This window comes from Patella vulgata, chromosome 8, assembly GCF_932274485.2.
Source record: "Patella vulgata chromosome 8, xgPatVulg1.2, whole genome shotgun sequence".
Lineage (NCBI taxonomy): Eukaryota > Metazoa > Mollusca > Gastropoda > Patellidae > Patella > Patella vulgata.
The window spans coordinates 15,764,680-15,831,908 of NC_065886.2; the positions used below are offsets into that span (position 1 = coordinate 15,764,680).

At 37.2% G+C, this 67,229-nt stretch overlaps 2 protein-coding genes and 1 long non-coding RNA gene across 3 annotated transcripts; all 3 read left to right on the top strand.

The window, feature by feature from the left end:
* Positions 1-14,730: 14,730 nt before the first annotated feature.
* LOC126830637 (uncharacterized) lies at positions 14,731-17,003 on the top strand. The gene is made up of 4 exons (XR_007683894.2): positions 14,731-14,813; positions 15,568-15,813; positions 16,171-16,365; positions 16,803-17,003. It is a non-coding gene; the product is annotated as an uncharacterized LOC126830637 (long non-coding RNA).
* Positions 17,004-21,193: 4,190 nt separating this feature from the next.
* Positions 21,194-31,013, top strand: LOC126830632 (protein jagged-1). Its single transcript, XM_050561038.2, has 11 exons — positions 21,194-21,332; positions 21,483-21,519; positions 22,544-22,669; positions 23,595-23,819; positions 24,171-24,347; positions 24,908-25,087; positions 25,866-26,051; positions 27,632-27,808; positions 28,911-29,174; positions 30,157-30,336; positions 30,622-31,013. Exons 3-11 carry the CDS (start codon positions 22,579-22,581, stop codon positions 30,804-30,806), a joined length of 1,665 nt encoding a protein of 554 aa, XP_050416995.1. The 5' UTR covers positions 21,194-21,332; positions 21,483-21,519; positions 22,544-22,578; the 3' UTR covers positions 30,807-31,013.
* Positions 31,014-35,137: 4,124 nt separating this feature from the next.
* LOC126830532 (protein mesh) lies at positions 35,138-51,528 on the top strand. Its single transcript, XM_050560928.2, has 14 exons — positions 35,138-35,213; positions 35,629-35,759; positions 36,275-36,616; positions 37,188-37,286; positions 37,988-38,171; positions 40,016-40,264; positions 41,537-41,721; positions 42,400-42,572; positions 44,635-44,916; positions 45,603-45,874; positions 47,038-47,160; positions 48,057-48,254; positions 48,848-48,993; positions 51,451-51,528. The coding sequence occupies exons 3-14, from the start codon at positions 36,494-36,496 to the stop codon at positions 51,526-51,528; spliced, it is 2,112 nt and encodes a 703-aa protein (XP_050416885.1). The 5' UTR covers positions 35,138-35,213; positions 35,629-35,759; positions 36,275-36,493.
* The last annotated feature ends 15,701 nt before the right edge of the window (positions 51,529-67,229 follow it).

Genomic DNA, 67,229 nt, shown 5'->3' on the forward strand with positions numbered 1-67,229 from the left:
GTACACTTGTAACGTCCTCGGATGTGAGTGTGTATGTACTCGGTTGTTGGTGTTCACCATACACAAAGTCCCTATTTGTCGGTATTAAAACATAATGTGCATCCTTGGTTGATCACATTTATAAATGACTGTTCGATATTGTATCATGCATCAATTTTAGGCCTTCTTTTCCACTTGTCATATTACAGTCATTGCAGCCATTTCAAATTTCATTTTTATACGCCCACATTTTCATGTGGACGTATATGGTCGTCGCCCCTGTCCGTCCAGACGTCCGTCAGTCCGTCCAGACGTCCGTCCGTCCGTCCGTCCAGACGTCCACAATTGTTTGTGGACACTCTACAGGTCACAATTCTTATCCGATTTTGACGAAACTTGAAATATAGGTTTATCTCTAAAAGATCTTGACTGCTTTTGATATTGGCATGTATCGGATCGAAACTTCATGGATTATGGCCCCTGTTTGTACGAAAAATCATGTTTTTAGCTTGTGGACCCTATAGAGGTCACAATTTTAATCGTATTTTGATGAAACTTGAAATGTAAGTTTATAACCCAAAGATCTCGGTTCCTTTCGCTTATCGGACTGTAACTTCCTGAATTATGGTCCCTGATTGTACGAAAAATCGCATTTTTACCTTGTGGACCCTATAGAGGTCATAATTTTTATCCGATTTAAAAAAACGTATTATTATATCACCGTTACACCCTAAGGATGGTCGAGTTCTAATTTTGTGAAAATCGGCCCAAAACTGACAGACAAAATGGCCGCCCTTCGTTCTCAAATAGCGTAAAAATATGGTATATCAAGTTTGTGGACCCTATAGAGGTCACAATTTTAATCCTATTTTGATGAAACTTGAAATGTAAGTTTATAACCCAAAGATCTTGGTTCCTTTCGATATTCGTGCAAATCGTACCGTAACTTCCTCAATTATGCCCCCTGATTGTATGAAAAATCGTGTTTTTAGCTTTTGGAAATGAAATGAAATGAAATGGGGTTTAACGTCCTACTGTTCTGCTCCTATGCTGGGCTAATGAAGACGGGCATACGCCATACAGTGTGCTATGAGGGAAATTTTGCCTGGGCAGCGGCACTATTGCCTACTCTTATATCGAATTCCAACTGCCAAGGGATCTTTTACGTGCATTCCAATGTATACACGGGACCTCGGTTTTTCAACTCATCCGAAGGACTAGACAGCTGTCCTTGTCAGGCCCTCCGTCCTGCATCCCTGACAAGGGGGAACCACGCCGGAAAATCTGGATGAACTTTCTCCGCCAAGGCAGGGATCGAACACCCGACCTCCAAGCTAGCGAGCCAGTGTCCTTCCCACTTAGCCATGTGATTTAGCTTTTGGACCCTTTAGAGGTCATAATTTTTATCCGATTTGAAAAACCGTATTATTATATCACCGTTACACCCTAAGGACGGCTGAGTTCGAATTTCGGCTGAAAACTGACAGACAAAATGGCCGCCCTTCGTTCTCAAATAGCGTAAAAATATGGTATATCAAGGTTGTGGACCCTATAGAGGTCACAATTTTTATCCGATTTTGTTGCAACTTGAAATGTAAGTTTATAATCCAAAGATCTTGGTTCCTTTTGATATTCGCGCATATCGGAAAGTAACTTCCTGAATTATTACCCCTGATTGTACGAAAAAATCGGCCCAAAACTGACAGACAAAATGGCCGCCCCTTGTTCTCAAATATCAAGGTTGTGGACCTGAAATGTATGTTTATAACCCAAAGATCTTGGGTTAAGTATATCACTGTTACACCCTAAGGACGGCTGAGTTCGAATTTTGTGAAAATCAGACCAAAACTGACAGAAAAAATGGCCGCCCCTCGTACTTAAATAGCGTAAAAATATGGTATATCAATGTTGTGGACCCTCTAGAGGTCACAGTTTTCTTTTGATTTTGATGAAACTTGAAATGTAAGTTTATAACCCAAAAATCTTGGTTCCTTTCGATATTCGCGCATATCTGACCGTAACTTCCTGAATTATGGCCCCTGATTGTACGAAAAATTGCGTTTTTAGCTTGAGGTCACTCTAGATGTCACAATTATTATCCGATTTAAAAAAAACGTTCAAATATATCAGTGTTACACTGTAATTTTGGTTGAGTTTGAATTTCCTGAAAATCGGACCAAAACTGCCAGACAAAATGGCCGCCCCTCGTACACAATACCATATACCATATTTTTACGCTAATTGTGTACGAGGGGCGTCAATTTTGTCCGACAGTTTTGGTCTTATTTTCACGAAATTTACATTAAACTTACATTTCAATTTTTTTCTGCTTTTGATGAAACTTGAAATGTAAGTTTATAACCGAAAGATCGTGTTTCCTTTCGATATCCGCGCATATCGGATCATAACTTCCTGAATTATGGCCCTTGATTTCAGACCATAACTTGCTGGATTATTGCCCCTAATTGTACAAAAAATCCTGTTTGTTTTTAGCTTGTTCTCTATCCATCTCTTGGAAAATGTGGGCGTATCCTGCCTGTCAGCCGCTGGTAAAAAGTACAATATCAATCAAACCAGGAATGTGGACATATACTGCAGTGGTACCGATTCTCTAGTTATCCAAATTTGACGAAACTTGAAATGTAAGTTTATATCCCAAAGATCTGGATTCGTTTTGATATTGACGACTGTGATGTGTATGTGAAGGTAACTTTATGAATTATAGCCATGATTTTATAAAAATCATATGTTTAGCTTGTGGACACACTAGAGGTCACAATATACAGGTCACAATTCTATGGAATACAATTACTGCTTTTTACTGAGCGACGTTTCGACTAGGCTTCTCTAGTCATTATCAAGCTATGATAAAAAATGAAAATATGACAGGACAATATATACATGTACACCACAATGCTAAGTTAATGATGACAAACCAGGGATGTAACTTAATTACGTGTACCTAATGGTAATCTGATTTAATTGTACGCTAATAAGTAATAATACCAATTAACCTAAAAAATTGACTAATTGATTAATGGATAAGTTGTTGTGGAGTATACACAGTGATTAGTGGGTTTTAATAATACAAACGTTGCAAGAAAATGAAAATTGATGAAATGTTATCAACGACCCCTTTCACTGAAATAAATACAAATGGTAAAAGAATAGATTGTTGTGGAGTATTTACAACGATTTGATGAGGTTTTGATAATGACAACATCCCACGAAGATGAGATTTGATTTGTGTTATAACCAAAATAATTGATATGTGGATGTTGATGCGAGTGATTACACTGATATACGAAAAACCCTTAGAACAATGACTGCACAATGATCAATAGTCCCCTGAAGGTTGACAATTTAAAATATTGAGTGGTACTTCACTGGATGTTATGGTGATGTAGAAAAGCAGGGTTAGAAATATTGAGTGCATTAAATTACAATAACCGCAGGCCTGAAAAGCAGAAATGCCTGAAAAGCAAAAATAGTTGGGAATTATTAGTTGTCATTTTTGCATATTATGATGGTTATTACAAACTTAAAGTTATTACTGGAATATTGATAAGTATTAAATATGATAAAAAAGAAAAAAGTAGAATTATGCTTAGCCTTGATTATGTGATAAGAATATCATACGCCCTGGGGAGGAACAATCCTTGATCTCTGTTCATCGTTGGTTTGTGTCGTCGTATATGAATGGCTTCATGTAATCGGCGCGCTCTCTTGTTGCTTATATTCTTGCATAGTGGTTTTACGTTGGACCATTGGACTCTGTGGCGAGGGTTGGAGTTCAAATGTTCAGCTACAGCTGAGTTGTTGGTTGCTGCTTTCGACTTGTGGTCATCTATCCTTTTATTTAATGGTCGCTTTGTCTCCCCGATGTATGCAATCCCACAATTGCATACTATTTGATAAACACATCCCTTTGGTTGTGGTGGTTGTGTAGGATTTTGTTTACCATTGGCTCTTAATATATCTTTAGTGCTGTAGCTTTTTGTGAAAGTTACATCTATTTCTGGTTGTTGCATTAGTAGCCGTTTGATTTGGTAGGAGACTTTGCCGTTGAAAGGAAGGAAGATTCTGACTGGGGCAGTCAGGGTTTTTGGTTTAGCTGCACTCGCCGACAGGGTCTTGTTGATGGCGTTTGTCACAAACTTCCCTGGATAGCCGTTGAAATTTGTGAAGACATGTTTGAGATGATCAATTTCCTTGGAGAGGCTCTCAGGATCACATATCTTTTTCGCACGGTTCACCAGAGTTGAAATTGTGGCCGATTTGACGCTATTCGGGTGATTAGATTTGAAATGAATGTATTGGTCGGTGTGAGTTGGTTTCCTATAGACACTGGTGCGGATCGAGTTGTTGGTTTTAGATACACAAACATCGAGGAAAGGTAGTTGGTTATCATTTTCGGTTTCCATTGTGAATTTTATACGTGGGTGTTGCCTGTTGAGGTGTTGTAACAGTGTTTCTGGATCATCTTGTTGATTGATAATAACAAAGGTATCATCCACTTGCCTAAAGAAGCATGTTGGGGTTACGGTGGATGTTTGAAGCGCCTTCTCTTCTAAATCAGTTAAAAATATTTCTGAAATTAAAGGGGAGAGGGGGCTTCCCATGGGTAATCCATTGGTCTGTTCGTAAAAATCGTCACCCCAGGAGAAATATGTTGAATTGATGCATTGTTTCAACAAGAGTATGATGTTGTCTGTTGATAGGGAAGTCTCTAGTGGGTTTTCTAAACTTTCTATGCGCTTGCGTAGAATCTTCAGGGCCTCTTCCCTTGGTACATTTGTAAACAAATCTACAACATCATATGAGACCATCCTCCCGGGGTTTTGAATATTCTGCAGTTTCTCACAGAATTCACCTGAATCTTTGATGAAGGACGATGCAGTTGTGCCAAGTGAGGAAAGTAGTTTTGATAAATATTGGGCTGTGTTGTAGAAGACTGAATCTCGAGAACACACCAGCAGACGGGCTTTCATGGGGTTTTTATGGATTTTTATAGTAGCCCTGGCATAAGGTGGTCGAGGGTGGTTTGGTCTGAGCTTGTAATAGAGAGCTTCAGAGATCTGTTTGTCTTCTTTTAGTTTTTTAAGCAAGTTTTCATGGCTGTCCTTGTGCGCGTTTGTTGGGTCTTTGCGGATTCTTCTATATGTTGCTGGATCTTGGAGTAAACCGTTGACCGTTGTGAGGTACTCGTGAGTATTCATGATGACTGTTGCTTTTCCCTTGTCGGCGGAAACAATTGTGATAGATCTGTCGTCTTTTAGGTCATTGAGGGCTTTCCTTTCTTGGCGGGACACATTGGTCGTCTGCTGCTTGGTAGATGCCTTTGCTAGTATTTCAGTTATTTGGTGCCTTAGGTAATCGACTTTACCACCTGGAGCGAGTTGACGTAATCCTTTCTCAATGTTGACAATATAGGTGTCATGGTTCAGGGACTTTGTGGTCGGTGCAAACTTTCTATTGCCCGTACTATTATCCTGTTCTACTGTTTTCCTGCTAAATCTACTCATTGCAACTCTTGAGTTGTTTCTAAATTTAATATGTCATAATTTCATTGAACCTGATGGTTCTCTGTACCAAAGTTTTTATTTGTATTTCGAAATCTTTGTTATGTATTTCAGCGCCTCTAAAAGGTCGTGAGACGAGGTCAGTTAGCCGTGTAGTGAGATCCGCTAGTTGTTCACCACCTGTTAACGAAGATCCTACGATAGAGTATATTTGTGATGGTTACCATGTAGGTGCTGAATGTCCCATCAGATGTATAACAGGAGAAGAACCAGAAGGGGCCACAGCTATGATTTGTACACCAGGTGGAACTTGGGAACTCAATGATAATAATCCACCAACATGTAATAGTAGGTATTTCTTTTTTATACACCCACATTTTCATCTGGATATATTTTGTCATCGCCCATTTCTGTTCTGAGACTACATTTTTTTGTAGATTGAAACTTAAAAAAAATGTTATGGAATAAAAGATCTTGTCGATTTTTTATGTACTCTGTCCATCTGTGGGCGTATCTTGCATCGGCGTATTTTGAGTAGGTTTGATAAAGACTAGAGAAGCCTAATAAACAGTAATTAATATTCCATAAAATTGTATTGTGTGTTTTGTATTCCATGAAATTGTGACTTATGTATTTTTATACGCCCACGTCCGGACGTCCGTCCGTCCACAATTTGTTTGTGGACACTCTACAGGTCACAATTCTTATCCGATTTTGACGAAACTTGAAATATAGGTTTATCTCCAAAAGATCTCGGTTCCTTTCGATATTGGTATGTATCGGATCGAAAATTCATGGATTATGGCCCCTGTTTGTACGAAAAATCATGTTTTTATCCGATTTTGTTGAAACTTGAAATCTAAGTTGATAATCCAAAGATCTCGGTTCCTTTCGATATTCGCGCATATCGGACCGTAACTTTCTGAATTATGGCCCCTTATTGTACCAAAAATCGTGTTTTTAGCTTGTTGACCCTATAGAGGTCATAATTTTTATCCGATTTAAAAAAACGTTCAATTATATCACCGTTACACCCTAAGGATGGCTGAGTTCTAATTTCGTGAAAATCGGCCGGAAAGTGACAGATAAAATGGCCGTTGTTCGTTCTCAAATAGCGTAAAAATATGGTATATCAATGTTGTGGACACTATAGAGGTCACAATTTTTATCCGATTTTGTTGAAACTTGAAATCTAAGTTGATAATCCAAAGATCTCGGTTCCTTTCGATATTCGCGCATATCGGACCGTAACTTCCTGAATTATGGCCCCTGATTGTACCAAAAATCACGTTTTTAGCTTGTGGACCCTATAGAGGTCATAATTTTTATCCGATTTAAAAAAACGTATTATTATATCACCGTTACACCGTAAGGATGGCTGAGTTCGAATTTCGTGAAAATCGGCCCAAATTTGACAGACAAAATGGCCGCCGTCCGTTCTCAAATAGCGTAAAAGTACGGTATATCAAGGTTGTGGTCACTATAGAGGTCACAATTTTTATCCGATTTTGTTGAAACTTGAAATCTAAGTTTATAACCCAAAAATCTTGGTTCCTTTCGATATTCGCGCATTTCGGACTGTAACTTCCTGAATTATGGCCCCTGATTGTACGAAAAATCTCGTTTTTAGCTTCTAGACCCTATAGAGGTCATAATTTTTATCCGATTTAAAAAAAACGTATTATTATATCCCCGTTACACCCTAAGGGCGGCTGAGTTCGAATTTCGTGAAAATCGGCTCAAAATTGACAGACAAAATGGCCGCCGTTCGTTCTCAAATAGCGTAAAAATATGGTATATCAAGGTTGTGGACACTATAGAGGTCACAATTTTTATCCGTTTTTGTTGAAACTTGAAATGTAAGTTTATAACCCAAAGATCTCGGTTCCTTTCGATATTCAGGCATATCGATTTGTAATTTCCTGAATTATGGCCCTTGATTGTAGGAAAAATCACTTTCTTGTTAGCTTGTTCTCTATCCATCTCTCGAAAATGTGGGCGTATCCTGCCTGGCAGCCGCTGGTTTCCTGCTCTTATCAGGTTGTATCAGGGATACTTCCACTCTTCTACTATTTCCAGTGATACATTTATTGGTCACTACCTTGAAGTTTTATATGATTATATATATTATTACAGTATTGTTAAGCTTACTGTGTAGTGTCTGTGGAACTCTGGTGGGAGCCTGGAACAAATCATGTTGTAGTTACAGTGTAGATTTTACTAAATTAGCTCTAGGTGAAGGTAGGTGTCAGTCATTTTTTTTTTAAAGTCCTTTTTGGGCCGAGGGGTTTGGTGGCCGAATTCTAAACATGTGCGCATTGGATCATAAGGTCTGTCATTGAGTTTCGATTCCCTGATTGTAGGGTTGCCTTTCCAACCTGGTGGGTTTTCTGCGGGGTTCTCTGGTTTCCTCCAACTGCTAAAAACCCCTATGCGCAAGCAGATTATTGAAATAAAATTGAACTAGGTATATGTTAGTCTCAAAATGACCTAGTTTGTGTTGAGTAGATGTTAAACCTCATTTCTCTCTCACTCCTTTTTTGGGTTAAATATCCCAGTAAATACAATTTTCTGTCAATCCTTAATGTCTTATATGTTCCACAACTTCTCCAGAATTGAATGCATATATACACCTGTCGAAGTAGTCACGGGGTATGATATAACAGTTTTTGGAGCCACAGTGGAAAAGTGAGTAATGCTGTGGCGCTCTTATCTGGATATCTCAGGTTCAATCCTGGCGTTTGCTGAGAAAGTTTTGTCTGGATTTTATGGTATTATTTCCCCTTGTCAGTCGGGTAGGACGGAGGGCCTGGCAATGAACCGTGTCTATTTCGTTGTTTGATCGGATGGGACAAAAAACAAGATCTTGTGAGCACATTGGTGTGCACGTAAAACAGTGTATTGAGTAATCAATCATTGGTAAACAATTTAACATACAAACTTCTTTGTGTTCTTAGTTTCCGGAGTGGTTTCCCCCTTGTCGGTGATGCAGGACGGGGGGCCTAACAAGGACAGCTGTCTACTTGTTCGAAAGGGATGAAAAACTGAGGTCTGGTGTACACATTGTCATGCACGTAAAAGAACCCTTTGCACCTGGAATTCGATTTAAGAGTATGCCATAGTGCTGCTGCAAAGGCAGATTTATCCTCATAGTATATTGTATGGTGTATGATCATCTTCATTAGCCCAGTCGTTGCAGAACAGTAAGACGTTATAGTTAAACCCCATTTCATTTCTTTTATTTTTAGTTTGTCCTGAGTTGCCGTCACCAGAAACAGGAACAACTGTATGCTCTCCAATCACAGGTGGTACTAAATGTGAGCTGTACTGTAACGAAGGAACAAATAAACCTCGAGGATTATCAACATATACTTGTGATATAAACACTAGCGTCTGGCTACCACATAAACGAATACCAGAATGTACAGGTAACATCAAGTGACTTTTTGATTCCTACTGAACAGGATTCAGGTTTGCAATTTGTTAAGTTATTATTATATACATGTACAAGGCACCGGTCATAGACTTTGTCAGGCACAATGAGAATTGTGGTGATAAGACTGAACAAATTATTATGGCGATAAAACTGAACAAATTGTTGTGGCGATGAACAAATTGTCGTGTCAAGACTTTTTTTTAAAAAAGAAATATAATTATATGTAACAGAAACTGGATTGGAAAAGCCTACAGAAGACCCTCTTTTAATGATATCAAATCATTCAATTCCCTTAATTTATAAATAAACTTTTTTGTTAAAAAGTTAATTTATTTGCTGTGCTCAAATTAATAGCGGACTGACTTTCACTCTTCTAACTATATACTCAATAATGATATCTTTCAGCTATTGTACCTGCAGCAAAAATAAAGCTGAAAGCTGAGCTAAAGTTTACTCAAGGGGATTGTTCATCACTGGATATTAAAGGAAAAATTAAGTCAAGTTTTATCAGTCGTATTGACTCTGCTAGATCATGGAAGGAAATGTGTCCATCAGACAAAATATGTTATATTGATGACGTTGTTGTTACATGTTCACAGAATCCGAGTCGCAGAAAGAAAAAGGTAAATCTTTATGAATGGATTAGCTTTTGTAGACGGATGGTGTATTTGACACTATATCTTGTTTGGAGACTGAATTTATTTTTGTTAATTTCCTAAATAGTATTTAAAAATCTGAATATTTTGTGAATATGGGCAAAATTAGTTGTTTTCTTCAACTTATGTAAAGAACAAATAAATGGGTTGGTTGTTTTTCTTACCATCCGAATGACTAGACACTATCTTGGCAGGGCCGCCATGCTGGAAAATCCTGGGGAACTTTCTCAGCCAACCCATAAGATCACCTGGTTAATGAGCCAGCACCTTACTCACTGAGTCACAATGGTTCTTTCACACATAATAATTATTAAAAGTGTAAGTTATAAAAGTGGTAAAATGTGATTTTGTAACCAAAGGAATAATCAAAGTTTTGTGTGAGTTAGTTGTATTTAACGTCCGCTTCCACCGAGGTGATATCGCAGACAAGCAAAGTTTTGAAATGTTTTAAGGTTATAGAATTCCACAAACAATATTTCATAGGTGGCACTGGCTTGTTATGACAATATCCGGCTTGCCAGATACAATTTTTTAATTCATATGTTTCTAAATACTGAACGAAATTCATCCATTTAAGGACTCCTTTCCTTTAGGAGAGCCATGGTGGCTCAGTGGGTTGGACATTGGCTCGCTAACCTGGAGGTCCCATGTTCGATCCTTGTGCTGGCTGAGAAAGTTCATTGGGATTTTCTGGCGTGGTTCACCCTTGTTAGCGGTGTAGGACGGAGGGTCTGGTAAGGAAAAACATAGTCATTCGGATGAGATGACAAACAGAGGTCCTGTGTACACATTGGCATCCACGTAAAAGAACACTTGATGGTTGGAATTTGAGATGAGTAGGCAGAATCTCCCTCATAGCACACTGCTTGACGTATGTCCGTCTTTATTAGCCCAGTAGGAGCAGAACAGTGTGGATGTTAAACCCCATTGCATTTCCTATTCCTTTAGAGATTCATCTTTAACAATATTTTAGGTTGCAAGGTATTCAAAATACTGCCACATTTATAAGGTTATAGAATTCCGCAAACAATATTTGATGTTATCATCAATGGGTCTAACTAAACTACTTTAATATTTTGTAGAGTCTGCGACAGAAAAGACAAATGAGGGTCATCACGACTGTTACTTGGAATTTTGCTGTAGAATTAAACATGAATGGCATGTCTATATATGATGCCTACTACGCCCACGAGAATTTATTGTATGAAGTATTTTTTGGTTTTAATTCGGATTTGGAAACTGGTTTATTTGACAGTATATATCCAGGATTTCAGCTGGATTTTGCTTCCTATAATATATTTGATATGACGTATGTATGTAAAGACGGTGGGTTATTTGATCTTGTCAGCTATACATGTCGTAAGTATTTTATGATTATTGTGAATTGTTACCAGAACTCCTGTCCTACTTTCATCTAAAAACATTAAGGAGTAATCAGCACAAAGTTTGTAATAGATTGTTACCATGGTATCTGATCATACTTTACTTGTCTCTTGTTTTATAATGTTTAATATTTTTATACGCCCACATTTTCATGTGGACGTATATTGTCGTCGCTCCTGTCCGTCCGTATGACTGGACACTCTACTGGTCACAATTCTTATCCAATTTTGACGAAACTTGAAATATAGGTTTATCACCGAAAGATCTCGGCTGCTCTCGATATTGGCATGTATCGGATCGAAACTTCATGGATTATGGCCCCTGTTTGTACGAAAAATCACGTTTTTATACGCCCACATTTTCATGTGGACGTATTATGCCGTCGCCTCTGTATGTCCGTCCGTCCGTCCAGAATTGTTTGTGGACTCTCTACAGGTCACAATTCTTATCCGATTTCGACGAAACTTGAAATATAGGTTTATCCCCAAAAGATCTCGGCTGCTTTCGATATTGGCATGTATCGGATCGAAACTTCATGGATTATGGCCCCTGTTTGTACGAAAAATCACGTTTTTAGCTTGTGGACCCTATAAAGGTCACAATTTTTATCCGATTTTGTTGAAACTTGAAATGTAAGTTTATAACCCAAAGATCTCGGTTCCTTTCGATATTCGTGCATATCGGACCGTAACTTCCTGAATTATGACCCCTGATTGTACGAAAAATCACGTTTTTAGCTTGTGGACCCTATAGAAGTCATAATTTTTACCCGATTTAAAAAAACGTATTATTATATCACCGTTACACCCTAGGGACGACTGAATTCGAATTTCGTGAAAATCGGCCCAAAATTGACAGACAAAATGGCCGCCGTTCGTTCTCAAATAGCGTAAAAATATGGTATATGAAGGTTGTGGACCCTATAGAGGTCACAAATTTTATCCGATTTTGTTGAAACTTGAAATGTAAGTTTATAACACAAAGATCTCAGTTCCTTTCGATATATGCGCATATCGAATGTAATTTTCTGAATTATGGCCCTTGATTGTAGGAAAAATCACTTTCTTGTTAGCTTGTTCTCTATCCATCTCTCGAAAATGTGGGCGTATCCTGCCTGGCAGCCGCTGGTTAGCTTGTGGACCCTATAGAGGTCACAATTTTTATCCGATTTTGTTGAAACTTGAAATGTTAGTTTATAATCCAAGGATCTCGGTTCCTTTCGATATTCGCGCATATCGGACCCTAACTTCCTGAATTATGGCCCCTGATTGTACGAAAAATCACGTTTTTAGCTTGTGGACCCTATAGAGGTCGTAATTTTTATCCGATTTAAAAAAACGTATTATTATATCACAATTACATTCTAAGGATTGCTGAGTTCGAATTTCGTGTAAATCAGCCCAAAATGACTGCAGTTCGTTCTCAAATAGCGTAAAAAAATATGGTATATCAAGGTTGTGGACCCTATAGATTTCACAATTTTTATTCGATTTTGTTGAAACTTGAAATGTAAGTTTATAACACAAAGATCTTGGTTCCTTTCGATATTTGCGCCTATCGAATCGTAATTTCCTGAATTATGGCCCTTTATTGTAGGAAAAATCACTTTCTTTTTAGTTTGTTCTCTATCCATCTCTCGAAAATGTGGGCGTATCCTGCCTGGCAGCCGCTGGTTAATTGTAAGTTATAATTAATGTGCCAGAATTTGTTCAAACTTGAACCATCCCTCAATCCCTCATCTAGAGACAGCTAATTTCCATGTTGTATTTTTATACACCCACAATTTCATGTGGACTACATTGTTGTCGCCACCGGCTGTGTTTGTGGACACACTACAGGTAACAATGCTTATCTGATTTTGACGAAACTTTTATCTCCAAACGATCTCAGTTCCTTTCGATATTGGCATGTATCAGATGGAAACTTCCAGGATTATAGCCCCTGATTGTACGAAAACTCATGTTTTTAGCTTGTGGTCCCACTAGAGGTCACAATTTTTATTTGATTTAAAAACACGTTCAAATATTGTATGCAAATAGTGTTAAAATATGTAATATCAAGGTTGTGGACACTCTAGAGTTCACAATTTTTATATGCCCACATTTTCATGTGGACGTATATTGTCGTGTCCGTCCATCCGTCCACAATTGTTTGTGAACAGTCTACAGATCACAATTTTTATCTGATTACAATGAAACTTGAAATATAAATTTTTCACCCTAAGATCTTGGTTCCTTTCGATATTGGTATGTATCAGACTGTAAGTTCATTAATTATGACCTTTGATTGTACGAAAAATCGCGTTTTTAGCTTGTGAACACTGTAGAGGTCACAATTTTTATCCGATTTGGTTTAAACTTGAAATGTAGGCTTATAACCGACAGATCTTGGTTCCTTTTGATATTCGCGCATAGAGGTCACAATTTTTATCCAATTAAAAAAACTGTTACAATATATCACCGTTACACCCTAAGGATGGCAGGGTTCGAATTTCGTAAAAATCAAACCGAAACTGACGGACAAAATGGCCGCCCCTCGTTCGCAAATAGTGTCAAAATATTGTGTATCAGGGTTGTGGACCCTCTGGAGGTCACAATTTTCATCTGATTTTGATGAAACTTGAAATGCATGTTTATAACCCACAGATCTTGGTTACTGTTGATATTCGCGCATATCGGACCATAACTTCCTGAATTATGGCCCCTGATTGTACGAAAAATCGTGTTTTTAGCTTGTGGACTCCATAGAGGTCACAATTTTTATCCGATTTAAAAAATTGTTTGAATATATCACCATTACACACTAAGATCTTGGTTCCTTTTGATAATCGCGGATACCAGAACCTAACTTCCTGGATTATGGCCCCAGATTGTTCAAAAAAGCACATTTTTAGCTTGCAGATTCTCTAGAGGTCACAATTTTTTTCTGATTTTAAAAACCGTTTAAATACATCACCATTCCACCATAATGAAATTTGAATATGTATTTCGTGAAAATCGAAATGAAACTGCCGGACAAAATGGCCGCTCTTTGTACGCAAATTGTTTGGAAGTGTGTAATACGAAGGTTGTGGACCCTCTAGATTTTTATCCGATTTTGATGAAACTTTATATCCCAAAGCACATTTCAGGCCATAACTTTCTGGATTATTCCCCCTGATTGTACAAAAAAAATCATGTTTGTTTTTAGATTGTTCTCTATCCAGCTCTTGCAAAATGTGGGCGTATCCTGCCAGCGCCGCTGGTTATCCCATTTAGATGAAACTTAAAATATATGTTTATATCCTGAAGATTTTGGTTCCTGTAGATATTCATGCACTTCGGTCCGTAACTTCCTAGATTATGGACCCCGATTGTTCAAAAATCGCTTCTTTTTTTTTAGCTTTTTCTCTGTCCATCTCTTGCAATATGTGGGCATATCTTGCATGGCAACTACTTGTTACTTACTTTTCATGTAGATATTCTTCGTAGGAAGATGTAGAACGGACTTCCTTTTGTACAGTTTATGTACAAGGATTTGCTGTATGGTTATCATGCCAATTTTGGTTTCTAACAGAGTGATTTAACAATAAAATACCTGATGGTTAAATTGAGAATTTCTGCGATAGCTTTCAATCACATATTCTAATATGGAACAAAATTACTATTATCTTTTGCAAATGTTTTTTTGTTTTAGTTTTTTGCCCATCAGGAAGCTGGTATAATGAGTCTAGTGACAGTTGTGTTGAATGTCCTGTTGGATTTTATCAAGATCAGTTTAATTCTAGAGAATGTTTACCTTGTCCCTCTGGTTTAACAACAACAGATATCGGTGCTAATTCTTTGGATCAATGCACAGGTATGATTGATTTATTGATTAAACATACATTATGCAAGAGCTTAATCTCCCTATTGCAGGTCTTTCTCTAGGCCTGAAATGTTATCTAAAGTATTAATTAGACATTAATTAACCTATCAAGACCATAATCATCTCTCGATAACATCGATAGCCTGCGATGTTTATTGGATTAGATTCCGATTTGCTGTTTGACTTCCATTCATAATTTAATCAATAGTGGATCAATTTGACTGATATTTTCAGCAAATTCTCTTTACAGTATCTAGTTTTTAACTATTATAGTGAGAACTGCCAGCTCTTTATCTAATCTCCCATAATGTATCTTTAATTGATAAATATATACATATCAAAGATAATTATTTTACAAACTTTCATTATTAAAAACAAGTACAAAAGTGCCTGAAACAAGGAAACAGGCATGAAGTTATCACCACCATCTTGGAATTGTGACATCAATTGAGTCTGTTGACCTATGTGCATTTGTCAGGGTAGCAACATGCCATATTTCATGTTCATCGTGCTTTGAATTTGATGTGCACTAGATAAGCGATTAATATTGGATAATTTGTATTTTTTTATAGTTTGTGTCGATGCGGAAGTCAGACATCAACATATTTCCACCGGATTGTTATTCAAATTAAAATCAAGCGACTCCACCCTTAGGTTTTCATTTTGAAAAACAACCTGGAAAACGGTTGCCATCCGTAACATACATTTTTCATACCATTAGTGTTATATATTTTGCCATTTTCAGATCCATATTTATTAAATCCTACTACTACAATGGCACCAGAGACAACTCCTTCCCCTGTGTTAATCTGTGATCCTCCATCAAACACTACTGGCTTAAGATATGACTGTAAAGGTTATACAGTGGGAGATGAATGTTTCATTAGTTGTGAAAATGGTACATTATGGGGTGCTGATATGATGACTTGTATATGGGAACCACCAATCGCTGTCTGGAAGTTAAACTATCAACAAACACCTACATGTGAAAGTAAAGTTATTAATTATGTTTTAGGATGAATTGTTGACTTTTTGCTATTGGGCCTGTCACAGCTACTAAATATTTATGTGACACATATCAGGGTTTCCAATGGCAACGATAAGGATAGTTAAAGTTTTATTAATTTTCATCGTCTAAAGAAAAATTAGATTTTAGGATGGCTGTAGAAGACAATTTATTAGTTGAAGTAGAGGATGAAGTTTACTGTTGTTCCTTTCATCTTTCGTAGTTCATCTAGAATTTACAGAAAAGTAGGTTTTGATCCCCATTTAATTTCATTTCGTAGAAATAACGCTGATCTAAGTAAAGTTGACAAAAAGTTAAACATATAATTCTTTATATTTGCAGGTGACGCACCATCAGACTGTCAAGAATTATCTTCTCCTGATCAAGGTACTGCCGTTTGTCAGTCAACAACAGATGGTCTTGAATGTAATCTTGAATGCGATTCCAGTTACTCTATACCCCGAGGTTTCAACACTTACAAGTGTAATTCATCACAAGGGGTTTGGTTACCATCTGAACAACTTCCAGATTGTACAGGTACATCAAAAAATTTTCTTGCTTTTAAAGTATGTCTGAATGCATTTCTAGTCCTAAACATGAACCCTGTCAAAATTCAGACCCAATTAAACGTGTAGTTACTGTGAGTGATAAAAAAATGGTAGTGTGTATACATTGCATGGCAACGCTGTGTTTAAGTATGTTATCTGTGAGCTGTCAATCCAAAGGGTGATTTCACATAAAGTTGTTTCATGGTTTCAACTGTGAGGTTGAGGGGGTTGCATGGCCAAATGGTTAGCATGTGCTCGCTGTATCATAAGGTCTGTCATTGAGTCAACTGGCATGGTTTCGAATCCCCGGTTGTATGTGACAAGGAGTAGGGTCGCCTGTCCAACGGTTTTTATCAAAAAAATACCCTTGGTTTGAAAATGTTTATAATGTCAGTGATCAATCCTTCTTTTCTTTTTTTTTTTCAGCAATAAGACAAGCAACAAAAATAAGTCTAAAAGCTGAATTAAGATATATATATGGAGATTGTTCATCTGCTGATGTTAGAAAACAGATTCAGACCAGTTTTAAGAGTCGTATGGAATCTGCTAGTGGATGGAAGGGTGCATGTCCATCTCATAAAACGTGTCTTGTTGATCGTATTAAGGTCACCTGCACGGAGAACTCATGGTACAGAAAGAAAAGAGTAAATATTGCTTTTATTCTTCTATAGACATTGGTATAAATTATAAAGAATAATTATTATTCATCCTCATGTTCATATGGCCATCCAACTGTCAAATGTAAACATTTTTTTTTACATGAATTGGTTTTTGTTTTGTTTTTTCCCAGCCTTGCTGGACATTTTTTAAAAAAAATATTGCTTTTCATCCACATCCTTTTTTTTAGGTCTGTCATAGAGACAAGTTTGTGGTTCCATTCCCACATTTGTATATAGTTCACAATGATAATATTTGCTTTTGTTTTACAGCATTCAAGGAGAAAACGTGCTGCGATGTATCAGACAACAGTAACATGGTTTTTTATCGTTGACATGCAGCAATCGGATGAAAGCAATTCAGATGAGAACAGATGGATGATTGAAAGCATTCTCTATGATCTCTTCTTTGGTTTTATTCAAGATTTAGACAGTGAAATGTTTAACTTTATAATACCTGGCTTTAGTCTCGATTTTTCTTCCTATAATATCTACGAGACGTCTACAGCTTGTGGTGTTGGAGGATTACTCGATGAAGCTACTCTTAACTGTCGTATGTTTTCATTTACCTTATTTCATAAAGATATGCATTTCTTTAGATCTGTAGTAATTTCCTCATGTAATGTTCCCAGAATTGCTTTTTATACGTCCACATTCATAATGTGAACGTATTATGCCGTCGCCCCTGTCTGTGTGTGTGTGTGTGTATGTATGTATGTGTGTGTGTGTGTGTGTGTGTGTGTGTGTGTCTGTGGTTCGCCTACAGGGCGCAATTCTTCATGGATTTTCTTCAAACTTGGTATACTTATTCCTTATACCCCAAGGAAGATCCCTATTGTTTTTGGTGCATGCCCGACCCCCCGGGGCAGAGCCACGCCCATTTCTAGTATTTGTTTGTTTGTCGTCTACAGGCCACATTTCTTAACTAATAATCTTGAAACTTTGCATACACATTCTTTGTACCCTAAGGAACATCCCTATCGTTTGGGGTGCATGCCCAACCCCCAGGGGCAGAGCCACGCCCATTTTCTTTTCGTGTGTCTTTGTGTCGCCTACAGGGCGCAATTCTTACTGGATTTTCTTCAAACTTGGTATACTTATTCCTTATACCCCAAGGAAGATCCCTATTGTTTTTGGTGCATGCCCGACCCCCAGGGGCAGAGCCACGCCCATTTCTAGTATTTGTTTGTTTGTCGTCTACAGGCCACATTTCTTAACTTATAATCTTGCATACACATTCTTTGTACCCTAAGGAACATCCCTATCGTTTGGGGTACATGCCCAACCCCCAGGGGCAGAGCCACGCCCATTTCCCATTTTCTTTTCGTGTGTCTTTGTGTCGCCTACAGGGCGCAATTCTTACTGGATTTTCTTCAAACTTGGTATACTTATTCCTTATACCCTAAGTATGAACCCTATTGTTTTTGGTGCATGCCCGACCCCCAGGGGCAGAGCCACGCCCATTCCTTATATTTATTTATTTGTTAGTCATCTACAGACCGCATTTCTTAACGTATCATCTTGAAACTATGCATACTTATTCTTTGTACCCCAAGGAACATCCCTATCGTTTGGGGTGCATGCCCGACCCCAGGGGCAGAGCCACGAACTTTTTCTTTTCTTTTTATGTCTGTGTGTCGCCTATAGGCCACAATTCTTATTCAATCGTCTTGAAAAATTTTCATATGAATTGCTTATACCCTAAGTATGATCCCTATTGTTTTTGGTGCATGCCCGACCCCCAGGGGCAGAACCACGCCCATTCCTTATATTTATTTATTTGTTTGTCATCTACAGACCGCATTTCTTAACGTATCAACTTTACATACTTATTCCTTATACCCTAAGGATGATCCCTATTGTTTTTAGTGCATGCTCGCCTCCCCGGGGCAGAGCCACCCCCATTTTTTGTATTTGTTTGTTTGTCGTCTACAGGCCACATTTCTTAACGTATCATCTTGAAACTTTGCATACTTATTCTTTGTACCCTAAGGAACATCCCTATCGTTTTGGGTGCATGCCCAACCCCCAGGGGCAAAGCCACGCCCATTTTCTTTTTTATGTCTGTGTGTCGCCTACAGGCCACAATTCTTAATCAATCGTCTTTAAATTTTTTCATATGAATTGCTTATACCCTAACGATGATCCCTATTGTTTTTTTACCTCCAGGGGCAGAGCCACGCCCATTTCCTTTTCTTTTTATGTCTGTGTGTCACCTACAGGCCACAATTCTTAATCAATCGTCTTGAAAAAATTTCATATGAATTGCTTATACCCTAACGATGATCCCTATTGTTTTTGGTGCATGCCCGACCGCCAGGGGCAGAGCCACGCCCATCCCTTATATTTACAGATCGCATTTCTTATCGTATCACCTTGAAACCTAGCATACATATTCCTTCTATCCTAAGGAACATCCCTATTATTTGTGGTGAATACCCAACCCCCAGGGGCAGAGCTACGCCCATTTTCTTTTTTTATGTCTGTGTGTCACTTGCAGACCGCATTTCTTAATCGATCATCTTGAAAACTTTTTTATACTTATTCCTTATAGCCTAAGGCTACTTTTTATACTTATTCCTTAATCCTAAGGCCGACCTCTATTATTATTTTTGGTGCATGCTCGACCCCTTGGGACAGAGCCACACCTAATGTTTGTGTGTCTTGTGTTTTGCCTACAGACCGCAATTCTTAACAGATTCTTTTGAAACTTTGCATACCTATTCGAAACGTCATTTTTTTGGAATAAAGACATCGATTGTTTTAAAATAAAAATTGTGTTCTGTTAATGTGAACGAAGTGTTAAACTGATAGCAGTCCTACAACCCAGTTTTATTTCACAGACCCTCAATGCAAACTGGACCATATCAAACAAAACAGGAATGTGGACGTATATTGCTGCGTTAGCGATGCTCTTGTTAATATTAGCCACCAATATTTTTCTTAAGTTGAAAATATTTGTATTGTTTATATGTATGGTGAATGTTTCTTATTGATATATATATTATAATATTACAGTACAATACATGACAGTACTACATGACACTACATTACAGTACAATACATAAAACTACATTACAGGGCCCTTATTCACGAAAACTTAAACTAAGTTACAACCGAAATTTTAAGAAATACTGCAACTTCATTGGATATATGCAAATTGATTTTACTGGTCAGCCAATCGAATAGCAGTATTTCTTAAAATTTCAATTGTATCTTAGTTTAAGTTTTCGTGAATAAGGGCCCAGTACTACATGTCACTACATTCCATTACTACATGTCACTACATTACAGTACTTACATGCCACTACATTACAGAACTACATGTCACTACATTACAGAACTACATGTCACTACATTACAGTACTACATGTCACTACATTACAGTACTACATGCCAGTATGCCACTACATTACAGTACTACATGTCACTACATTACAGAACTACATTACAATACTACATGACACTACATTACAATAATACATGAAACTACATTACAGTACTACATGTCACTACATTACGGTACTACATGACACTACATTACAATAATACATGAAACTACATTACAGTACTACATGGCACTACATGTCACTACATTACGGTACTACATGACACTAAATTATAGTACTACATGGAACTACATTACAGAACTACATGCCACTACATTACAGTACTACATGTCACTACATTACAGAACTACATGGCACTACATTACAATACTACATGACACTACATTACAATAATACATGAAACTACATTACAGTACTACATGTCACTACATTACGGTACTACATGACACTAAATTATAGTACTACATGGAACTACATTACAGTACTACATGACACTACATTACAGTACTATATGACACTACATTACAGTACTATGTATCACTACATTGCAGAACTACATGACACTACATTACTGTACTACATGACACTACATTAAAAGTACTACATTACAGTACTACATGACACTGCATTATAATACTCTATGACACTACATAATACATAGCATCATATTAGTATTAATTATTTTACATCAATGTAATTATAAACCTATTCATAAAGCTATTGTAAGAAAGAGTTGCTTGTACTTGTACTCTCATGGTCATATGATTGTTTTGGATTTTTTTTGACAGTTGTTTGTCCGTCTGGAAGTATGTATGATAGCCTAAGTGACAGTTGTAAAATGTGTCCCATAGGATTCTATCAAGGACAGGAAAACTCCCTTGAGTGTATTACTTGTTCAACAGGATATACAACCAAAAGTATCGGCTCAAAATATGTCAGCCAATGTCAAGGTAATTTAGATTCATGACATGCATCTTAGTTGAAAGTGTTTTAAGAGTGTTTGCCTTGAAGAGCAGAATTTAAGGTTTATGTTTAGTTATTTAAAAATTGAATTTTATTTGTTTATTTGTTCAGATTTCAATGTTTACTTTATATTTCAGCTTAATTAATTTTGGTGGTTATTATTATAATGTTCAGGTATTTAATTGTTGTTTCTTTAATTTATTTTTATTGATACTTTATACTGACTAAATTGACCTTGTATTATTGATACTTTATACTGATTACAAATTTGATACTTGGCAGTTTACACTGATTAAAGATATATTGTGGGGGATAAGATAAAGATCTGGCAGTTCACACTATAATAGTTAAATACTAGGTAATGTAAAGGGGATTTGCTGAAAATTTTAGTCAAATTGATCCTCTATGAACCAAGAATTAAGCGATTGAAATATCAGCCTAGCCTCGATCATCATTACTAAAGTCTGTATGATAAAAAACATAGCCTCGATCATCAATTTCATGATAAGATTATGAATGGAAGTCGAGCAGCAAATGGGATCATAATCCACTAAATATCGCAGGCTAACGATGCCATCGAGAGTTAATTATGGTCTGGTTAAACATACATTATGCGAGAGCTACATCTGCAGGTCTTTCTTAAGGCCTGAAATGTTTTCTAAATTATTAATTAGACATTAATTAACTTATCCAGGCCATAATCAACTCTCGATGGCATCGGATTTCTCCGGTATTAAATAGATTAGAACAGTTCAGCTATATTTTGATTTAAGCTAAAAATGGAGGAGTGAGACTTAGCTTCGAACAAACAGTACGGTGGTTGAAATTATTGCACACGTCTCGTCAAACCTTCAAAGGCTAATATCTTTGCTCGCAATAGAGTAATTTGAATGATATTTTTAAATTATTCATTTTACATTATTTATTTTCTAACTATTATAGCAAGAATAACTAGCTCTTTATTTAAATCTTACATAATGTATCATTAATTAATGTCTAATTACCTGCAATTGACAAATTTAACTCTTGCATAATGTATGTTTAAATTAACCTTGTATTATTGATACTATACCTGGATTAAATTAACATTGAATTTTGTAATTTATAATTAAAACTTTACTTTCATGGTATTTATTCAATAATAATACATTTAAAACATTTGTCAATTACTGGTATTTCTATAATGATTTTTATTTAGGTCCTTGCAAAGTAGGATTTTATTCTGAGACTGGTATGATACCATGCTTACCGTGCCCAGATGGTGGTACAAGTGAAAGAGGCAGTAGAAAATGTACCCCTAAACAACCACACCCTGTTATCGAAGGTAAAAATTGTTATATAAGGCCATACAAAACACTATTCTGGTTTTCAGAAAATACTTCCTAAAAAAATCTGATGTGGAGAGGGATCTTTTTATTGCTGTGTTTTTATTGTGTCAGCAGATCTTTACTGGTCTGAATAACTTCTCACAAACATCACATTTCAAGGCAATATATTTATCTCATGTTGATTTTAGGAATCTATGCATGTGTAGTGTCAGGGATGTTGTACATTTCCAGAATGATTCAATTTTTGCTACCTATAAAGAGGGGAATATATTTTATGCGTTACAAAGGTTTGATGTTTTATTAAAAATACATTATGGAAGATTAGATAAAGAGCTGGCAGTTCTCACTATAATAGTTAAAAACTAGATAATGTAAAGGGAATATGCTGAAAATTTCAGTCAAATTGCATCACTGTGGCTAAGAAAACCTTATTTTAAAATCACTGTAGCCCTCTTTTTCATACTTTTTCCCCAAAAAAATATGTTACCCAGACAATAACATTTTTTAAATGTTAGTTTTCCATTGTTTATTACATTTCCTAACTACTTGTACCATTTTCAATTCAATAACTTTAAAATTTGACGAAATTTTTTTTCGGTAGCTTCCCCCCCTAACATTTCAGGCCTAAAGAAAGACCGGCAATAGGCAGATTTAGCTCTTGCATAATGTAAGTTTAACTGCTTTATGTTATGAGAGAGGAGAGAGATAGGGAATTTAACAAACTAGTTTATTTCAGGACTAACATATTATTTCAATAATTCACTTGTCCATAGGGATTTTTTGCAGTAGAAGGAAACTGGAGGACCCAGAGAAAAATTTAGAGGTTCGACAGGCATCCCTACTCCTTGTCACATACAAGCTTTGAATGGAAACAATATGACTTAACTCCAGAACGATTTTACCACAATCTTGTATTTTTAGATAATTGTAAATCTTCTCCATGTGGAAATGGTACCTGTCAAAATCGTAAGGATAACTTCACTTGTTCATGTTTTTCTGGTTATCGTGGGGATAGATGTGATATTGCTATAGATGTTTGTACCAACAGTCGATGTGAGAATAGTGGAAGATGTACAGCTGATGGAAATGGTTATTACACTTGTCTCTGCTCTAAACAGTTCACAGGATTCTTTTGTCAGTTATCAGGTACAAATCCAAACAATATGTTATTGTGAGAAATTTAGAAAAAAAAAAATTTAGCTCACAAGTTTGTTAATCGCCATCAGTTATCAGGTACAAATCCAAACAGTATGTTACTGTGAGAAATTTAGCTCAAAAGTTTGTTAATCACAATCTGAAATGTTCAAGGAACATTGCAAAGTACAAATGGCAGCTTGTAGCTATGCTGATAAATCGCAGTGTAAACTATTTTTTTTAAATGATTATAATATATAGTGCTTCAAATAAAGATCTGTTCTATATAAATTTTATTGCCATTATTCTATTTTGGGGAATATATCAGGTCTGCATATTTATTGTGTGGTTAATTTTTTTCAGCTTTAGAAGGCAATCATTCAAGATGGGAAGAATGGAGCCCATGGAGTAATTGTAGTGCTAAGACTTGTGGAGAAGGAATGCAGAACCGATCAAGAATCTGTGTCAAAAATGCAGAACAAACTCCTTGTCATGGGGAACCATCTGAAAAAAGATTTTGTAACAAAGCAAAATGTCCAGGTGAGATTTTAATCAATTTAGATTTTTTAGTGAACAAGGTGCTTTATATTGGTTGTTTAATAAAGTCAGAAGCACCTGGTGTGGCTCTAAAAACACGGGTTCTAACTGACTTGATTTTGTTGCTAAAGCTGAAAATTTAATTAAACATTCATTATGCAAGAGCTAAATCTGCCTATTGCAGGTCTTTCTTTAGGCCTGAAATGTTATCTAAATTATTAATTAGACTTTAATTAACTTATCCAGACCATAATCAACTCTCGATGTCATCGATAGCCTGCGATGTTTATTGGATTAGGTTCCGATTTGCTGCTCAACATCAATTCATAATTAAATCATGAAATGGATAATCGAGACTATGGTTTTTATCGTACCGACTTAAAGAATGATGTTCGAGGCTAGGCCGAAAATTCAATAACTGAAATCTTGGTTGAGAGGGGATCAATTTGACTGAAATTTTCAGCAAATTCCCTTTACATTACCTAGTTTTTAACTATTATAGTGAGAACTGCCAGCTCTTTATCTTATCTCCTATAATGTATTTTTAATTGTTTATTTTTCAGTTTGTTCGAGTGATGATCTCCTGAAACCTTTTGGAACATCTGTTAACTGTTCTGGTTCAGCACGATCTACTGTTTGTCGTCCTGTCTGTGAACCAGAGTTCGTATTTAAAACCAAACCTCCAGCATATACCTGTATAAACAATAAATGGTCTCCTAGTAAACTGGTACAACCCTGCGTACGTAAGTAACAAGTAAAATGTAATAAACACTCCTGTAAGTGGAGTTCAACAAAGTGTAGAGCGAAACACTGCTGTCCAGGTCTACTGAATGGTATATTATGCCTCTCTTCATTCGATGCATATTGTAATCCTAACTTTTCTGCTGCCTAATTTTTGGGTCATTTTTTGTATGGAATGGGTTGACAATGATTTGGGATTTACTAGTAACATAAGATTCTGTCCATGTGTACTGCTGGGCATACCTTTGACAAGTGTGAAACCTTGGTGAAATCTCCGGAAATTAGTGATTAGGCACAAGACCGTAAAATATAGTTCATTTGTAAATTGAACATTTTATTGGTTACCTGTTTTAGTTACGGTACTTCATGAAACTATATGAATTCTGTGTATCCCAATCAAACGTGCCCATCAAGGTTGTTATCTCTAAATATATGTTTACCTTTTAACCGTTAGAAAACTGCAACTGGCGGTATCATAGAATATTTGTGTCAATTCGTGTATGTGTAGACCTTATCTACAATAAACTTAAAAACAGAACGTGAAACATTTATTTCGGACCTTGTGTGTACAGGAGTACACAACATTCGTGGAAAATACTGACTCCTATTACTGAGAAGCTAATTGTTAAATGCTTTCTACATGTACACTACATAGTATCAGGCTGTTGATTAGCACAAACACTGAATTCCCTATCCATATGTTTCTCCCTCAAAAATTGCGCACTTGCATGAGATTTTGATCACCAAATCATCAACACTTTTTTTTATTTCTATATCTAGCCGTTTCTTTCTGGTTTAAATGGTCACCATGGTCGGAGTGTACATCACAGTGTTCAGGTGAACGAATGCGAGTAAGGAAGTGTAATTCAACCCATGAGCATGATAAATCTCGGCATTGTCCTGGTCAAGATTTTCAGAAGATGTCTTGTAAAAGAAAAACTAATGCAACAGAAGATGTTTGTAATGGTAAAGTTTTTTTTTTTGTTTTTGTTTTTTTTTTTTAAATAATATTTTTAGCTAATCGTGCCAATGGTTTGTTAAAGGGACAATAACACTCTTGCTGGCTTGAAAGCTCCAGAAAATAAATAATATATCTATCCAAGTACTAGATGTTTAAGTGTCCTACCTGTTGTGTAAATTATCCATTACATACTATTTTACTTGTCCAGAGGGTTCGAAAATATTTTTAAATTGAAGTTTCATTTGAAAAGGTTTACGTTTCAAACCATGGCATTATGTTGAAATTTTCAAAATTTTTAAATAAGGTGTGTTAAGATGAAATTTGTATCATCAATTAATTGAAATATTCTAAAATAGTACAATTTGTTGACCAGAATATAGATTGGGACATATTATTCAGTTGCAACGAGAGTGGTATTGAGCCTTTAAAGTGTACAAAAATACATATATCTTCTCTGGAACTGATTATTTTTCCATAATCAATCACCTCCAGAGTTACGAAATCTTATTAGCACTTTATCATCATTAATTATTAATCTTTCTGAAATTTAGTGAACAGTGTTTAGTAGGAACTTCCAGGATTATTCCCCTTATGAGGTTATGCTAGCACATGAGGCTTTTTGTATAATATAAGAGCCCTTAAATCCTTAAATAAAGTTGGTGAATATTTAGTTAGCTGGACCTCAACATATCAACGTTTAAGACAATGCATAACCATGGCACATATAAATGTATTTCTCACCGTCCTCTACTATTAAGAATCCCAAATGCCAGAGATGGGGTGATGGGTTGGAACTTGAACCCCTGATGTGAGCGTATGAGGCTTGCAGATAGGCATGTCATCTCAGCTTTGTGAGTTGACTCCGGGTACTCTGATTTATTCGCACAGCAAAAGTAATATTTATCCAAAGGGGTAAATAGCATTTATGGTGATTGACAGAAGGGAGCTAACTCTCATGTATCAGAGGTTGCTTCATTTCATTGCTGGTTGGTAATAACACATGTCAGTGAGTAATAATTATTGAGAGGTATTTTCCTGTCATTTATTAATAATAAATGGCCTATTCAATTTCATATCGCCTACTGTTATATTTGTCTACAAGGACACTCACTGGGGGCATAATTGTCTGTTGTCATGTCACGGTAAAGCCCTTTCCAAATCTGTACAATTCTTATTCAAATAGAGAGAGAGAGAGAAATGGGGTTTAACGTCCACTCAACACAAACTAGGTCATTTCGGGACTAACGTATGGTTTAATTTTATTTACATAATTCGCTTGCGCGTAGGGAGGACCCGGAGAAAACCCACGAGGTTGGACAGGCGACCCTACTCCTTGTCACATATAACCGGGGATTCGAAACCATGCCAGTCGACTCAATGACAGACTTTATGATACAGCACGCGTACGCTAACCATTCAGCCATCCAACCCCCCCTTATTCAAATAAAAAGCAGGCAGTTAAACTCCATTTCATTTCATTTATTCAAATAAAGGTTTGTCTTCGATATCACTCAAGTGTGTAAGCGTACTTTAAATCCCCAATTTACTGACCGACAAAGGTATGTCTTTCTCTTGTATTTTGTAGATTGTAGTGAAGATGATTTAGTATCAGCATATGGTGTATCTGTAAACTGTACCAAGAATGATAGTTTAACTTGTAAACTCACCTGTGATCCTGGACTGGTATTTATAAATGAACCCCCTGTCTTTACCTGTAACAACGGATTATGGACGCCAAGTAAAAACCTAATACCATGTACAAGTAGGTTTTTATCATTGAATATTCGGCAGTTTAGTTAACGATACATTATGGGAGATTAGATAAAGAGCTGGCAGTTCTCACTATATATAGTTAAAAACTAGATAATGTAAAGGCAATTTGCTGAAAAAAACATAGTTTCGATCATCCATTTCATGATTAAATTATGAATGGAAGTCGAGCAGCAAATGGGATCATAATCCAGTAAATATCGCAGGCTAACGATGCCATCGAGAAATGATTATGGCCTGGATAAGTTAATTAATGTCTAATTAATAATTTAGATAACATTTCAGGGCAAAAGAAAGACCTGCAATAGGCAGATTTAGCTCTTGCATAATGCATGTTTAATTAAAACAATATACTGTACTTACAGTAGTAAGTGCAAAGCACAGCATTTGACAAACCCTTGGACAGACTCTCACTCCTTTATTTAATCTATACTAATGACTGTCGTTTGTCTATTTGTCTGACTGTTCAGGGTTGGCGGCTACACTAGGACTGTCCCATGGCTGAAATTTAGTGTATTGGTGTAACTCGAACCAGGGAATAACATTTATCTGATGGCGTTGGACTACCACGTTCGGTTTCAGAGTTATGCTACTTTCGATTCGTGGCTGTGCTATGCTGGGTAAACAGATACTAAACCTAATATTATTTCTTTCTCATTTAGACCTAAGGCCTTATTCACGGTTGCTGAAGCTAACATATTTTAAGCAGGAAGTCTTTTCATTGCCTTATTCCCCCTTGTCAGTGGTGCAGGGCCTGATAAGGACAGCTATCTAGTCGATCGGATGGGACGAAAAACCAAGGTCCCGCGTACACATTGCCGTGCACATAAAAGATCCCTTGACAGTTCGAATTTGATATAAGAGTAGGCCGTAGTGTCGGGCAAAATTTCCCTCATAGCACACTGTATGGCAAATGCCCGTCTTCATTAGCCCAGTTAGGAGCAAAACAGTAGGACGTTAAACCCCATTTTATTTCATTTCTTTTCATTGCCTTAGAGCTAAAATTTGTACTAGGGATGAAATTTAAGTCTGCATGAAAATTTGCTTATGAATTAAAAAAAAATCCTTTTTTTCTGTAATTTTATTTTATTTAGATATTGTACAACCTGAATCTCTGTCTGTCAAGTTTATTACACAATATCCCGAACTTAAATGTGGAGACAGTGAGACTACCAATGATATTAAATGGCAGCTGCTGAACAAATCACATGCTATTACTTGTGTGTCATCTAATAAATGTCAAGTAGAGGTCAGGGAAATTCCGTGTGAAACTAGAGTTCGTATTCAGATGAGTTTAGAAATAAATACCCCCGCTAACAATCAGTCACAACTAGAAGATTTTGTGGAAGATGGAACAAGTATGTATAACAAGATTTTGATTTTTAATGATGTATATTTTTGAGGTATTTTGTAAATATCACCTAAACCGTTATAAATGATCTCAGGTAGAAGCATAACTCAGACAAGCTTACCGAGAGATAAGCAGATCGGAGATCGCTGTACAATACAGAACGAGGGTATATATGACAATGGAGGCAGACGTGAATGACTACAATCTGTTATGATATGTTATGTTCCTGTGTTCTATATTGGTTGTTAGCATTATAGATGTAATAACTTTTAATGTTTGTTCCTGCATTGTTAAAATACAGTCATCCTTATCATTAGATCCTTTGATATTATCTTACAACTATTTAATTACAATACAATAATTCCTGTTAATTTCTTCTGGAGTGATAGCATTTGTTTCACTTTGTTGCGCCGTGTGAATGCTCCAACAACAAAAGTTTCATCTGATCTGTATGAAATTTATATGCATCATGTAAATTGGTGAAATAATGAATTCTATTGAATTTTTGCAATTTCCAATAATTATTTCAAGAGTTATTGCCCTTGTTTAACTCTGTTGAATCTTGTGAATGTTCCATCCGATCTGTATGAAATTTATATGTGCAATGTAAATTAGTGAAATGAAGAAGTCTATTGAATTTCAAATTACTTCTAGAGTTATTGGCCCTTTGTTGAACCTTCTGAATGTACGACTGACAAAAGTTATCATCCGATCTATATGAAATTTATATGCATTATAGTAAAACAAAAAAGTCTTGTCAAATTTCAATAATATCTGTAAATTACTTCCAGAGCTAAGGGCCTTGTTTCAGTTTTTAAAACATGTGAACCCTCAAACAACGAAAATTATAATCTGATCTGTATGAAAATTACCTTTTAAAGTCCCCCAATTACCTACAAAAGAATAAATATGGTTTAGCTGCTGTGGACGAATGTTTCATTGCCTGGCAAGTGGCAACCTATTTTTAACATTATTGCTATATTTTTCAGAAAGTGTTTTACTATCTGAGTTAGAGACATCTATACGTGTATTAGATGAATCCAGTCTCTTTGTAAAGAAATCAGATTTTACCGTAACTGTAAATAAAGAAGCAACATGTGAAAAACTTGAGACAAGTTTGGGATCTGTAAAATGTCCTAATGGGACACTCACCCAAGGATTGCTGTGTGGTAATTATTTATTGGTGATTTTCACTGGAAAACTTCAGTTTGTCATGAACAATTGCATGTTGTAGTCAAGTGTTAACTCATTGAGGTGGTATAATATATGTCTTTGAGATAATTCTCCAGTTTCAGTTAATAGCCTGCTACATGTATATTTTGATGCAGAAGCCTTTTCCATAAAAATAAAAGAATGATCTAAAAAAAAAGAAGAAATAATTTTAGAACTGGTCATAATTTTGATTATTACTATTTTGTCATTGTGATTATTTTGTTCTTTTTTGTTTTTTTCAGTCAAATGTCCTCCTGGAACATATTTTGAGGCCAAGACATGTCAGATGTGTTCGATAGGAACTTATCAGATCTATCCTGGAAGACATTCCTGTGAATCATGTCCAACTGGAACTACAACAAAGAATGTGGGAAGTTTTAATGCAACAGCCTGTTTGATTAATAATGAGGCATCGTCTAATATATAAACACTGGTTGTAAGGTTGACAAATATTGCCTTACCTGTTCTAGAGTTGACTCATTCGTAACCGTATCAGTTTTTTAATTGACATTTTGACACAATTTAGGATGGAATATGTTCAAAAATTGTAAGTTTAGAGATAAGTAAAATTATTTTTATTCTTATAATGTTTTTTAAATGTCATATACTTATTTGGGATACATCCAGAAAAATCATGTTGGCTAAATTTTTTGTCTGTATTTTGTAATTTTAAATCTGCTAATTATGTTTATATTAATTAATGGGTATTGTAAATATTGAATTTGTTAAATGAATCATGTTTATAGGTAATTGTTTATCTGATATTAATGTTGTAATAATTCTATATTTTAAATGTTCTAGTTATTATTTATTTATTTACATGTTTTGTTCTTCATACCTCTTGACAAATCTTAGTTACCTCAAAATCGTGTGCAAAAAAAGAAGCCTATTGAATTTAGCTATAACTGGAGAAAGAATAAAATTTTAGGTTTGCAAGAGTTTCATCTATTTATCAAGTTTTTCAAAAGCTTTATAGTTGACTGGAAAGGTTGTTTTAAAATTGAACTTATTTAGATGTAAATTTCTACATTTTTGCATAAGGATATTCTTTTGGACAGTCAGTACTCAGGGGAACAAATATAAATAAACGGTGAATTTAGTAAAGTTTTTAAACTCAAAATAAAGTTGTTAATCTCAGAATAGCAAATGAGTCACTTCAGAATTATCAATCCTAGGCTTGATGAATTTATTGATAGGAAATTTAAATATAGAATTTAAAGCTAATTTGTATGTTTTGTAATTGAATAATGGCGTACTTTTTAATCCATAATTTGAAGAATGTTGAAATAAAATTGTTTTAAAAAATATTTGTTTATTACTAAATAGTTAACAGAACACAATTTTAATGGGAAACAATCACTGGTTTTATTCTAAAAGCACCACTTTCGACAAGTGTCCTCTTATCCTTTTAGAATAAAACCAGTGATTGTTTCCCATTAAAATTGTGTTCTATTAATGTGTTTCCCAATCGCTAAATGCCTTTCAAAGATTATACTAAATAGTAGTTCTGACTGTATACGTATTGAACTGTCTAATTTGTTCTGACTGTATACTTATTGAACTGTCTAATCTAATACGTTAACCACGGTTTATTTGTCGGAACCATCGTTAGTTCTACAAATACTTCAAAGTGTGCACCTGAACATACCGCTGAATTACTCTTGACAATGGGTTCTCGGCTGTATGCAGCATATCATTTTCCACATAATCACCAACAAATATCTGGCTTTATAAAGATATTTTAGAATGTGTCTTTTGATAATAATAGAGAGGCCAACATTTTTAGTATGTACTCTTCTAAATACATCATGGGGTGAAGAATTCTAGTGCACCATAATCAGTGGCGGATTAAGCTCCACTAAGGCCTGAGGCGGCAGTTGCTGGAGGGCCTATTTAGTTTTTAAAGTTAGAGCCAAGGTAGTTGCTAACATTCAAAACGGGATTCGTTAGTGAGGTTATAATTTATTAAAATATTAGTTATAACTATTGAAATTTGTCGTACAAAATGCTTTGACAGCAGAAACGTCACCGGAAACCAACTGTACATACACCTATTTTCAAGGATAATATTTCCTCATGATGGGGTGTTTACATCGAAACTAGCACAAGATCTTTTGTTAGATATTTTTTCTTAAGCCAAAGTCGTTTGATATTGGTAATGTAACTTTATATGCCCATAAATGACGTCACGTGGATACAATATATTAAAGTAGCTAAGTCTCTAACTCAATATCATCCAAAATCTTCGACAATGAAAACACGAATTATTTGTCAATTTAAATCATCAATGATGTTGTGATCTTACCGGAAAAAGATGGACTTCTGATATCCAATATTTAAGACAAAATAAAAAAATTAAGATTGGTACACGAATCGTGTACCATAATGCGTTTCAGGCCGATTTTTAACAAGGGACTTGAAGAACTAGGCTAGACGGTGACGCATAATTCTTACCTGGAGAGCATACGCAATACATGCTATGTAGACTAGAATAACCAGAGATTTACTTTAGATTGAGACTTCAGGCGTATTTCGCCGAACATAACTGATTTGAAATGAGAGTAAAGACGGAAATAATTGAATGTAAATCAGTTTATATACATTCGTATTACAGTATTATATGCGTTGTGACCCATTTGTGTCAATTTTTAGGTCCCAAATATTAGCGATTTAGCTCCTTTAAGCAAGACATAACCGAAAACTTACAAGGATTTAACGTTCATTGTAGGCCTACGTTTAAAAAATAAGATCAGATCTCCAAACATTAGGGCCTATTCAAAATGGCGTGGGCCTAATTAATTTAGGGTGAGGGCCTTTGTTGATTCCCGTTGGGCCTAAGCCCCACCCCCTAACATCCATTGTCTATGCGTTTTTAATCTTATCAAACAAGTCTAAAAAAATTTGTTTACAAAATCTTTGGGCCTGAGGCTGCAGCCTCATCAGCCTCACTGATAATCCGCTACTGACCGTAATGCCCGGCAAACAATCGCCAACAAAACGTCCATGATGAAAATCGGCGACTAGAATTACGTATGCCGTGCTTAGCTGCTTAGAGTTTGGCCTCAACGACGACTAATCAGCTACTCGAAACAACTCTTGGTGTTCATTGGCCTTTAAGTGCAGATCACTAAAAAGGTATGTCCTTAGTCATATAGGCATTTATATAAAGTATGACGAGACATCATAAGTGGTGTGATTATCAGCACGAACTGTCATTTTGTAAAACTTTAATTTTTAATTTCGCATAATCCCAAAATTATTGAGAACGCACCAACATGGAAAATATAAACAGGATGCACCCAGAATAGAAAGCTAAACAGGATGCACCCAGAATAGAAAGCTAAACAGGGTACATCCAGAATAGAAAGCTAAACAGGGTGCATCCAGAATAAAAAGTTAAACGGGGTGCATCCAGAATAGAAAGCTAAACGGGGTGCATCGAGAATAGAAAGCTAAACAGGGTGCATCCAGAATAGAACCGAAATCGAAAGCTAAACAGAACACACCAAATAGAAAGCTAAACAGACCGCACCCAGAATAGAAAGCTAAACCGAACGCAGAAAGCTGTGTAGGGTGGGCAAATTGGGCTTTCTTGGTACTCTCTAGTTGCTGTAAAGACATGTAATTCTCAATGACTAACAGCGTGAGACTAGCCTTTATTTTATCAATCAAACAAGGGGTTTTGTTATCACAAATATTACTCACACAAATAACTCCGTTATCTCAATCCGGGAACTTGGTTCAAAATGGAGTATTGTAACGTACAGTACTATGTCTATATTTTTACCTGTATTCTACTGGGATCAGCAACAGGTAAGAATATATCACACACCTTTACTTTTTTTTTTCTTTAACCTAAAAATATTTTTGAATACAGTGCAAGAAAAAACAAAGGTTCTTTATTATTTTAAATTTTTGAAATCCAATAAAGCTGGGCTATAATATTAGTAATGGTAGCCCTAGCCTAGGTTGTGTGCGATTTGATGAAAAATGCAGGTCATGAACAACGATGTCAATTCGGTTTAATCAGGATCCAAGGATGACAAACTACCATTTTTGGACCAATCTCTTTAAGAGGGTACTTCCTCAAATTCTAGTCGTGGATTTAATATATTTAAAGGAGCTAAATCGCTAACATTTGGGACCTAGAAATTCACAAAAGTGGGTCGCAACGCATATAATACTGTAATATGAATGTATATAAACTGATTTACATTTAATGGTTTCCGTTTTTACTCCAATTTCAAATCAGTTATGTTCGGCGAAATAAGTCAGCAATCTTGGGAAGAAACAGCGTGTCCTTAAAGAGTACTTTACAATCTGTTTCACAGAGAATTACGAGTCTCGTATAATATCTCTGTCATAGATGACTGCCTTAACACGTGCTGTCACAGCACGCGGTGTGAATCATTGGCTGAATGGCGCGTGCATTGTTTACATAAGACATAACTGCTTCGGAGAGAATGCTGCATTTTAGTCATTTTAATACCCATTTACACTAAATCGGAAATAATTTTTACCTACAAATACGTTAAACGCCTTTATTTATTTTTCCAATATATACAAAAAATGTTTTAGAATTTAATTTGTCGCAGGCAAAAAGTTAATATTTCTAGCTCATTAAGCCGCATCAATGTCATCCTTATCAGTGATTGTCGCGGCCAAGCAAATATTCACTGCGGATCAGTGTGAGTACTTTAATCTAACAAGTGGTATCTTCACTACGACAATTGAAAATATTTTATACAGGGAAGACATCGTGGTTATAAATCATTTTGAGAAAATATCCCGTCAGGAGAGGGCTACTTATTTCATTCAACGACGGGACATTTTTGTGAGACCGTATTTTTAGAACATAAATAATTATTTCGCAGTGGAGTACAAAGAGCTTGTGTCATTCGGGCGTTTGCCCCCCCCCCCCCCAAATCCCAACTCCCAACTCCCCGTAAAACGCAACACAATGCACATCAAAATTATATTTATTAAAGGGGCAGCTTATTGTCATACCATATTTTAAAAACATATATTTCTCTAAGGCAGTAGCTTACGTAGAGCTTGTGTCTTTCGGGCGTTTGTTATCCTCCCTAAACGCAAAACACATCAAAATCTTGAACATACGAAAGAAAATTGTGCTAGGCGCTTTATATCGTTCTACTTGAACCACGCCCCCCCCCCCCCACCAAAAAAAAAAAAAGATTTGAGATTTGAGACGCACTATTGTTCTAAGTTTATAAAACTGTTTCTTGTAGGTGATGACACAGCACTCTATCCATTCGGTACTGACGTTGGTGATAGTACAATAGATGACTCTACGAGACTCCTTCTAATAAACCTACCAACCGCTATTAATTATTTTGGTCGTAGTTTCAGTACATTATACGTAAGTATGTTTGACTAATCATATCATGGATAGACTTAGTTCACAAATAACGAGGAATTACATGACAAAATCTTCCCAAAATAACAGTAACCGGAGATTCCAGCTTTTATTCCCCCACCTTTTGTAATTATTGGGGAGCCACGATGGTTTAGTGAGTAAGACGTTGGTTCGCTAACCTGGATGTTCCTATTTGATCCCCACGTCGACCGAGAAAGTTTATCGGGATTTTCCGGCGTGCAGGACCAAGGGGCTGGTAAAAACAACATATAATCGTTTAAATACATTGTTTAAAGTTATAATCATAAAAATTCTATAAAACAGGAATTTTACTCTATTTTCTGAGATTTATTGATGTAACTGTAACACTGTGTACAATTTGGATAGGAAAACAATTACCTAATTTATTAATATGCAACATTTCGTCACGAGTACCCATGTCTTTATCAAAGAAACAATTTAATTTTGTTTTGATAAAAAATGTATTTGGTTAATGGTATATTTATGTTTTTCCACAGATATCTAAAGATGGATACGTCAGTTTCAACCCCAATACGACCTATATTCCTAAATATTGGCGAGAAAATCCAAAGGAGCACAATTATCCCTTCATAGCACCCTATTATTATAATGGTGAACCCAACACTGCTGACACAACGGATATTCCAGGAACTATATATTATAGAAGTGTATCTGTCGACAGTGATCCAACTTTCTTACAGCTGCTTGAACTATATATGATCACTAACGTAGTCGGTGTCAAGTTATTTACCGCTGATACCGCCCTGGTTGTAACATGGGTTGACGTCACAGATGTAATCAGTGCTGCAGATGGTTGTCAAGGAAACGCGTGCACACAGGTATATTTAATCCAATGTTAAAAATATTGAAATGAAATGAGCTTTAACGTCCTAAATTTCTGCACCAACTGGGCTACTGAAGACTGTCGTTCACCACGCACTGTGCTATGATCGCGAAAATTTTTCCCGTTAAGCGGCCCTACGGATTCCCAACTCGTTTCGAATTTCAATTTCCACGGCTCTTTTACGTGCACGTAGCCTACAATGGACGCCATTTTTTGTCCCATCCGAATGACTACACACTGTTCCTTGCACTAGTGACAAAGGGAAACCACACCGGAATTCCCGATGAACTTTCTCGACTATTGCTGTGATCAAACCCGGGACCTCCAGGCTAGCGAGCCAGCGCCTTACTCACAAGACTATCTACTGTTCTTCCATTTTATACTGTCAAAGTTAATTTTGTGGGTATACCAATAAGTACACGAATGGAACTCGATTTATGTCCCTTCCGGACGACTAAACACACTTTTCTTGACAGCCCACGACCCTAATCCCTGACAAGAGAAGATTACAACAGCCTACTTGAGGTCTGGGGGTTATATCAAATAATGTTTCTGTCATATTTCAGACCAATACATTCCAGTTAGTTATTGTAGCTGGTAAAAGTCAGACATTCACCATCTTTAATTATGGTAAAATGGACTCCACAGGACATACATACTATCAGGTAAGATCTGCTTTCAAGGTTCTTAGAGAACTAAGACTTACAATGGGGGTTCTTAGAGAACTATGACATATTTTGAAGGTTCTTAGGGACCTAAAACTTACTTAGAAGGTTCTTAGAGAACTAAAACTTACTATGAAGGTTTTTTTAGAGAACTAAGAATACTTTGAAGGATCTTAGGGAACTAAAACACACTTTGATGGTTCTTAGAGAACTGAAACTTATTTTGATGGCTCTTAAGGAACTAAGACATATTTTAATTGTTCTTAGAGAACTAAAATTATTTAGAGAATTAAAAACTGTTAGGGTTCTTTACTTGTCTTTACTACACTAGGATCTGGAAGAGTTGTTATATTACGGGCCTTTTGGTTGAATTGAGGGATAAGCCAATAAAATAGTCTGTTACGGCGACTTCTTGGCGTGCCATGCACGGAACTGTGGTTAAACCACTAGAAACGTCAACGCTCATAGGGTAAAACGCCACTCGTATGACCCCTGACACGAACTTCGAGTACAACTTGTCAAATCTTCATGTAGCGTAGGTCAGCGAAAGTATAAAAAAACGAAATGAAATATAAATCTGTATTTTAAGATTGGGTTCTTAGAGTAGGTATTCGCCAAACAGTATGTAGAACTGAATAAATTAGCAACTATACACTCCACTTTGTTTGGTTATTTATTGGAATGTTGTTATGTTTGTGTAGGCTGGAATGAATGGTGGATATAATATTGGATGGACCGATGTGTACTGTGATGATGACTGTTCTTCAACTAAATTAAACCAACTTCCAAACTTACAAGGCAGTGATACAGTTGGACGATTTATATATAAAGTATCCGAGCAAGTGATAATCAGAGGGGGCTGTCTTCCTCCTAATTCACCATCAGGTAGAAGTAAACCCATATCATTCTCAACAAAAAACATCACAAGATACATATGATTACTTCTCTATTATTTAATAAAGTCACGTTTTCAAGAAAAACACAACAACACCAGATATTTATGGTGTAAATACTTCACTGTTATTTAACCCCTTAACTGTGTAATTAATTTGACGTTAACTACCCCCTATTGCGTAATTAATTTGACGAAAAACATCATATTTGGGCCTATTTTTTCCTGAATACAAATTTGAGTGGTCTTAAACCAAAATAAAACTAAATATAAAAATAGAGTTGTCTCCCTTCAATTAGATTCCTCGACCAGGCGTAATAAAACGTCCTGGCACAATGCCGAGATCGTGTTCGAAGAATAGGTTGGGGAAAATACCTCCAGGGCGTTATATTACGTCCTACACACGGTGAGTGGCAGTTGTCCAGGACGTTATATAACGTCCTACGCAGTTAAGGGGTTAATAACATAATTATACAGTTCCTATTCGTTTTCAAGCTAATTAAAGTAGCTCAGTCTCTAACTCAATATTATCCAAAATCTTCAACATTGAAAACACGATTTATTTGTCAAATTAAATCAACATTCATGTTGTGATCTTACCGGAAAAAGATGGGCTTTTGATATCAAAATAAACATTTTACCATTGGTACACGAATCGTGTACCATAATGCGCTTCAGCCCCAGTTGTATCAAGAGACTCTAGGGACGAGGCTAGACACATTGCATCAAATCAAACGGCTTTTGTAGACTGGAATAACCAGACGCTAGAAATTTGCACTCGCTTGAGACTGCTGGCTTATTTCGCCGAACATAACTGATTTTGAAATTGGAGTAAAAACGGAAACCACTGAATGTAAATCAGTTTATATACATTCATATTACAGTATTATATGCGTTGCGACCCACTTTTGTCAATTTCTAGGCCCCAAATGTTAGCGATTTAGCTCCTTTAAACTTGAATACGAAACCTATGTTGTGTCTTACGAAACGTCGTTTGTAAACAATAGAGAAGTAGTTATGTCCAATCTTGGGATGTTTTTGTTGTTATTTAATAACGTAATTATACAGTTCCTATTCGTTTCCAAGCTAATTAAACTTGAATATGTAACCTATGCTGTGTCTTACGAAAGGTCGTTTGTAAATAACAGAGAAGTAGTTATGTCCAAATGAAATGAAATGGGGTTTAACGTCCTACTGTTCTGCTCCTCTACTGGGCTAATGAAGACGGGCATACGCCATACAGTATGCTATGAGGGAAATTTTGCCCGGGCAGCGGCACTATCGCCTACTCTTATATCGAATTCCAACTGCCAAGGGTTCTTTTACGTGCATTCCAATGTATACACGGGACCTCGGTTTTTCGTCTCATCCGAAGGACTAGACAGCTGTCCTTGTCAGGCCCTCCGTTCTGCACCACTGACAAGGGGAAACCACGTCGGCCAATGCAGAGATCAAACACCCGAAGTTATGTCCAATCTTGAGATGTTTTTCTTGTAAATATTTAACCGCACTTCTAGATGTCAATTAACCCTGAGTTACTTTTTAGTCTAGGATAATGCGTGCGTGTTTGTTGAAATTATAAAAGCAAAACTAAGGTTAAAGGGCACATTTTCTATACGGAGAGCGGGAGAGACGAAATGTGTGGAACAGTTTCTAGCTAGATCACCAAAACCTCACCTAAAAGGACCCTTCTGACTAAAAGATTTTTTTATAAAATATTTTGTAATTTTTTCGTTTAATTACTCTTTAATTATGAATGTTTGTGTGTGTTGTATTTAGGGGTTTCCTCGTTGCACTTAAAAATATCAATTATTGATTTTAATGAGTATTATTTTAGGAAAATTGGAATTCTATCCCCAGTTTGCTAACATGTATGGCGGAGAAATAATAGAGATATCAGGATATTGTACCCAACCGGATGTTCAGGCCACGTGTAAATTCGGATTTGCGGAAGAAACACAGGCTATGATATTTCCTAATTCGCCCAAAATTCACTGTGAGGTACCAAAGTTAACAGAAAGGGGTGTGGTCAATTTGGTTGTCACTCAAGGTCAATCACAGACACTAACTGGACATTTTCATATTGGTAAGAGTTTACTAGTTTATGTATGCCACAAATCCACGAAATCATATCTGCTTCGAAACAGTAAACGCATTAACGGGACCTATTCCATAAGCTTAACACACAACACACACACACGCACACACCCGACATCGCACTCATAAGGCGCCTTTAATAAAGTAAATCGAAAGAGACAGAAAAAAATGGGCTTTAACGTCCACAAGACACGAACTAGGTCATTTCGGGACCAACATATAGTTCAATTTTATTTCAATAATTCGCTTGCCTATGGGTTTTTAGCAGTGGGAGAAACCGGGGGACCCTGGGAAAATCTACGAGGTTGGACAGGCTACCCTACTCCTTGTCACATATATACAACCGGGGAATCGAAACCACCTTAAGATGCAGCGCGCCCTAACCATTCTGCCATCCATCCCCCCCCCCTCCCAAGTAAATGGAAGTGATTAGATCTCTTAATCATGTACCCGTCTTCAACCTTTAACCTCTTGTGTGACGACTCCTCCCGCAAGTTTTCAAAGAAACACTTGTCAGCGATATCACCCTAAGTGGAAGGGAGTGTCAAACCCCACTGACTAACTCACACACACCCAACACCAGAAGGTCATTCCAGGATAGTTTAAACAGATAATAATATTATATATGGATAAAAAGTAAATCATTTGTGTCTTAATTCGTTCACAAATGGTTCTGGCCCCGAGTTCACAAAGCATTCTCAGGCTTCAGTTAAGAATTTACTCAAACCGGTTCGCCTTATTTTAACTAAAACATAGCCCTTTATAATACTTTTGTTGTTTTAATGTATCAAATACATCAATAAGAAATCATGTGCAAAGTTGTGTGTTTCTGGGTCAAAGATATTTCTCATAAACAGTGATTGAAAGTTAAGTAAATTCTTAACTTAAGTCTGAGAATGCTTTGTGAACTCGAGGCCAGGCCCCAAGTTCACAAAGCATTCTCAGGCTTAAGTTAAGAATTTACTCAAACTTGTGGCCAGGTCTTATAAACAAAACCCCATCTACCCATGTTTCTGGACCTTATACTTAGAAAAGGAAATGAAATAAAGTTTAACGTCCTACTCATCTGCTCTGACTGGGCCAATCAGGACGAATTCCATCAGCCATGGGATCTTTTACCTACACGCCGACTAAACGTTGCGCCTGGCCAGGCCCTCTATCTTGCTCCTCATTCTTAGAAAATCCTGGTGCAGCCCCCTTACATCTAAAACAAAACATGACTGAACTGAAATAACCCAGCTGTTTTAATATTTTACTACAGTTTTATTCGGAAGATCAAATCATCACGTTTACCCTATAAACCCCCAGAATCCAGAAAGAGTTGTTTGGAATGAAACCAACCCTGAAGAACTATCTTTAAAATGGGATATAGCTGGTTTAAATGATGCTGGTGGTAGTGCAACAGTAGATATTAACTTAATAGGTTATCGAGAAGACGAAAATGGGGTAAGCGTATATTTTATGTTTATTAGCGTTGGAGACAAAGAATGGGAAATGAGCACCCGCCTCCTAAACTATACCCAAAGAAATTACTTTTTAGAGCTCCAAAAAATATTATCAGGTTTTTCGTGTCAAAATAGGCTAATTTTAAGCCAAAATAAGCTATATGTTTGGACAAAGGAGATTCTTCAGGAAAAGGTGTGATATTTTTGCATTATTCAGATGAATTAAAGATCCCTTTTTACCTTAGAATCCTGAATCTGAAGAGGTTGTGTAACGGACCTTGTACATCGTTACGTCCCAAATATCACTGTTTAAATACGTCAATCCTTTTTTTTTGTCGTGGAAGACAGTTTGAACCTCCATATGCAATATTTAGCAGGTATTATTTTAGAACTAATTTATGGGCCCCTCTTAATTGTGGCCTCTGGCTGCAGACCAGTTATCGACTGACAAGGGGGGGGGGTCATACCGGAAAATCTCAATGAACTTTCTCGGCCAACGCAGGGATCGAACACGGAACCCCAAGGTTAGGGGGCCACACCGAGCCACAATAGCTTCCGATTAGTCACGTAAAGGAACAACTACATGTTGGTAACGATTACCAAGAGTAATGTATGCCATGGTCTCCAGAAATAATTCATCACAAAATAATGTTAACCATCGCTATTTCTGTGGTTTTAGTTTTATTGGGAATTGCTGGATGTACTCGGAAAGGACGTGTTGAATGCTGAAGGACAATATACCTTCAAAACTGCTGATCATCAATGCAAGGGTGACCAGTGCTGGATGTACGAGATGGGGGTTGTTGAGGTACGATTACCCAGGCAATACTGGACTGCTTCAACTAAAAACAGGTAATCAATTCTAATGATTCTTCAGTCTCAGGTAGTCGTGTTTATCCTCCATGTCGTCTGCTTACGTTTATAATTAGGATTGATTAAGAAATTTGATATTTGATATAATTAGCTGTAAATTAAAGATGTCATTTCTGGTGTAAACATAAACCCAACCATGATGTGGCGGATATCATTAATAAACAAGTGTGTAACTAGCTGTAAAACATGCCACTTATAGTGTATTATAGTCACGGTCTTAACACCTTAGTGAGATAACAGCTACTTAAAGGACAATATTGGTGCCAGTCATTATCACATGTGTGATAGAGCTGGTTAAACACATTCCAAATATAATTTTAACACAGAGATCATTGCTACGATAGCTGAGTAATACAGGTTTCCTGAGTCGGAAGTGATGAACACCAAAGGAAAACACGAGGCATCTCTCTATATAACTGACTGATGTGACGAGTGATAACGGATATACGGCCGAATTTCTGCTCACTAATAATTCCTTCGAAGACCAAAGTTGATATATGGGACTGTAAGAGGACACCTGACAATTCAATAAAGTAATTGAATCTCATTAGATAAGAGAACACGAGAAAAATAGAAATAGTCCGTACATTCCCTTGTTTATATTCATTCTATATCTTTAATAAAAAACATGGTAATGCACGGACTTTTTCTGTTTTTCTTTCGTGTTCACTTATCTAGTGGCAGTCATTTTTTTTTTATGAATTGTCAGATATCCTCTCACAATCTCATACAACAACTTTTGGTCTTCGAATAAATTATTAGTGAGCAGAAATTCGCCCGTATATCCGTTGTCACTCGTCACATCAGTCAGTTATATAGAGAGATGACTCGTGTTTTCCTTTGGCGTTCGTCACTTCCGATTCTGGAAAACTGTATTACTCAGCTATCGTAGCAATGATCTCTGAGTTAAAATTATATTTGGAATGTGTTTAACCAGCTCTATCACATATGTGATAATGACTGGCACCAATATTGTCCTTTAATTATGTATTTTAAAGTAGCTAAGTCCGTAACTCAATATCATCCAAAATCTTCGACATTGAAAACACGATTTTTTTGCAATTTAAATCAGCAATGGTGGTGTGATCTTACCTGGAAAAGATGGGCTTCTGATATCCAATATTTAAGACAAAATAAACATTTTACCATTGGTACACGAATCGTGTACCATAATGCGTTTCAGTGCCATTTGTAACAAGGTGATCAAAGAATGAGGCTAGACATATTCCACAAGTCATGTCAAACAATGATATCATATTCTTATTTGGAGAGCATGCGCAATAAATGATATCGGTGTTGACTGGAATAACCAGACACTAGAAACTGACTTGCGGTTGAGACTTCTGCCATATTTCGCCGATCATAACTAATGACAATTCACAGTAAAACGGACACAATTGAATGTAAAACAGTTTATATAAATTCATATTACATTATTATATGTGTTGCGACTCATTTGTGCCAATTTCTTGGTCCAAAATATTAGCGATTTAGCTCCTTTAAATAACGACTTCCATCAGGTTTTTGGCTTACCACATTCCGATTTGAAACGTTCTTTTGTTCATAAATTAAAGATTTTAAATATTTACTGACGAGTTACACAGGTACTGGCGAGTTTCGTGAATCATGTAGGGTATGCTTAATCCGTCTAAAACACTTTATACAACTTCTCATATGAGGAGATCACATGGCTAACAAATATGTAGACTATGCTTTGGAATATGTCCACCAATCAGATTAGCCATACAGGTTGAACATTCAACCACCAGTCTTACTTCATACATAGTTTAAGCCAAAAACTGGTGGATAATTCTAGTATCTCTCCAACTTTTGTCATATCCTATTACTAATGCCACTATGTAATGCTAATCGTAGGGCTTAGGTAGTGCAATGGTATGTCTGTACGTAGGGTAGCGTATTCCACCCACTGCTAAAAGTAAAGACCTCTCTCTCTCTCTCTCTCTCTCCCACCCTCTCTCTCTCTCTCTGTCTCTGTCTCTCCCTCTCATTAAACGACATGTATCATTTTTGTTTTGAACAGTTCTTACACATACGGTGTTGTACCACTCGGATGGTTTGTAAGGGATTACATGGAACAAACCTATGGTGCCGATTGGAACTCTCAGAAATGTCAGAAATGGTATGAAAAAGACAAGTTAAATATGGCTTGGCAGGAAGAACTTTTGGCATGTCCCTGTAATCTGAATCAAGCTATAACAGATTTTGGTCGCTGGCAGCCAGACGTTGGTTGTAATATGCACACCGGAAGTGCTTGTCATTACCATATAGGTGCAATTCATTGCGTTCGATCTGTAAACCCCACGTAAGTTTTCAATTAATTTTAAATTTGTGAAATAGTTTTATTTAACGTCCGCTTTCAACGAAGTGATATCGCCGACAATTTTAAAGGGATATTTACTCTAGATAATATCTACTACCAGATCTGTGAACCAGGAAATTAGTTTTCATAGCGCCATGTTGGCTCAGTAGTTGCGGCTCGAGCCCATGAGCTCATAGGCTCGTCCCGTTATTGGGGGAGACTGTTCCTCGAATTTTCCAGCTTGATTTCCCCTTTTCAGTGGTATAGTACACAATGTTCGGCATCTAGTCTTTCGGCCGGGAAAAAACGGAGGTCTGCGTGTGCATGCAAGTAAAGAACCATTGATCATTGGAATACAATAAAAGATAGTCGGAATTTCCCCCATAAAGCCCTGCGTTATATATGCCCGTCTTTATCAGCTCGGTTGGTATAGAAAACATTAATTAAACCCCATTTAATTTAATCATTACGTTTCTCTACTGAATAAGATAGGCCCTCTATGGCGCCTGTTTGGGGGCGGAAATGGGGGGTATTAAATTCAAACCGGGATCAATCTGGTGTTTAGGTAGGCTACCGGTAGTACTCGCTAGTAGGAAACTCACCATTATCAGGAACAACTTCGCAATAATTCATCTTTGTAGGCTATATCGCAGTATTCTGACATTTTCAAATCACCAATCAATTTACAGGGCGTCCGGCGCTGGGAATCAATGTTGTTACAACGAGGATGGAAGTTTGAAATATGCCGCTGATTCTTATCAAGGCTCTACACCAGATCGAGCCCATGACTGGGGAGCGCCACCATTTAATAAACCAGGTTATGTCCCTTCCTTGTCCCACTGGATCCATGACGTCATTAGTTTCTATCATTGTTGCCTCTGGGTAGAATATCAACAGTGTGATTTATATATGGAGCAAAGAGCAACACGTGACTGTAAGAATTATTCCCCGCCTAAAACAGGTCAGTAATTCACCGAAGTTTATATTTTAAGGCTATTGGAAACTGGCGTCTTTGATCAGCCGATAAGTGTTGACGGTGTCCAACATTTCTAATCCAGTAGAGTAGAATACAAAATTGTTCAGAATAACAAATACCATTGTTACGATAATGAATAATTTATGTCACATCTGGTCAAAAGCTCAACCAGAGATAACTTCGGTCAGAAAAGAGTAATTTGAATGAATTTTTTCAATATATTCATTTTGCATTATCTGTTTTTGAACTATTATGGTAAGAACGGTCAGTTCTTTATCTAAATCTTAAATAAAAATGCATCTTTAAGAAAGCAAAATCAAAATACCAAATGCTAGAAAATGTCCCGGCTTGGGTTCAATCGATTGTAAAAAAAGACCTATCAATATAAATTTTCGCGGACAACAAAATGGCGATGGGCTTATTGCAACGCGAGCAGCATTGATCAATGGAATTTTAATGCCACATACTGAACGGGACTGAACCATTAGAGATTCATTTGTTACAATATTATAGGTTGTTTTCAAGTGATTCTATAGCCTTAAAAACACGCATCGGGACTTTATTAGCATGGGCGACTTAAAGCCTGTCCCACAACCCGCCGTACGTGCTACTACGGGCAGTCTATGGGGGGTGGGGGGTAGTAAACTTGTGCGTCGCTCTTACGCATCACTTGCGTGTGATCGGCACCGTAGAAGATCGCAGACTGACCGTAGAGACTTTTGGTCATGCACATATACATGTAACATTTCACCCTGTTTCTTGCGGCTGGTCTGTGGGCTACCAAACAAGTGCATGTCAAAACACGCACGACGGGTTGTGTGCTACGTTTAAAGTAGCTAAATCTCTAACTCAATATCACCCAAAGTCTTTGACATTGAAAACACGAATTATTTGCCAATTTAAATCAACACAGATTTTGTGGTCTTGCCGGGAAAAGATGGGCTTCTGGACCCTGTTTCTCGAAAACTTAACTAAAGATAAAATTCAAATTTTAGTAGATACTTCAATTTTGATTGGCTAAGCACTAAAATCAATCTAATATTATCCAATCAAATTACTAAAATTTGGATTTTATCTTAGTTAAAATTTCGTAAAACAGGTCCCAGGGCACAAACTGCAGGGAAGCCTAATACTTGATATCTTTTCAGCGTTTATTTACGGCGATCCTCATATAACAACATTTGATTTAGTTTCCTATGATTTTTATGGTAGAGGTGAATATTGGTTATTAAAACACGATCAGATGTCCATACAGGGAAGATTTGAAGACAGTAAGTATTAATATAAGTCTCTCGTTACAATAATATGTTGACAGATATCACTGATTATTAATGATTACTGTCGATGTAATATGTGTTTCTGATATATTTAATACACAGGTCACAATTCTATGGAATATACTTCCTGTTTATTAATGAGCAACTTTTCGTTCGACTAGAATTCTATTGTAATCGAAAACAGATTGCAATCTTATTCCATCTCACCCATAATACCACTTTGATTACTCTCGGTTTTATTCTATTCATGACTCTAATTAAACCGATTGGCGTGGTTTTGATTCCCGGTTGTACGTGACAAGGAGTAGGGTCACCTGTCCAACCTCCTGGGTTTTCTCCGGGTCCTCCCACTGCTATGGCCTAGTCTTATATCGGATTCCAAGTGCCAAGGGACCTTTTACGTGCATGCCAATGTGTACACAGGACCTCGGTTTTTCGTCCCATCAGAACGACTAGACAGCTGTCCTTGTCAGACCCTACGTCCTGCACCACTGATAAGGGGAAATCACGCCGGAAAATCCCAATGAACTTTCTCGGCCAACACCGGGATCGAACCACCTACCTCCAGAATAGCAAGCCAGCCTCTTACTCACTTAGCCACCGTGAGCTCCCCCCCCACCCCGTACAATAAATATCACATCATTGAAATTCATATATCGATATAGAAATTATCACCAAATAAATATAAGTATCAAGTCAGGGGCCTGTTTCACCAAATTTTAACTCCGATAAAATCCAAATTTTAGTAATTTGATTGGATAATATAAGATTGATTTTAGTGCTTAGCCAGTCAAAATTGAAGTATCTACTAAAATTTGGATTTTATCTTTAGTTAAGATTTCGAAAAACAAGGCCCAGGGTAATATAAATATATGCTATGTATTTTGTAGCGCATTTATCATACACCCCGCTATTACCAATAAATATAACGGTATTATCTGGTGTGGTGATGAAAGCTCCAGGCAGTTGTGTAGTGGAGATCAGGTTTAATTCTCCAGTTGGGAGCTCGGGACCAGTTTTAAATGTTATTGTTAATAATAAGACTAGGGTGTTTGGCGGATCAGAACCAGAATGGCAAGACTATATAGGTAGGTTTCATTAACAGTCAATAAGAAAAAAATTAATGAAATGGGGTTTAGCGTCCTACTGTTCTGCTCCGACTGGGCTATACAATGAAGACAGGCGTACGCCTTATATTTACGTGCACGCTAATGTGTACACAGAACCTCAGGTTTTCGTCCCGCCCGAACGACTATATTTACGTTGTCCATTGCCATGCCCCCATGTCCTGCTTATAAACCGTCTATGTTTACATGTACGTAAAATGAGAATATCTCAGAATTCCAGTAACAAAAATCTTATATCATGTTTTCTTATGGAAGAAATCCAAACCTGGAAGAAGAACTTGTTACAGGTTCAAAGAAACACTTTCAGAAGAATAACCCCAAACTCCCCTGTATATATTCAAAGCCGCCCCGACTTTCAGACCGCAAGTTATTCCAGGCATAGAATATATTCCAAAGATCGAAGAAATTTACCGTTATAGGTTTATAAGGTGTCATAAAATTGTATTTTCCAATTACGTTCCCAAGGATAATTGTCATAGGCTAATAGCGATATTAGACAATTCTCTTGGGTATTGAAAATCAGATCTTTGCTCATTTGTGTTTATTACGTACAGGTGTGTCTGTGGTACAGAATAGTGTTGGTTATAACAGTAACCCACAGTCTAATTTTACCATAATGTTCCAGTCAGGTGTTGGGGTATTAGTTGCTGCCGTTAATCAACTTCTTCATCTTACTGTTGTCATACCACCTGAATTCAAGGTATACTTTCAGTTTCTGTAATCACATCGACAGTGATCGAATTCCACCGGTCAAGGGTTATTTTACGTGCACGCAAACCAATCTGTTTCGTAAAGAATTACGAAAGTCTTCTCTGTAAAAGATGACTATCTTCAACACGTGACGTCACATCCCGCGGCGTCAATCATTGACTCAATGGCGCGTGGATTGTTAACATAAGAAGGTTACTGGTTGTCTTTTACTCATTTTAATACCCATTTACACTGAATAAGAAAAAAGTTTTACCTATACAAATACTTCAAAAACGTCTTTATTTATTTTTCTAATATACTATTCAAAAAAAGTAGGGGATATTTGATTTTGGGGGCATAATACTAAAATATGCAAATGACTACGAAAAAAGTCACTATAGAACCTAACAGAAGAAACATTTCCAGTTACATGTGACGCCCAAACGCACCAATAGCTACCGCATGGAATGCAGGTGATGCTTGGGATCATCATGGGGGTCCAACCCAAGATTTGCACGACTCTGACTTTGAATGTTACAGTCATTGTGGCATTGAATTCCAGGGTGGAAACATCAGTTTAATTGTTTTAGTGACCAGAAAACAAATTTTGATATGCGTCGGCTTACCCAAAATGAAAGGTTACGTGCCCTTGGCATGCTACAGATCGGCACAACACAGGCGGTTGTGGCGCGGACGATGAATGTTTCTCAGTCTGTCATAAGCAGGCTATGGTCCAGATACCGTGATACACAATGTGTACAGGACAGACCACGCTCAGGTCGACCAAGGGCGACAACTCAAGCCCAGGATCGATTTATCCGTACCTTGCCCTTGAGAAATCGTGTCATCACAGCAAATCAGATCAGCGCTCGTCTTCAAACAGACACTGGTGTGAGAGTGAGTGGCCAGACGATTCGGAATCGACTGCATAGGGGTCACCTTCGCGCCCGACGTCCTCGCGTGATCCCTTGTTTGAGAGATCATCACATTCAGGCAAGACGTCGTTGGTGTAGGGATCGTCAACACTGGGATAATCGACGCTGGAGCAATGTGATGTTTTCAGATGAGTCAAGGTTCACTGTTGATTTTTTGGACAGACGTAGGAGGGTGTGGCGTCGTCGAAACGAGCGCTTCCAAGACGTTAACGTCATCAGACATGATCGATTTGGGGATGGTTCTGTTATGGTGTGGGGAGGCATCACTGTTGCTGGAAGAACGGCTTTACATGTTGTTGCAGGGCGTGTTACAGGCCAGTACTACCGGGACAACATCTTGGCAGTCCATGTTGTGCCGTTCGCACGACGTCATGGCCGCCGTTTCATCTTCCAGGATGACAACGCAAGATGTCACAGGGCCAGGATCGTTACAGGTTACCTCCAACAACAGAACATCACCACATTACCTTGGCCAGCACTGAGTCCCGACCTCTCCCCCATCGAGCATGTCTGGGACATGCTTGGACAGAGGTTACGTCAACGTCAACAACGTCCTGCCAATGTCCAAGAACTTGCTGCTGCGTTGCAACAGGAATGGGACAATCTGGACCAAAATGACCTTAGACGTCTCATTAGGAGTATGCCACGTCGGATCAATGCTTGTTTGGCAAACAGAGGAGGATTTACCCGTTACTGACTTGGTTGTGATGCTGTGGTAACTTTGCTGTTTGACCCCGGGTATCATTTTACCCTTATAATGGTCAGTCTGTGCCTTACTTAGTCTAACGATCATTTGGAATAAATCGATGAATGTGAACTTCATTTCATTTTGTCATTTGTTTCTTCGTCAGTTTCATTAGGTGACTTTAATAACACTTAAAAATCAAATATCCCCTACTTTTTTTGAATAGTATACATATAAAAAATGTTTTAGAATTTTATTTGTCAGATCATTAAGTCGCATCGATGTCATCCTTATCAGTGATTGTAGCGGCCTAGCAAATATTCACTGCTAATCAGTGTGCACGCAAACATGTACAGGGGACCTCAGCTTTTCGTCCTCTCCAAACGACTAGGGACTACGTCCATTCTGCACACAGAGATCCATCTACTTCATACTTCGAGAATAGATCTCTGCCCTGAATACCCGCCATATTCAGAAATAGAATATTATTTTGTAATGCGGTTCTATTTCGTTTCTAATCTGTCATACACACAAAGACTATATTTAAACCTATTTATTTCCATTGAATGGAAGGAGAATAAATACTTCTCAAAATTCTCGAAGTATATTTAGTGTTTTCGACTAATATCGTCGATTTAAGACTTAAAATATCGGTCAACTAGCTTAGAGTCAGTTCTCAAGCGAAGCTAGCTGTAGAGAACCACAGTTCCTCCACGAGGACCAGACAAGGTTTACTCGATTCGCATGTCGGACTGAGTCTTCCGGACGAGCTTCTTTTGCCTAGCTGGAAGTGTCCAACCGAGTCGGCCTAGAACACTTTTTTTTGTATTTCTATTTATATCTCTAGGGGTCGACGAGTGGTTTATTGTATGTTCTATTTATATCTCTAGGGGTCGACCAATGGTTTATTGGGTACTTGGGATGATGATATGGAGAATGATTTCAGACTACCAGATGGAACCCAATTACCGACAGACAGTTCTCCACAAGAAATTTACACACACTTTGCTTTATCATGTAGGTGAATGTTGACTGATGAATTTTTGGAAGCCCCGGTGGCTCAGTGAGTACAAAACTAAACATAGTGCCCAGATATCAGAGGCTTACACAAACAATCTTCGTTATAGCAATCGTAAGTTCCACACAGAGAAAGAAACGTCTGGGACATTCTGTTTAGCTGAAAATCGTCAACAAATACTCCTTGATTTGTCTTTTGGCATACCTTCTCCAGTGTACGAAATGAAATTTAAAGATGCATTATGTACAATATAGATAAAGAGCTGACTGTTCAAAAATAGATAATGCAAAATGAATATATTGAAAATGTCATTCAAATTACTTTATTCTGATCGAAGTTATCACTGTTTGACATTTGGACAAGATGTGGCATAGATTGTTTATTATCGTAACAACGTTAAATTAAATCATTAAATGACGAACTTCTTTTAATCCGTTTAAATCTTCGCCACCCGATGGCCTAGAGAGTTGACCGTAGGCTTGGCATGTGAATACATGTCTAAATAATAGTTTATATAATATATAAAGACAAAACAAAGATCTGCAATAGACTTTAACGTCCCACTTCTCTGCATCAACCGGGATAATTAAACATACATTATGCAAGGGCTAAATCTGTCTATTGCAGGTCTTTCTTTATGGCTGAAATGTTATCTAAATTATTAATTAGACATTAATTAACCTATCCAGACCATAATCAACTCTAGATGGCATCGCTAGCCTGCGATCTTTAGTGGATTGTGAGCCGATTTATTGCATAACTTTCCTTCACGATTTAACGATTAAATGGATAATCGAGACTGCTGTTTATCGTACTGACATTAGTAATGATGATCAAGGCTAGCCAGAAATTTCAACCACTTAGTTCTCGGTATATAGTGGATTAATTTGAATGAAATTTTCAGCAAATTGCCTTTACATCATCTAGCTTTTAACTATTATAGTGAGAACTGCCAACTCGTTATCAAATCTCCCATAATGTATCTTTAAGACGGGCATACACCATCTAGTATACCATGAAGGAAATTATGCCAGGACTTGCACCACTGACAAAGGGAAACCATGTCGTAAAATCCAAGGTGTACTTCCTCGGCCAAAACGAGACCTGCAGGCTAGTGAACGCCAGCGCCTTACTCACTGAGCCACTACTGCTTTTAGACCCCATTACACTTCAGTGGATTTTACTGGACATAAAGACGCCATTAGGGTATATTAGCTTTCATGAGCACACGAGTTGTGCTCTTTTCTTGTATACGTTAAATTCATGCCACATTCATGTGTCTTTTAGGGGGAATTCATGATACTAGTACTGAAAAAATATTCCAGTTTCCACAAGGGTACGACGCTAACTATATACCTACAATAATGGACCAAACACCCATTGCCCCAACTGCTAATGATTTCTATGTGAAGGAAAAATGCGTGGGTGATCAACGATGTATTCATGACTACAGATTAACAGGAAATGAAAAGATTGGATTGGCGACGCTACGCAAAGTGCAATGGATTCAAAATGTCGCTAGTTATCAGATCAAAGGTAAGCCACACGAAAAGATGACGGTTTCTACCAGCGCTACACGCAGTCGTCCTGTTGTCGACTCTTTCCAATGGTTCCACTACTGATAATTCCTGTATTTGACTCCAGTCACAGTAGTGGATGGTTGTAAGGTCTTCCTCTGAGCAAGGTTTATAATCATTTGATTACAATAAAGTTACACCCAGCTGTAACTCCCTTAGTTTCTAGTAAGTAATCTGGCACCAAAATTTGCTGCATATAATTTAAATAATTAATTAATCCAGATCGAAATAAAAGTAAAACCTTATAGCATAACTCTATGATTTAAAAAATCCAACGTTTATTCAAGATTTTATGTGGGTAACGTCTTGACCACTTGTGCTTTGAGCATGCCTCGGTATAAATATATTATCATTTCAGTACCGTCTTGTGGTTTATTAAGTGTAGCTAATGGTGTTAAAGATAATATGAACTATACGTTAGGCAGTGTTGTTAGGATAACTGGATGTACAGAAGGTAGTTTATCAGGTGATACCAGATATACGTGTATACAATCTGGTGATGATCAGATAGTCTGGGATCCGTACGTTTCAGCTTCTTGTAATGGTACGTATATATATAATACTCTGTTTGAAAGTTCCTGGGAGGGAGGGGGGTGGTTTCCCCTTGTAACTGATGCAGGGTGGAGGCTGGCAAGGAAAGGTGTCTAGTCGTTCGGATAGCACCAAAAACAGGTCCCGCGAAGATGTTGGTTATCCGGGCAACACTTCCCTTGGGTGACTATCCAGTAACTTGCGTCTCTGAAATCCAAGTCCATAGTGTCCCTCTCCTTGGCTTTAATTATTCTGATGAACGGTAACCTACCCTTTCAATGTATTCTCCTACTTTGCTTTCCTCAATAAACACAATTTTAGCCATTTATGGGGGTCGGGGGAGGGAAGGGGGGTCGAGTCCTCTACCCGTGCGTTTTAGATAATAATGCCTTGCATTGAGCAAAGTGGGGTCGTTTCGATCCCAAGCTTGTACATGATAAGAAGTAGGTTCACCAGCTCAACCGGGTCCTCTGGTTTTCCACCTGCTGCAAAAGACCCCATCGCCAACTCGAATAATTGAAAATTGAAATAATTGTGTGATATGTTATTTTCTGACTAGTGGTCGTTACCCCCCCCCCCCCCCCTCTCTCTCTCTCTCACTACTCGTTCGGATGGGACGAAACAACGAGGCCTCGTGAATACATAGGCGTGCACGTAAAAGATCCCTTGGCAGTTGGAATTATATATAAGAATAGGTCATAGTGCCGCTGCCCGGGCAAACTTTCCCTCATAGTACACTGTATGGCGTATGTCCGTCTTCATTAGTGGGGGGTTGGATGGCTGAATGGTTAGCGTGCGCGCGCTGTATCATAAAGTCTGTCATTGAGTCGGCTGGCGTGGTTTCGAATCCCCGGTTGTACGTGACAAGGAGTAGGGTCGCCTGTCCAACCTCGTGGGTTTTCTCCGGGTCCTCCGGTTTCCTCCCACTGCTAAAGACCCCTACGCGCAAGCGAATTATTGAAATAAAATTAAACCATATGTTAGTCCCGAAATGACCTAGTTTGTGTCGAGTAGACGTTAAACCCCATTTCTCTCTCTCTCTCTCTTCGTCTTCATCAGCCGAGTCGAAGCAGAACAGTTTGCTGTTTGAATCTCATAATGGTTTTAAATGCAAAACCCGTGAATTAGATTTAAGTGATTCGGGTTTTAATAACTTACGTTTGATGAAAACTGCCCCAGGCTATTAATTTTCTTTCTAATCTTTCTAGAATGTTGAATTTTGTTCATTTTCTAGGTTCACCAGATGAAAGTGATATTGGTATAATCATCGGAGCAACCGTAGGCGTTATTGTTGTCGTAGTAGTTGTTGTAGTAGTAGTCATTCTCTTGATACGTCATCGTAGAAACACGAATAAAAAAGAAACAGACGAGTAAGAATAACTAATAAATAAAATATAAATGTAATTGAAAATTATCGGTACTCTTAAATTTAATACCGAGAAAGTTTCCGGTGTGACTTTCCCTTGTCAGTGGTGCAAGACAGAGCGCATGGCAAGGGACAATGTATAGTCGTTCGTATGGGACGAAAAACAAAGGTCCCGTGTACACATTGGTGTAAAAGATCCCTTGACAGTTGGAATTTGATATAAGAGTTGGCGGTAGCGCCGCTGTCCGGGAAAGATGTCCCTCAAAGCACACTGTATGGCGTATATCCGTCTTCATTTCTTAAATTTTAATAAAGGTACTTATCTCTGTAGGACTTTTAGTCACATTTTGACCCGAAACTGAAACTGAAAGTAACATTTAAAATTTGAATACTGATAATAGTCTGTGCCATGAGGTCTGTATATATTTTTTCAGACGTTATCTCGTATATAATATTTAACATCATCGTTATCCATGTTTATTGTAGTGAAAGTGGGGAACCATTACCAAGTACGGCCATGATGAGACCAAAACCTGCTCCACGAACAGGAGGAAACGGTGATAAACGGAATTCAGCAGAAAGCAAGGCATCACAGGAACAAACCTTATAAAAACAATTAGAAATTGAACGACAAAAGAAACACTTAACACCTTCTCCTAAGTGCCATTTCCTCCCATTTTCTTCCACGTACACACAAATCACAAGTTTCTCTTGTCGTTCGCGTCATGCAACGGGATCTGATAAACTACAGTCACTTAATTCGATACCGTATTTCATAATTTTGGTTAACATAAACGGTCATTTTTATTAACCTAATAAGGGCGGGTGGGTTGGGGGGGGGGGTAGGGTATATACATCTTATTGGCTGAAGAGGACTACAGTCCAGGCGATTGGAGGAAGTTATAGAAAAACAAAACGTCATAATCAATTCTGATCCTCCCAGTGCCCTGGTCGTGAAAATTAGAATCCAACTATCAAAACCATATCCATTATACGCCATCAACATTTCTGCATATAGCATAATAATTCATTCATTGCACCGGATGTGTAAGTTATCAACTATAATGGCTAATCATGAGATATCGCATTAAGAGCCATATCAACCGATTGCATGTCTTTTATTTTTCGGACTGTAAATGTTATATAAATTATTATTTAGACATTTATTCACATGACAATCCCATAGTCAAGTCTCGAGGCCACCTTTTGGCTTTGATATTTAGTAGATTATGCAATGTGTACCATATCTTCATGAACTCGTTTAATAATGGTACCTGACAATCGAGACTATTTACCCTATTTCTTGCCAATATTTCAATACTAGAAACATTCATAAAGTAATTTTACTGACATTTTCATTTTTCGTTCTCTAATTTGAAAATATTATAACCAGAAGTATCAGCTATTTATCTAACTCAGTGGTTCTCAACCTGTTTTTGCTTACGGCACACTTTGGAACACACGAAAAAATAGCGGCACACCTGGCTAAATATATATGAAAAATATTTGAATTTTGCAAAATAAAAACAAGTCAGACGTCATACAACCGTAGACACAAACTAGTCATAGACAAATAGCATGACTCAAACTAAATAAAGAAAACACCGCTATGAACTCAGTGAATATTCAATTGGGATCACGTGGTTTTTCGCATAATCTTGGTGTATCGTTCACAATTTCGCGGCACACTCAGGAAGATCTCGCGGCACACTGGTTGAGAATCACTGATGTAAATCATACATAATGCATCCTTTATAATGTATAATTTTTCGCAGCTTTTGTTACACAGTGTGCAAAACCTGTCACCCCGTCGCTTTGGTGTTTGTGTTAGTAGACAAGGGCTTTAAAGCAAAGTATTATTAAACATTATCGTCACAAATCTCATTCTTCACAATTTATTATCACCCCTTTCGCATAAAACAGGGTACTGTTAAAATGGATTCATACGTTTGTCCATCACACGTTTTAAAACACAATAACTCTGATTTGCTTCTAAAAAACACAACACAATATCTATGGAAAACAATCGATGGTTTATACACAAAGCTTGAATTCCATAAAATTAATTTAGTTTTAATCGTTTATTATATAAGTATGGAAGCCGATAAGTTTCCATTCGCTTCTTCTTGCCTCGAAGTGCAAAGTGGAAGCCAGCCGCGACGAATATCGCTCCGTCGCCGATTCTTTGCTGTTTAAGTTAACGCAAAGGGAAGAATTAATCAGTGCGAAGCCAAAAGTCTGGTCACTTCTTAACTTCGCGTAGTTAATTTTTTGCCTTCTTGTCTTCGCGCTGTTTTTCATAGCGAGTGGGATTTCTTGCCTTCACTTAGCCTTAGTCAAAAACCGGAAGGCCAAGGCAAGAAATGGCTCACTTGACGCTAAGGCAAGAAGGGACGAACGGGAACTTATCGGCGTCCACCTTACAGGGCATCTATAGTTTCATGTAGTGCAGTAGAATTATTTGATATATAGCTAAGATTTTAGTTTCTGTTTTATAACCATGACAACATATATACTGATAGTAATAAATTGTTATTTAGATCATGGATCAGTCAGTTGTTTTTACTGTTTTCCACCGCTAACAACGTGTATTTGAACGTGTATACTTGTCGAAACTAATGTTTTAATCTAGGGTCTGGAGGTGGGGTGGACTCCAACTGCAGTGATAGATATTCTATCATATAAAACACCCTTTTCCGTCAAACTGTAAATTATTAACCCAGGTGCCCGGTTAGATTTAATCAAAATATTGAGTCCAAAAGATTTGAGGTCTACAACACATATTTTACCCGTAGATCATTTTGGAAAGGTAAGTCTTAAGTTTTGTAACCCGTGCATATACCTGGGAGCGCTCCCCCTAATACTCTCAAATTTATTGGGAGTTAAAATTCAATGTCCATCCACAATTTTCTTGCAAGCGTTTTATACTAAACACTAAGAAACAGATTGTTGTGCTAATGCTATTTCAGAGCTTAATTATTAATGAATGAAAAATACATAAAAACTGGATGATATACTAACTGTAAACCAAAGTTATGAATACATGCTAGTCGCTTGGATTGTACGTGAAAAACAGATCTTTATAATATGATGGGATTGTTCGACTTTTTCTAAGGTGGAGCTCTATCGTATATAATGAATGTGTTACTGTCCTTGTCGCTTTAATCTTGTCAGTGATGTGTTCAGAAATTTGAGCAGAGGTGGGGTTCACGGGATGGAGACAACGTCAAGTGGTGTGGTCTGGGGGATTAACCGAATTTTGTCAGGGGAGGCTCCAGGGTGGAGACAAGATCAATCATGCACATTTTCCACTAAGGCTAAGTAGAGATAAACAATTTGATTGGCTGAGACTTTGGAACAGATAACTTTAGATATAATTAAGTGAGATCGAGTGATGGAACTAAGAGTGTATATTCATTATATCAATACCTTGACTAAGTTCGATGGTGAGAATTTTCTGATAAGGCTTGAGAACATAACAACTCTACTTTATAAGTACGGTAGAATGTCTAAACTTGGTGTAGATCTTCATTAGATGAATGTCTTGACTGGGTTCATTGATTAACATTTCCCTCTAAAGCTAAGCAGAGCTAAGAAAATTCACTGGTCGCTGCTTTGGGACAAGATAACTTTGATTCTAACTGATAGGGAGGTGAAAATTAGAGTATAGTTTCACTACCAGGTTCGATCGTGCACATTTTCTGCTTAGACTAATTATAGATAATCAGTTTGATTGATCGATACTTTTCAAAAAGATAAAATGCGCAATTAATTAGTATGTGTCATCTATTGATTTTGGAATTGCGGCGGGGTATATCATCCTCGCTGTTTGTTGTTTTATTTGAATCTGAAAAAAAATCACTGTACTGGTTGAAATACTACTCACTGATTAATTCACTTCACCCCCAGGGAATCATTCATTGTTTGTGGAGTTTTTGTTCTATTGTTATCAAAATATTTTCATTCATAACAATAATTAAATTTTCTTCTTTCTTTGAGGTCGTTGTGATTATAACAACCTGATGAAATCATTGTAAACAAGTTATCCATTAATCAATTTGTTTCATGTTCAAGTAAAGTGGTCAATCTGATTAAAACACAGACCCTATTTCGTTTCGTTTTTTATGGTTCAAAATGTCGTTTTACTAGGTGGGGGCCATCAAAAGTATAAACAAGCGGTTGTCATGCAAGATCCACTTACATTTTAAAAAAGAGATCGAGAGAGAACAAGCTAAAAATAAATAAGATTTTTTTTATAACCTGGTTCCATAATCCAGGAATTGATTGTCCGATATGCGCGAATATCGACAGGAACCGAAATCGTTGGGATATAAACACATATTTTAAGTTTTATCAAAATCGGATAAAAAATGTAACCTCTAGAGGACCCACAACCTTGATATTACATCCTTTTACACTATTTGCGTACGATTAGCGGCTATTTTGTCCGGCAGTTCCGGTCCGATTTTTTTTACAAAATTCGAACTCAATCATCAATATGGTGTAGCGGTGATATATCCGATCGTTTTACTTTATAAATCGGATAAAAATTGTGACCTCTAGACGGACCACAAGCTAAAAACACGAATTTTCGTACAATCAGGGCCCATCATCCAGGAAGTTACGGTCCGATATGCACGATTATCGACAGGAACCGAGGTCTTTGGGTTATAAACAAACAATTCAAGTTTAGTCAAAATCGGATAAAAATCATCGACAAGAACCAAGATATTTTGGAGATAAACCTATATTTCAAGTTTCGTCAAAATCGGACAAAAATTATGACCCGTAGGGTGTCCACAATTCGGAAGGACAAAGGGCGACGGCAATATACGTCCACATGATAATGTGGGCGTATACAAACAAAATGAAATTTAGATCTGTATTTTAATGAGATTGGTAAAGTGGCCTGTGTCATATTGGATGTTGTTATTATTAATATCACCATGATCAACCATCATCATAATCTTTTAGTAACTGGTTTGAGCAACAAACTATAACACATACTTATGGAAAACATCTATTATTTACTTGGGCGACGTTTCGAAGAGTATTCTCTCAAATAAATAGGAGCTGTTTCCCTAAGTATGTGTTATAGTTTAACCTTGATCATGTTCATAATTGCAATACGTTAATTAAATTAATCAAGGTAATTAGAAGAGTGTCTCGGGTTGTTTTGTGACATGTTTATATAAAGAAAGTGGATTCTTTTTCCCCACGGTTGTTTTTTTCTTCTATCTGTAGCAAACCGAAAAAATGATTATCAGAGATCATCATGTGGACTGGCACCCAGTCTCACCTAGTCTCACCTAGGGACGGGTGTCAGTTGGGGCCCCCTTCTAAATTTTTTGTGAAATTCATCATTTTAAAGGACAATATTGGTGTCAGTCATTATCACATAATGTGATAGAACTAATTAAACACGTTCCAAATATAATTTTAACACAGAGATCATTGCTACGATAGCTGAGTAATACAGGTTTCCTGAATCGGAAGTGACGAACGTCAAAGGAAAACACGAGGCATCCCTCTATATAACTGACTGAAGTGACGAGTGATAACAGATACATGGGCGAATTTCTGCTCACTAATAATTCCTTCCAAGACCAAAAGTTGTTGTATGAGACTGTCCTTTAAGTGGTGTATAAAAATGCTATTACAGAGAAAACATACCCTCTTTGACCTCCTGGCAGGTGGGTCCTCAACCACACAGTCCATCCCTGCCCATCTCTACGATGGAAAACGCGTTTGCGGCCGTCCAATTTTCAAAATTTTGACCGCAACCCAGGATTGACCGGTCAGCTGGAGCGCGAAGCGCGCAACTTCGTTTATAAAGACTACAGGAACATGGAAAACAAAATAGAACAATATTAATAATTTTTGTTTTACACTAATAATGATTGTTGTTTCTACGTTCTTAAATCAACATTTTATGCACAAAATCAACATTTTATGCACAAAATCAACATTTTATGCACAAAATCAACATTTTATGCACAAAATCAACATTTTATTCACATTTTACACAAGGAATTGACCTTATGTTTTGTTATAGGCGTTTCATCGGCAAGAAAACATGGAATTGGGGCAATGGTGATCCTTACTAGAAAATTATATTTGCTTCACGCGATTACAAAAAGGTGTCGTGTGAACTAATTTGCATACTGGCTTTCATGTTCTATATGTAAAAACTTAAGATAAATGTTGAAGGAGAAAATACATTGTGCGAGGGTCAAATGAGAAGACGTCAGAGTTCAAAGTTAAAGTCAGGCGTGTTGAAATTTTAAAAAGTATAATGTGAAATTTTGAATGACAAAAGGTAGATGTCAAAAGGTCAATGTGAAAGCGAAAATATTAAACGAATTAAGTTTTATTGATTTGGTTATATCAAAAAATGGATTATACATAGAAAATTAAACATGCATTATGCAAGAGCAAAATCTGCTTATTACAAGTCTTTCTTTAGGCCTGAAATTGTATCGAAATTATCAATTAGACATTAATTAACTTATCCAGACCATGATAAATTCTCGATGTCAAGGCTAGCCTTCGATGTTGGCCGGATTAGATTCCTGTATGCCGCTAACGGCCATTGATAATTAAATTTTTAAAAAGTGGATAATCGAGACTATGCTGTTTATATTAATGATTTTAGTAATGATGACCGAGACTATGCAAAAGTTTCGCCCGCTTCTTTCTCGGCTCATGGGGATCACGTGGCTAAGTGGGTAAGACGATAGCTCGCTACCCCGGAGGTCGGGTGTTCGATCCCTGCATTGGCCGAGAAAGTTCATCCAGATTTTCCGGCGTGGTTCTCCCTTGTCAGTGATGCAGGACGGAGGATCTTGACAAGGAAAGCTGTCTAGTCGTTCGGATGGGACGAAAAACCGAGGTCCCGTGTACACATTGGCGTGCACATAAAAGATCCCTTGGCAGTTGGAATTCGATATAAGAGTAGGCCGTAGTGCCGCTGTCCGGGCAAAATTTCCCTCATAGCACACTGTATGGCGTATGCCCGTCTTCATTAGCCCAGGTTAGGAGCAGAACAGTAGGACGTTAAACTCCATTTCATTTCATTTCATTCTCAGCTCATAGTGGGTCAATTTGACTGAAATTTTCAGCAAATTACCTTTACACAATCTAGTTTTTAACTATTATAGCGAGAACTGCCATCTCTTTATCTTATCTCCCATAATGTATCTTTAATGTAATTTGTCACAAGTAAAGATGTCAATTTACGTGATGTAAAAGAACTAATTCTTTTTGCACTGAACAAAACAACTTTGTATTTGTCAGTATTACAAGATTTTTTACATTTGACATGGTGCAATTTACACGTTACATTCAGCATTTACAGGAGTAATAAAAAAAGGGTAAACTTTAAAAAGATATCCTCCAACCAAACAACATACTATTAAGGCATCATTAACACATGAGTTTAATTAGAAGAGCGACCTGCTAATAAAAATTATTAGATTGCTAAAAAGTGTGAACATCATATTAATCCCATAAACACTATACTCGCCATTTAACCCCGCCGTGGTAATATTTCTCATACTCGAGTCAGAGCAATATGTCCAGGGTGTAATATATTTATCATCTAATTATCTACATAGAACATACATGTACTAATGAGATAAAGCGTGGGTCGATTTCTTGCTCGTCCATCATCATCGATTTACAAAGTAACTTAAAAGGGTATAAAACGGAACTACTTGGTCGTGGTGAAAGAATTTGTACACAGCAGTACATGTATGTTAAATTTAACCACTGGAAAAAAAACCCGGATTAACGGCGAAGAGATCTCCGTGACTGCAGGTGGATAGTTTCTCTGGTATATTTCTGGATAACACCGTCCGTGGAGTTTAATAATAACTGCCCGTTACTAGAAAAAAGGAACGAACTCTTCTTGCAATAAAACAAGTTACAAACGGATTTAATTGGCAGTAACCCCGTTTAATTTGTGTTCACAATATGGAAGCCAATTCCACTGAAGACTCCAGCTCCCGGACTCAGATAATCGTCAATGGGATTTTGGGTCTAGTTACTTTTATTTTAAACGCTATATCATTGGTGTCCATTCTTCAGAGTAGATCTTTTCCCATTCGACAGAAAGTTGTGTTCTTTTCGCTATTGGCCACAGATACGATTCTAGGAACGCAGACTACGGCGGTTCGGCTGCTACCTTTCCAATATACTACCGACCATATCCTTTGTCAGTTACGTTTGTTTTCTGGCATTACCATCACAATGGCAACCATTTTATCCAATCTACTTATTACAACAGAACGACTTCTCACCATAATTTTACCCGTGAACTTAAAGAAGAAAATCACCTGGAAAAAACTTGCAGTATTCGCCATCTTTTTGTGGATTTTGTCCGGTACGTTGACATTTTCGCTTTTCTCCGACGGCTTTCATGGACCTGTTTGTCAATTTATAGTTACTGGAAATCCAAATGGCTACGTCTTACTCGGTTCATTCATTCTTGTAGTTTTTTTTATCATCTTCGTAATGTATTCGTATATTGTTAAAGTTACAAGACGTCACATCCGGCAAATTGCCGCCACAATGGTTGGAAATAATCCAGTAATTGACGAGAGAAGGGCTTTCAAAAGCAAAGCCGAGTTACGTACGACAGTCACGGTGGGTATTGTTGTTGGTGTGTTTGGGGTGTCCTATTGTCCAATGGCAGTTTATCTTATCTACTGTGGACTGTTCGTGTCTGACATGTTCGCATTTACAGCAACCAATCAAACTGTTTTTACGATCATGATCACGTTCTACATGATGAACAGTCTTATCAACCCTATTATTTACATTTTACGACTTAAAAATTGCCGACAGGAAATGATAGCAAGAATATTATGTCGTCCTCAACCCCACTTCGAGAACCCGAAACCTTAAAGAAAGAGTTCTGGGAGTTTTTATTCGATTACACTTCTTCTTCTGTTAGTGTTTAACGTCCGCTCCGAGGGTGATATCACATATAAATTGTCTTATTTTTATTATCTTAGCCCACGCGCACGGGTCTTCCCTGTGGGAGGAAACTGGAATACCCGGCGTACACCCACGAGGTTGAGAAGGCGCACCTTTCCCCAAGATAGCTCACACCAGGGATCGAAACTACGACCGCAAGCCAGATGTGACCGGCCACCTAGTTTCTAAATCACTCTATAGGCCACCCTCCTGCCCTCCCCTGAATAAACTTAGCCTGTTCGAATTTAAATTACATTCAAAAGTCACCGCTCAGATATTATCGATTTATATCTTCAATTCAGGGGGATGTCCATGGATGTTAGCAGGGGGGGGGGGGCGGTCTAGTTTGGCGGGAGGTCTAATGGATTACCCAAGAAATTTACAAAATCAGAAGCCCTGTGACACTGTTTCTGCTCCTTTAAGTCCACACATAATGTCTATACCAGAATAGAGGAGGGTGGCACCAACACGACCGTAATGTTTCGCGCGTTTATTTGTTATATGTTATTTCGATGAGTATCAGAAGAAACAAATGTTTTGCATGTTTTCAAATAAAATGGGGTAATGTATAATACAATGTGATCAAAAGAGCTACTTCAATAGTTGAAGGGGCGATGTAGTATTAAATACACCATCAAATTCAAGAATTATGATACTTTTAAAATACTCTCTATAGCAGGGGCTTGCTGACCGGACCGGATTAAGAGGCGGGCGGACAGGACCCAGGTTCTCAAATGTGGGGTCGCGCCCCTGAGTGGGACCTTTTGATACTTTCGACAGGGTCGCCCAGTTGACGTGGGTTCGCGACTTATGTTGAGTTTCAATATCTGTTTGTGAATCCGATGAGTAAGTTTCTTCTGAAATGCCCGCAAAACACGCTTCCTGCAGTCAGTTGTTAAAATCACACTGCATGGGGGATGTTGGTCTTAATTATCCCGATGTGTAGAAAAGTGGGAAGTTGAGTTCTGTTTCCTTTCATATCATTTACATAAAGACAACGAAAGCAAATGAACCAACATTATCTGTTTGTGAATCCGATGAGTAAGTTTCTTTTGAAATGCTCTCAAAACACGCTTCCTGCTGTCAGTTTTTAAAATCACACTGCATGGGGGATGTTGGTCTTAATTATCCCGATGTGTAGAAAAGTGGGATGTTGAGTTCTGTTCCTTTCATATCATTTACATAAAGACAACGAAAGCAAATGAACCAACTCGGTCAATTTTCCACAATTGTAACCAAATAAATACGTAATCGTAATTTGTACTGTTATAATCTTTATAATGATTGTACTGTTAATTGCTTTATAATCATTTATTACTATTGTTTTTATTTTTATTATTATTTCAGCATATTTGTAAGGCGCCCTTTCATATAACATGTTAATTGATGCCTTGAGCCTAATAACAAATATTCGGTTTTATCATCATTCAATTTTAGAAAGTTTTTGACATCCATTTTCTAATTTCACTAATACAGTTTTCAAGTTGCAATTTTGATAAACTGAAAGATGGACAATTAGGTGTAAATGAAATATATAATTGAGTATCATCGGCATACAAATGAAAGATGAGACCATCGTTTCTGACAATATAACCTAATGGTGACGTATAAAGGGTAAATAAAATCGGACCAAGAACAGAACCTTGAGGAACCCCAAATGACAAAACAGATTCAGACGATATTTACAATTAACTAAAATACACCGTTTTCAACCCAGAATATAGCTTTCTAAAAGATTTAATGCAGAGCCACAAATACTGTTGAATTTCTTATAATCATTTGTACTGTTAAATTATTTATTATCGTTGTACTATTAAATTATTTATACTAATAGTACTGTTAAATTCTTTACTGTTAAATTTTTTATAATGATTTGTAACATGGACAGGAAATCTTCCTTTGTTCTTTTCGTTGAATAAGCAGATTGTTTTCCCTCTAGTACTAGTAGATACTGTGGAGCTTAAAGGACAATATTGGTGCCAGTCATTATCACATATGTGATAGAGCTGGTTAAACACATTTCAAACATAATTTTAACACAGAGATCATTGCTACGATAGCTGAGTAATACAGGTTTCCTGAATCGGAAGTGAAGAACGCCAAAGGAAAATACGAGTCAGATACACGGCCGAATTTCTGCTCACTAATAATTCCTTCGAAGACCAAAAGTTGTTATATGGGACTGTAAGAGGATACCTGACAATTCAATAAAGTAATTGAATGTCATTAGATAAGAGAACACGAGAAAAATAGAAATAGTCCGTACATTCCCTTGTTAACATTCATTCTATATTTTATAAAAACATGGTAATGCACGGACTTTTTCTGATTTCTTTCGTGTTCTCTTATCTAGTGGCAGTCAATTCTTTTTATGAATTGTCAGATATCCTCTCACAGTCTCACACAACAACTTTTGGTCTTGGAAGGAATTATTAGTAAGCAGACATTCGCCCATGTATCTGTTATCACTCGTCACTTCAGTCAGTTATATAGAGGGATGACTCGTGTTTTCCTTTGGCGTTCGTCACTTCCGATTCAGGAAACCTGTATTACTCAGCTATCGTAGCAAAGATCTCTGTGTTAAAATTATATTTGGAACGTGTTTAATTAGTTCTATCACATAATATGTGATAGAACTAATTAAACACGTTCCAAATATATGTGATAATGACTGACGCAATATTGTCCTTTAACCCATAACTGGACATGTTCAATGTTATTGCACTCTGGTTTACACTAGTTTTAGTAGAAATCATATAGAGTTTTCTGTGCAATAACAACAAGCATGCTGAGCAGATGTCAGTGTTACAAGTCATTTATAGCCCTCTTCATTCGTTAACAGGTTTAAACCTTTTAACTCAGGAAAGCCGTGCTATAAATATAACGTGTATTGTTATTTTTTTTTACACTCTAATTGTACTGTTAAATTCTTTATACTGAGAGAGAGAGAGAGAAATGGGATTTAACGTCCACTCGACACAACTAGGTCATTTCGGGACTAACATATGGTTTAATTTTATTTCAATAATTCGCTTGCGCATAGGGGTCTTTAGCAGTGGGAGGAAACCGGAGGACCCGGAGAAAACCCACGAGGTTGGACAGGCGACCCTACTCCTTGCCACGTACAACCGGGGATTCGAAACCACGCCAGTCGA

Coding starts and splice junctions, on each gene's coding strand:
- LOC126830632 (XM_050561038.2), top strand. CDS start 22,579: ATGATACCATGCTTACCGTGCCCAGATGGTGGTACAAGTGAAAGAGGC. Junction 24,348..24,907: donor TAACAAAGCAAAATGTCCAG/GTGAGATTTTAA, acceptor TTTATTTTTCAG/TTTGTTCGAGTGATGATCTC. Junction 25,088..25,865: donor ACTGGTACAACCCTGCGTAC/GTAAGTAACAAG, acceptor TTCTATATCTAG/CCGTTTCTTTCTGGTTTAAA.
- LOC126830532 (XM_050560928.2), top strand. CDS start 36,494: ATGATCACTAACGTAGTCGGTGTCAAGTTATTTACCGCTGATACCGCC. Junction 42,573..44,634: donor ACTGCTTCAACTAAAAACAG/GTAATCAATTCT, acceptor TGTTTTGAACAG/TTCTTACACATACGGTGTTG. Junction 44,917..45,602: donor GTTCGATCTGTAAACCCCAC/GTAAGTTTTCAA, acceptor ATCAATTTACAG/GGCGTCCGGCGCTGGGAATC.